General features: G+C 35.1%; 1 protein-coding gene, 1 long non-coding RNA gene and 1 other non-coding gene across 3 annotated transcripts; 2 read left to right on the top strand and 1 right to left on the bottom strand.

Annotated features, from left to right (window-relative positions):
* The first annotated feature begins 3,030 nt into the window (after positions 1-3,030).
* On the top strand, positions 3,031-7,508 carry LOC132299334 (uncharacterized). The gene is made up of 3 exons (XR_009480075.1): positions 3,031-3,183; positions 5,420-6,145; positions 7,201-7,508. It is a non-coding gene; the product is annotated as an uncharacterized LOC132299334 (long non-coding RNA).
* A 36,571-nt stretch (positions 7,509-44,079) lies between these two features.
* Positions 44,080-47,690, top strand: LOC132299928 (uncharacterized). Its single transcript, XM_059796852.1, has 6 exons — positions 44,080-44,563; positions 44,667-44,787; positions 45,299-45,385; positions 45,677-45,923; positions 46,945-47,070; positions 47,224-47,690. The coding sequence occupies exons 1-6, from the start codon at positions 44,484-44,486 to the stop codon at positions 47,343-47,345; spliced, it is 783 nt and encodes a 260-aa protein (XP_059652835.1). The 5' UTR covers positions 44,080-44,483; the 3' UTR covers positions 47,346-47,690.
* Positions 47,691-48,470: 780 nt separating this feature from the next.
* On the bottom strand, positions 48,471-48,556 carry TRNAM-CAU (transfer RNA methionine (anticodon CAU)). Its single transcript is given in 2 exon segments — positions 48,471-48,506; positions 48,519-48,556. It is a non-coding gene; the product is annotated as a tRNA-Met (tRNA).
* Positions 48,557-72,089: the final 23,533 nt, after the last annotated feature.

The following is a 72,089-nucleotide window of genomic DNA, read 5'->3' as shown; positions in this document are numbered from 1 at the left end:
GGATGTTCCTAAGACAGCATTTCTCACTAGATATGGATCTTATGAATTTCGGGTCATGCCTTTGGGTTGACTAATGCGCCAGTTGTCTTCATGGATTTGATGAACAGGGTTTTCAGGGCTTACTTAGATCAGTTTGTCATTGTTTTCATCGATGATATTCTAGTTTATTCTAAGTCAGAGGAGGACCATGCTAGACATCTTTGCATAGTGTTGCAGACACTTCGTGAGCATCAGTTGTATGCCAAGTTCGAAAAGTGTGACTTTTGGTAGCGAAAAGTGAAGTTTCTAGGTCACGTGGTGTCAGAGGAGGGAATAACGGTGGATCCAGCCAAGGTCTCAGCTGTTTTAGAATGGGGACAGCCTACCTCACCCACTGAGATTCACAGCTTTATGGGATTGGCAGGATATTATCACAGATTTATCCAGGGTTTTTTAAATATAGCGGGACCACTCACCCATCTGACTAGGAAGGGGATACCATTTGTATGGGATGAGTATTGTCAGACTGCATTTGACACATTGAAGAGTAAGTTGACTTCTGCATCCGTTTTAGCTACTCCCCAAAGCGGGATAGAGTATCTTGTCTACGTAGATGCTTCTTTGCAGGGTTTGGGATATTTTTTAATGCAGGAGGAGTGACCGGTTTCTTATCGGTCTCGTAAGCTTAAGCCTCATGAGCTTAACTATCCAACACACGATTTGGAGTTAGCAGCTATAGTCTTTGCTTTACGCATTTGGAGGCATTATCTATTGGGGGAGTCCTTCAGACTATTTAGTGACCACAAGAGTTTGCAGTATCTCTTCACGCAGAAGGAGCTGAATATGACACAGCGTAGGTGGTGAGAGTTTGTGAAAGATTACCACTTCTCTATACAGTACCATCCAGGGAAAGTGAATGTAGTGGCAGATGCACTCAGTCGTCGACCATGTGCTGGTCTTTTTGTGATGTTTGTTACATAATGGAATGCTTTGAAGACTGTAGATGAGTTGTCTGATGCTTTTGTGGCGTGCATAGTAATTACACCTGCTATCATCCACAAAGTCTTGAAGGCATAACTTATGGATCAACAGTGCATCGATAGAGTTACGGAGTTAGCTTCTTGTGATGTTCTATTTTACTCTGTTGGGGCAGATGGGGGCTTGAGGTACAAAGGTCGCCTAGTAGTACCTTCTACTGATGATTTGAGAAAAGATGTGATGACGGAGGTTCACAAATCTGAGTTTTCTATCCATCCAGGTGGAGATAAGATGTATCAAGACATGAAGCGACAGTTTTGGTGGGCAGGTATGAAGAGGGATATAGCCATTTTTGTCTCCAAGTGTAGTACCTGTCAGATGGTCAAGATTGATCATCAGAGACCGCCCGATTCCTTGCAGCCACTTCCTATACCGAAGTGGAAATGGGAGAGTATCTTTATAGATTTTATGGAGGGATTACCAAATTCCAACAGGAACCATAATTCTATTTGGGTTATTGTTGACAGGTTGACTAAATCAGCTCATTTCTTGCCTATTCGCACTGATTTCACTTCAGAAGAGTTGGCGAGGCTTTACATTGCAGAGATTGTGAAGCTGCATGGCATACCGATGTCTATCATATCAGATAGGGATCCGAGCTTTGTATCGGGAGTTTGGGGGAGTTTCCAGTAGGCTTTGGGTACCGAACTACATCTTAGCACTGCTTATCATCCTCAGACTGATGGGCAAACCGAGAGGGTAAATCAGATCATAGAGGATATGCTTCATTCCTGTGTCCTTGATTTTAAAGGCAACTGGGAAGATTATTTGCCACTTGTAGAGTTTGCCTACAATAATAGTTTTCAAAAGACTATTGGTATGGCAGAGGTGTTGTACGACCGACCATGTCGATCTCTTGTTTGTTGGTTAGAGGTCGGTGAAAGCAGATTTCTGGGTCCTGAATTTATCAAAGATACCTCAGAGAAGATTGCTCTTATTCGTGACTGTATGCACACTACCCAGAGTAGGTAGAAAAGTTATGCAAATCGTTGTACTCGCATTTTAGAGTTTTAGGTGGGGGATCAGGTGTTACTCAAAGTGTCTCCCATGAAGGGAGTAATGCGCTTTGGAAAGAAAGAGAAGTTGTCACCACGTTTTATCAGTCCTTTTATGATTATGAATCGAGTGGGCGCTGAAGCTTATCGGTTAGCACTTCCGGATCATCTACATCAGGTCCATAATGTCTTCCATGTGTCCTTGTTGCGAAAATTCTTACGCGATGAGGATCACTATCAACATATCGATGTTGGCGAGATTGAGTTACAGCCGGATGCGACGTATATCGAGTTACCTTGTCTTATTCTTGATCGTCGTGAGCAAGTGCTTTGCAACAAGACTATTCCTCTTGTGTGTGTTCAGTGGAGCCATCATAATGAGGTTGAGTCCACTTTGGAACGGGAAGATGTCATCTGTTCAAAATTTCCAGAATTGCTGAAATAAGGTAAAAGGTGAATTCCGAGGACGGAATTCCTTTGTTAGGGGGGAAGAATGTAATACTCCTAAATTTTAAGGCATTTATTTACTTATTTATTTTGTTTTCTTTATCTACATGGCTATTTAAATTGTTAATTTTTATTTGTTCTTTAAATGCGTTTAGTGTTTAGTGTTTATTTTATTTTATTTTTATTTACTTGACTATTTGAATTATTTGTGGAGTGTTTAAATTTAGTAGAAATTATTTTGTTAATTGTAATTTTTTCAATGGTGTTGTTTTAGATTTATTTTTAGTAAATTGTATGGAAGGTATATATATATATATATATATATATATATATATATATATATGTAGGCGTGCATATATATAAAGTATATGTGCACAGTAGTTTAAGGTGAATATTGATGTTAATTTATTATTATAATTTAGCATTTGTGATTTTATTATTAAAATATTATATTGTTACCTTATTAACTTTCAAAGTCAAACGTGTTATAGGTTTTGTGGACTAGAATGAATAGGTCTGTTAGTTATGTTAGATTAGAATTAGGTTTTATATATTATTTATTTATATAGTTAAGTGCTGGGTGGGTAAAGGAGAAACGAAACAGAAAAAAAAAAAAAGAAAAAAGAAAAAAGAACAGAGCGGCGGCAAGACCCAGAAAGGAAAAGAGGAGAAAAGAAAGAGAGGAAGAAAGAAGGAGAAAGAAAAGAGAAATCGGCAAAGAACGGTATAAAGTTTTGACCCGAAACTCTAAGGCAAGTCCTTGTTCAATTCATTCTCTTAGATTTCTTGATCGGTTCATCTCTAGAATGATGTTAGGATTTAATTGTAAACATGAATCAACAGAGAGTATGAAATTATATGGGTATATATATATGTGTGTGTATATATATATATATTCATGAGCATAGTTATTATTTTCTGAAATTTAGATGTACCTATGCATGATTGAGTGCTTTAAATTTTGTTTACCAAGCTTAGTATGAATTTTAGAGATCATTCTGGACATAGTGTTTTAAATCTATTTTACCAAGCTTAGGATGGAGGAGCCGACTCATGCTGGGAGTTGGGTTCTTTGGGGCTTACGAAATTCCTCTGACCATACTGAAGTGGGTTAGTTGAGGTTGTGAAATCACGTGACCACAGAGGGTATCCGTGGTGAACTGGGCATCTACTGGTTGTGTAATTGTATTATATCGTGTGAGTAATTTAATATCAAGCTATGGTAGCATTTACAGTTTGTGTAATTATATTATAGCATGTGGGCAATTTAATATCAAGCTAAGGTAGCACCTACAGGTTGGGTAATTTAGCATGTTGACATTTTATTATCATGTTGTGGTTAGTTATAAGATTGTCCTAGCTTGATTATTTTTTTTTTGTTTTTAGTCACTTTTATGTTTACTATTGTGGATTATTTGATAGTAAGTATGGTAATTTTTATTCTTTTGTTCTCTTTGCACATTGAGGACATTGTGCCGTTTAAGTTTGGGACTAATGTGTGTTCTTTGCATTTAATTCAAGATTTTGAGCATTACTTGTGTATTTGAGGGATTTTTTATGATTGGTCCATGACTAGGTATGATTTTGATGTTTTGAGGACTATATTACTTAGAATTTAAAAATTGCTTGACTTAAGAGTCCAATACTTCTTGTATGCCTTGTGGATGCCATTTAGGAGTAAATTTTTTGAAAGATTGATATCTTGCTTGTACTTGTGGTCCACATCATCTTGATCTTGTGATTGTTTTGAGATTCACTCTAGGATTCTACACTAGCACAGACACGCACTAGCATTCATTTGTGGGGTACATGATTTGTTGACTATTGATTTGATTATATCCCAATTGAGCTAGTAGTGCATTAAAAGCTTTCATTCTTGATAAAGGTGGATAATAACCCCTTTTCACTAAGTAGTTGGGATTCTAACCTCATCAAGCACTGAATTTCTCGCGCCGAAAGGTGGGGGCCCAAACTTTAAGTTAATAACTTGATAAAAATAAGGTTGTTGCAAAAGCAAATAAAAAAGTGAGGACTTCTCCCAAAAGGTGAGAAGTGGGAAATGATTAGATGGAGGTTGTTTTGATTTGTAGCCTAATTGATTTGAGCTTGTAAGTCCTTAGGAGTGTTTAAATACCTAATGCCATAAAGTTGTCTGGTTTGGGAGTCATTGCCCTAACGCTCGACCTCATGGATCGATAAAAAGTTTAATAGATCAACACATTGCATTATGCCTCCATCTTTGATCCTTAGGGCTAGTACAAAAAAAATAAAAAATAAAAATAAAAATTGAGTGGAAAGAATAAGTGCACCTAGTTGAATAAAACTTTAATAAAAGGTCCATTCTTTATCTTGATGATTGGTACTAGATTTGTGTGCTAGCTTGAGGCCGGATGTGATCATTTCTTTAGTTGGTTTAGATAGCAACATATTTGATACCGGTTCACTTAAAAGATTCTAGAGTTGTTTTGATTTGCATGATCATTGTCTTGATGTGTGAAGGACCATACTTGCTTGCTTGATGTTGAAATTTTAGGAGATTGCTTAGAAATGGTTGAAAAATTGCATACTTGAGGTAATTTTCTCCCAATGTTTGTTTGAAATATTGGTCCCTCTTTAGTGAGAAAGAGATTAATATTTGTGGGTATCATTTCTGGAAACACTTACGAGACTTCACTCATCCACTAGGGGTAACCTAGGGGTTTAAAAGACTTGTTGCATACGCTAAATGCAATCGTGTTCCCTAAAAAAGTGGCATTATTGCTTTATAGTTCGTAGTTGTATAGTTGTTCATTTCTTTATTTCCTTCGTAGTTCATTACTAGGGACTAGCAATATTTAAGTTTGGGGATGTGATAAGTGCTGAAAAGTGCGCATTTAAACTCCTTAATCTTAAATGTTCTAGGACCTATTTCTATCTTATTTTTTCATTTTAGTCTAATTTCATGTTATTTCCCTTTTCAGGCACTTATACCCAAAATAAGTCAATTCAACTGAATTAGAGCATTAAAAGAAGCAATCTCAAGCTTAGTGAGAGAAAGGAGCAAAGTGGAAGCAAAGTGGTGAAGAGGCCTTCTCTTATCGATTGAACCAAGCTATGATTGATCACACTGTGATCATTCCAACCATGCCATGATAGATCGAGCCTTTTGTTCTTATCTTCAGGAGCTATTCGATTGATCCAACCTTTCATTCGAATCGATCCTTTTGATCTTATCCTCACCTACCACTTTTGTCCTTTTTCAAAAATATCTCAGCCTTGTCCTTATCCAAAAGGTGCGCCAACATAGTTCGATCGATCCAAACAACCTTGTGACTGATCAAACTGCCACAAGTGTGTGAAAAATAGAGTTCTAGCCAAATTAAAGGTGTGCTCATGGTGCAATCATTTGGAGGTCCTAGTGCACGAGGTCTGACCATTGAGTGTAACATTTGAGCTACCTATATAAGGATTTTGGGCTATTTTTAGAAAGAGGTTGGATTAGAGATAGAGGCTTGGCTAGAGATTAGAGAGAGCAACATACAATTTAAGGAAAGTTATTCCACTCTTTTAGGGTTTCTACTAAGAGCACAAGAGGAGGATGATGACTTCTTCCATGGAGATAGCCCTTGAGGGTTGGATGACAACATCAATGAATGGCTAAACCATTCTTTTAGGGATAGAGATAGCCCGAAGCATGCCTCCCAGATGTAATTCTTGTCTTGACATCTTATATATATGAATCTTGTTTTTACAATGATTTGTATAGTTTAATACTTCCAATTGATCATTTAATTCTATCCATATGTCTATGTATGCTAGAATGAATATTCATGTGTTTATCTCTAGATTTTGTGACATTGATGCATGTCTATGTGTTTTAATACTATGAATCTAGTAATGGTCAAGGCATGGTGGTTAAATAGATAACTCTTATGGTTTATTTAATGGTTCATACTTATTTCTTGATGGATTGTACCACTTCTTTAGTTTAATTAGTTTAATTTTCATGTCACTAGCTTAGTTGTAGTGTAATTGCCTTACTTTCTTAGATAGATGGACAATCCATGCTTGTTGTTTGATATTCCATGCTTATGAATGCAAGTAGTATATTTCTCCAATTTAATGAGTGTGTATTAATTTTGGACTTATGGAAGGATTAATGGCTTAATTTGATATGTTGTGCTATTCATTAGATTAGCTAGACAATGTATGCTTACTTGGCCATCCATCCTTGATAATTCAATTAATGGCATATGCTTTCATTTACAACACACAATCTCCCTAATTTATCAAATATTGAATGTCTAGGAAGGTAATGCTTAGTAGTAAACTCTATGACCCAAGACTCCTCTCTCATATTCTCTACACCTCATTTGTTTTAGTTGTTTTATATTACATTTATTTAGTCTAAATTGTAGTATAATTCAACCAATAAACCATCTTTTGATCATTCGACATAATAATTTGCCATTAATTCCAAAGTGCCGTTCATTTCCCTTAGGATGAGCCTTACTTACTTTAGTTACATTAATAGTTAATAGTGGTAGTGGCATTCTACAAATTCAAACTTGGCCACATTTCATTTCACATTTAACCATGATTTTGTGCAACTAGGGTTTGACAAGCGCTCCAAGTTCTGGCATCGTTGCCGGGGATGTGGTAATGCCGTATTTTGGAACCAATTAGGAATTAATACTCTTTTGATCTTGTCTTTATTTTATTTTATTTTGGTTACTTATTGTGTTTGTTCTTGATTGGCTAGGTACATTGAGCCAAAGGAAGTGAAGCAAAAGGAGCAAGCCAAGCTAAGCAAAGCAAAAGCATAAAAAGCTAAGAATCTAAAAATTTGCAAAGCAAAGCAAGGCAAAGAAAATTTGAAAAGAATTTGAAGTTGCTCAAGGACCCTTTGTGAGTTTTTCTAACTCTTTTTCTAGTTAAATCATTGGCTCGCGTGGTGGCATGTTTTAATTTCTTAGATAAATCATGAGCCTGCGTGGAGGCAATTTATTTGTTCTTGTATATTGTTAAAAGCATTGGAGTATGGGATCAATATATGTGGAGGTTTGTTGATTGATTTGTTACAGAGGAGAAGTACTTGTTACATGCTTATTGCTTATTTTGATTGTGCATGCATGGTCGTAGATCATTGAATCCTACTCTTGTCTCGCTTAATTTGAATCTTGAATCCATTATTCGTAATCCTAGGGGAAGGGGTCATTTTAGTGACTCCATTTCATCAATGGAGGAACATAATGAGGACCACGTAGAGGACCTTGGTCACATCGACCAACAAGGCATCCTTCACCCTAATGTGCATCACCATCATTACAATATTTAAGTACCATTAGGCATGCCTAGACCCTTCATTCCACAACAACAAGGCCACGTTCCAATGGGAATGCCTCAGCTAAATTTTGTTCCACCCTAACCTCCCGTTGTCTAAGGAAACCATGGTGCTCGTGTAGAGCCACCGGTTGTGAACCCTCCTCTTACTTTGAGAAATCATTGTGTGCCAAATGAGTATAATGCATCGACATGCATTCAATTACCTCTATTTAGAGCACACCATTATGAAATCAAACCACAAATAATTCAAATGCTTCCCAATTACCATGGGCTACCAAGTGAAAAACCTTACAAGCATTTGGATGAGTTTCTTGAAGTATGTTCCACCGTGAAATAAACGGATATGTTGGAAGAGGTTTTGAGGTTAAAGTTCTTCCCTTTCACCCTTAAAGATAAAGCAAAATTTTGGTTCAATAATTTGAGGCCTTTTTTGATAACTTCTTGGGCAGAAATTTAACAAGAATTATTGAAAAAGTACTATCCGGTTTCAAATACCAGTGCATTGAGAACTTTAATTCAAGAATAGGTTAAGCTAATTAATTAATTTTTTCTAGATTTTTAAACAACTCAAAATGTCCTCAAATTAACGTAGGTTGAAGAACATATCAAGGCTTATTTTAATATCACATTACAAGTTGATTTCATGCTAAATACAACCATGTGAATTAAATTTTCGTAAAAGAAAATTATTAAATAAAAGTTGCAATATGGTCGTTGTCCTACCATAAGTTTAAGAGTGTGCATTAAGGCGAGTGCCAAGTTTTACATTTATAAAAGCCACTACTACCTTCACTAAAAATATAGTTAGGGCAAGTAGGGATCATCCCAAGGGATTGAGTTGTCGTACTAGCTTGTGGAATCACTATTAGGGTTATTAGGTCGAGTGATCAAACAAATAGTTGGTTGGTTGATTAAACTAGAGAGCAAATTAAACTAAATAATTGAATACAATAAAGAGTAAGTAAGAGAGAAAGATCTGGGGGTTTAGAGGTCACCACCAAACAATACTTTTCTACACCCTTAACAAGTGACTAATGAGGGAAATGTGTGTTGCAATATTGATGTGTGTGTGTGTGTGTGTTCGGTTGATTCAATTAACAAGGATGACCAATTAAGTATATATTGTCTAAGCAACATGTGAAAAGCACAATATATCTAACAATTAAGTATATATTATCTTAGTAGCATGTGAAAAGCACAATATATCTAGCAAGCCATTAATCCTTTCATTAAGCTCACAAGCCAAATACACCACAAGGTTAGAGACATATGTTACTTGCATTCAAAAGTATGGAACATCAAACAACAAGCATGGATTGTCCTCCCATCTAACAACTATACTACCACTACACTACAATTAAGTTAATGACATGAAATTAAACTAATTACACTAAGGGAGAGGCATAATCCATCAAGCAATGAGTATGAACCATTAAGAAAATTACAAGAGCATTCTATTAAGCACTATGTTTTGACAATCTCTAGATTTATGGCATTAATACACATAGACATGCATCAATAACACAAGAAATAGAGACAAACACATGAACATCTATTATAGCATACATAGACATATGGATAGAATGAAATGATCAATTGGAAGCATTAAACCACATAAATCATTGAATAATAAGATCTATATATATATAAGTGCCAAAATATATATTACAACACTAATCTCTCAATAATACACAAAATCAAGATGTAGAAAGCATACTTGGGGCTAACTCTAGCCCCAAGAGGATGTCTAGCCCCAATGATTGGATAAGGACAGCTTTCAATGAGCTGAAAATTTAACTTTTTTGCACTAGAAGAAGTTCGATCGATCGAACCTTGGATTTGGATCGATCGAACATAGCTGAGATCTATCGAACTGAAGTTGGATCGATCCTCAACGGTGGCGCCTTTTTGGATAAAAACAAATCTGAGATATTTCGAAGATATTTTTGGGAAAAGGACAAAAGTGGTTGGTAGGGTGATACAACTAGATAAGATCAATCATTTGGATAAGGACAAGGTAGTTCGATCGATCGAAGAATGATGTTGGATCAATCGAACTTTTGAGATCACGAAGTGCTGAGATCGATCATGTTGGATCCATCGAACTTTGATCTGAGATCGATCGAAGATGTTGAATTCCACTTTTTGCTTCATTTTGATTCCACTTGACTCATTTCTTTGATTCATCCCAGAATTGCTTCATTTTTGCTCTTATTTGGCTGAGTTAGCTTATTTTTGGGATAAGTGCCTGAAAATGGAAATAACACAAAATCAATCTAAAACGGTAAAGTAAGATAGATAAAGGTACAAGAATGCCTAAGCTTAAGGGGTTTAAACACGCACTTTTCAGCATTCATCACACCCCCAAACTTAAATATTGCTAGTCCCTAGCAATGAACTAGAAAGTAAAGGAATAAAATGAACAACTATACAACTATGTACTCGAAAGTAATAAATGGATAACGCCACTTTCGTAGGGAACACGATTACATTTAGCATATGCAACAAGCCTTTTAAACCTCTAGGTTACCCCTAGTGGATGAGTGAAGTCTCGTGAGGGTTTCCAGAAATGATACCCACAAACATTAAGCTCATTCTTTCAAAAGAGGCACCAATATTGCAAACAAGCATTGGAAGAAAACTACCTCAAGTTTGCAATTTTCAAACATTTCTGAGCAATCTCCGAAATTTTCAACATCAAGCAAGAAAGTATGGTCCTCCACACATCAAGAAAATGATCATGCAAATCAAAACAACTCTAGAATCATTTTTAAGTGGACCGGCATCAAATATATTGCTATCTAAGCCAACTAAAGAATTAATCACATCCTTACCCTTAAACTAGCACACAAATCTAGTACGATCATCAAGAGAAAGAGTAGACCTTTTATTAAAGCTTTATTGTTTTAGGTGCACTTATTCTTTTCACTCGATTTTTTTTTTTTTTTTTTTTTTTTTTTTCTAAGGATCAAAGATGGAAGCATGGTGCAATGTGTTGATCTATTAAGTTTTCTAGTGATCCATGAGGTCGAGCATTAGGTCAATGACTCCCAAACCAGACGGCTTTAGGGCAGTAAGTGTTCAAACACCTCTACGGACTTACAAGCTCAAATCAACTAGGCTACAAATCAAGACAACCTCCATCTAATCGTTTCCGTTTCTCACCTTTTGGGAGAAGTCCTCACTTTTTTATTACTTTTGCAACTCATTTTTTTTTTATTCAATTATTAACCTAGAGTTTGGGCCCTCCACCTTTCAGCGCGAGAAGTTTAATGCTTGATGAGGCTAGAATCCCGGCTACTTAGTGAAAAGGGGTTATTATCCACCTTTATCAAGAATGAAAGCTTTCAATGCACTACTAGCTTAATTGGGATATAACCAATTCAATAATCAACAAAGCATGTACCCCACAAATGAATGCTAGTGTGCGCCTGTACTAGTGCAGAATATTAGAGTGAATCTCAAAATAATCACAAAATCAGGATGATGTGGACCACAAATGTAAGCAAAATATCAATCTTTCGAAAAATTTACTCCTAAATGGCATCCACAAGGCATACAAGGAGTATTGAACTCTCAAGTCAAGCAATTTTTAAATTTTAAGCAATATAGTCCTCAAAAGATCAAAATCATCACTAATATGGACCAATCATAGAAATTCTCTCAAATACACAAGTCATGCTCAAAATTTTGAATTTAAAAGCAAACACTATAACATACACCATTACCCCCAAGCTTAAATGGCACAGTGTCCTCAATGTGCAAAGAGAACAAAGGGAAAGAGTATACAGGTGTAATTAAAGCAAAGAATGGCTGGGACTGAAGTATCCAAAGTGGGTGGCATGCCCCCCCCCCCCCCCCCCCAAACTTGGGATTAACTGTGGTCCTGAAATTTGGCACTTGGATAACCTCATTAGATAATAAAAGGGATAATATAGTGCACAGTGGCCATGCAAGTGTAAATGGGATAGCAACTGAAAATAGAGAGAGGTATAAGGGTGATCCTGAAAATTAGGCATCACTCTCTCTCACTGAAGTCACTAGATGCACCTGATGGAGTCAAACAGATAGATATAAGAACATAATAGATGACATCCATAGCAAAAACATATATATATAAAATAAAGTATAGAGTACATTAAAAGATCAAAGCCGACATATCCAACTGTAAATAATATACAGTGACAAAAATGAAGTATGAATGACAGAGATGTAGTATGAAAAGATAGAAGAAACTGGGAATCTCAGGTGGACGAGGTAGGAAGGGCAGGGCGTGCTCCGCGGACATCCCTAGATAAATCTCAGAACATAGTCGTGATATCGGTGCGGAGTGCAGCAAAATCAGCTCTGTAGGCAGTAATATCAGCTCGCATAGCTACCACTGCATCCTCAAGAGCCTGAAGGCACTCTCCAAAGCCGGGGGTCTAACTGGGAGCCTCAGGTACATAAGAATCTGAAGAATGAGAATCCTGAGTCTATTCGTCCTCGTGTACTTGCGACCCAGCTGGAGAGTGCTGCTCTGCGTCATCGGCAAGTCGCTCTAAATTAATGTCCATGCGCTCAGTAACCGGATCAACTAGTGCGTCATCCATTGCCGGGTCTGCTGCTGCTGCTGGCTCCTCAGCCTCTAAATCCTCTGTCGCCTGTGCGGTGTCCTCCTGTAATCGTGCAATAATAGCATTATAGCTCTTGTCCCAATCCTTCTTCAGGAAGCAATAAGATCCTTTCTCAGGGTGTTCCTGAGGATGGAAAGGATATCACTGGTCTAGCAGGATCTGGGTGATAAGGTGGCCAAATGGAAGAGACTTAGCCCTTTTGGGCCTCTCCTTGCTGATATACTCATGTAGAGCTTCCTCATCACGCTCTAGATGAACGCAGGAATAGATATCCAGTGGCCCGTGTAGAATGCGTAGAGGGCTGTCAGATAGTCTCCTTACCGCTAAATCTTGTGCTCGGCTATATATATGTTCCGAAAGAGAACGGAATCAAAGAACCATAGGTCATCTGGAAGATAAGTACGGTGGCGAAAGTCTCGCCATCGGCATAATGACCTGTCAAGAAAACTGCCATATCGGCATAAGAAGGCCTTGTATAACCTGGGATAAAGCTCCTGTAGCTCCGGAGGGCATCGATGTGGACAATGGCATGATCTGGCTAGTGTGTCCACAGTAATAGTAATCTGGTGGCCATTTATGGTAGTGATCATCTCTGTCGTAGTACGTGGGGATGGCCGGAGGTTCTGGAAAAACACCCATACGAGCCTCAGATACACAGGGCTAGTAACTGGGGCAAGAATAGCTGCAAGGCCCCTGCGGATAATGTCATCATAAGCTGATTGGGTCAGCACCGATCTAGAGAAGAAGTCGACATCAAAAACTGACTCATGGGCTACTTATATTTGTGCATATCTGGATGCGGATCTGTCAAGCTCCTAGGCTGGCTGAGCTGGCTGATGTGGTGGAGATGGTGATGGTGTAAACGCAGCCTGAGCCTGTGAAGGTAACTGAGGTGGAGTAGGCTCTAATGGCTCCTCCTGTATAGGGTCATGGTCATGAGAAGGACCAGCCTCGTCATCAAAAGTGTGCCTGCCCCGACAGTGATAGTGTCCATGGGCTATGGTCTTGTGCTTAGTCATGGCCTGAAAAACAATTTAAAACTCTTAAAGGGAGTCAGTGCCAGAATAAAGATTTTAAAGCACAAAATAGAATCATGTATGTCAAGTAAGATAGACAAAACAAATTAATGACATGAATCTACAAAAGTGATATGATGTGAACATGCTAAGCAGTATAAGTGTAAAATGCATCCAATGTGGAAAATCACAAGCATTGGGCATGAATGAAATAGCATGGACATAAGATAAGATGCATAGAATGTGTGTATGAAATCTGTGAAGTTCGATCGATCACAAAAATTGTGAGATCTATCTCACTCGATCGATCTGAGAAATTAAAAAACTGAGTTCGATCGATATCACCAGATCGATCTGAGAAATAAGTTCAATCAATCGAACTGTGCAATGTGAATATCGAAAACTCATAGATCTATGACGTGGATGGCACGGGGCTTTCATGACATGGTCGTGGGCCCATCAACACAACATACAATCAATCATACTCACTTTACAAAGCCCATACTCCCACAAATCGAATCAAAACATAAAATATATACACATATATACAAATCTATATACATATATATATAACATGCTTCAAGCTTCATCAATGAAGGTATTAAGCATCTAAGCAACCTAAATCAAGCATGTAACACATTTATGCATCAATTCGAAGCTCAAATCACAAAGTGGATCTCGGATCTTACCTAAAATATGAGAGAAATGGAGATGAGATGCGAAGAGGTAAGAGATCCGAGAGAAGAGAGAAGTCAACGCTCACTGGATCTCACCGGAGATTCGCCAGAAATGGAGAAGATGGATGGATGCACAGTGGCGGTGAGGGATGAGGGATGAGGGACGAGGGTTGGATTGATCTTTGAAATCGATCTTGAAACCCTTGGTTTCATTTTTAAAAACTTTCTCGAAACCATTCGATCGATCGAACTGAAACCTCAGATCGATAGTTTTTTGGATTTTTAAAATAAAATAAAATCTTTTTGGGATTTTTGGATAATAAAATAAAATAAAAATATTTTTGGATTTTTGAAAATTAAAAAGTCAAACAAAGTTAAAGATGGTGAGATGAAGAACAAAGATCGATCTAAACAAAATGTTCGATCGATCTGACAGAGAGCAAAAATATGCAGGTTTTTGGGTTCAAAAATTTGTCTAAGTGTTGGAACTCAAGATCGATTGAACTTAAGGTTTGGATCGATCAAAAAAGTTATGATCGATCTGAGAACAAGTTCGAACGAGAGGTGATTTGGATACAAGTGGATGCAAGTCGAAAATTTTTCTAAGTGTTGGATGCAGGTAGAGGTTCGATCGATCGAACTCTCATTTGAGATCGATTAAACTTATGCAAAATGCTCAACTCCAACATAAAAGCTCATGCAATCCTATCCACAGTTCCTAGCAATGCATATGAACCAAAAACAAGTATCTAGACTTTGCAAGAAATGAAATTAAAGATAGAAATGAGGGAGGAATAGGGTTTTGACACCCTACGAATACTTTTGCTAGTTTTTAACATCTCTAGCAAGATATTGGGCTCTTTTAGCCCGGATCAAAGATCTTGTTATGCATCCCCTCCTTGTTGGGGTGATAGATGCTTTGAACTCCACCCAACAAATGGTTCTTTGAAGAACTTGTTGAATTTAGCTCAAAAGAAACTTTTGATCCCTTGTCATTGCAATCACAATCTTTGGGCTTCCAATGCCTTTCAAAGCAAGAATTTGAAATAACACTTTGAGAATGCAAGGTTGAAGATGATCTCTTTAAAGTTTTGGTCTTACAGAAGAGCTCACTTCCTTGACATTGAAGATCAGAGCATTTATCTACAACATTAATCTCTCCTTCATATTTGTCAAATGAGCTGGGTGCGGGATTGAAGATATTCAACTTCACCTTCATGTGGCCAAATGAGATCTTCATTATCCCCGTCTTACAATTGATGTTGGCATTAGCGATTGCCAAGAAAGGACGGCCAAGGATAACGGGAATTTGGCTTTTAAGATTGAGGACCGGTTCCTTGTCAATGACAACGAAATCAACAGGGAAGAAAATTTTGTCAATCTTTATCAAAACATCCTCAATGATACCCCTAGGCTTCTTAATGGATCGGTCGACAAGTTGTAAAACTACCAACGTCGGTTTCAATTCACCTAGGCCCAATTTGACATAAACCGAGTATGGAAGAAGGTTAACGCTTGCTCCTAAGTTAAGAAGTGCCCGATTAATGATATGATCACCAATGATACATGATTTGGTAGGTGAACCGGGGTCCTTAAACTTTGGTAAAGTGTTATGTTGCAAAATTAAGCTCACTTGCTCGGTTAAAACCAATTTTCTTGGTGCTTGGCTCTTGTTCTTCCGCTTTTGGGTGCACAAGTCTTTCAAGAATTTGGCATAAGCCTGAATTTGCTTGATTGCATCCAAAAGTGGAAGATTGACTTTCGCTTGCCTAAACATTTCCATGATTTAATTGGTTTTTGCCTTTTGCTTGTCTTTTGAAATGGATCCTTTTAAGGCATTCGGAAATGGAGCTTTTGGCTCAAACACTTTTTCAACATTTTCTTTTGAAAACTCTTCAACACAAGAATTTTTCAAATCACTTTGTTTCAAATCATTTTTCAACAAAACCTTTTCAAATTCATTTTTCGGCAAATCTTTTTTCAAATCATTTTCAAAATCATTCTTTAAATCACATTTTGAAGCTTTCTCATTCACAAGATCATGTATATGCAATGAAGGATGAATGGGATGTGAGACGGGATGGGTGACAACTCGAGGTTGTATCAGTTCACTCTCTTCATTGAATATTTCAACTTGATTATCCACAATCCTACCACTCCGTAAGGTAATCACCGCATTAACATGCTCAATGGTGTGACCTTTCAATAAGGAATGGGTTTTCACAACACATTGTTGCTTAGGTGGGGCATTCATAGGCATATTTCTCTTCTCTCTTGCTTTAAGAGTGCTTGCTATTTGCCCTACTTGGGTTTCTAGCTTCGCAATAGATTAAGAGTGGGAATGAAGCAATTGTGTGTTTGCTTCAAGAGTGCCCAAAGCATTCAAAATTTTTTCTTCAAAGGTAGGACTTCTAGCATTTCCTTGGGAATAAGATTGGTTGGGAAAATGAGAGTTAGCAAATTGATTCCCTTGTGATTTATTAGGTCTATAACCTTGGAATCCTTGGCTTTGAAGTGGAGGTGGAATGTACTTCCCTTGAAAACCGCCGTGGGAAGGGTTTGAGCCCTCTCCTTGGTTTTTCCAAGAGAAATTCGGGTGATTCCTCCAACTAGGATTGTAATGATTTCCATAAGAGTTATTCCCTTGATTAGCAAATCATTTGATTGTTCATGATGCTCACTTTGCACATGCCCGTGGGGACAATTGGAAGTAGAATGTAAAACACTTGAACAAGTCATATATGTTTCATTAGATGCATGATGAGAATGGTTAGGGAAGGAAGATACTTGATTTGCTGAGTTTTGGTTAATCAAAAATTGATCAAACCTTTGAGATAAAGACTTCATTTCGGTGGCTATTTCATTTAAATGGTCAACTTGATGTAAGCCAACACTCTTCCTACCTTGTGAATTTCTACCATTCTTGGATGATAATGTTCTATGTAAAGAATTTTCACTCATGCTCTCATAAAGACGCCACACGTCATCCTCATGCCTATCAATGTATGAGCCACCCATGGAAGCATCAATCATGCCCTTATAATTGTCCGATAAGCTCTCAAAGAAATATTAAACTAATTACCATTTGGGCATGTCGTGATGTGGACACTTCCTAAGCAATTCATTAAAGCGTTCCCTTGCCTCATGAAATGTTTCTCCATCCCCATGTGAAAATTCTTGAATTGAGGTTCTCATGGCATTGGTCTTAGAAACTGGATAGTACTTCTTCAAGAACTCTTGTTTCATTTCCGCCCAAGAAGTTATTGAAAAAGGCCTAAGATTGTTAAACCAGTATTTTGCCTTGTCTTTAAGGGTGAATGGAAAAATTTTAAGCCTTAAGACCTATTCCGGCATGTCCGTATATTTTACGGTGGAACATACTTGAAAAAACTCATCCAAATGCTTGTAAGGTTCTCCACTTGGAAGTCCATGATAATTAGGAAGCATTTGAATGGTTTGTGGCTTGATTTCATAGTTATGTGCTCTAAATGGTGGCAATTGAATGCATGTGGGTGCATTATATTCATTAGGCACATAGTGATCTCTTAAAACAAGTGGAGGATCAGCAATTTGAGGTGCAACATGGACACCTTGATTTTGATTTCCTTGAATGATGGGAGGTTGTGGAGCATACCTTGGCCTTGGCATTCCAAATGGAACTTGGCCTTATTGTTGTGGTGGTTGGTGAATGAATGGCCTAGGCATGCCTAATGGTACTTGCATGTTTTCATGATGCACATTTGGATGGAGGATTCCTTGTTGGTCTATGTGACCAAGGTCCTCTACATGCTCTTCATTATGGCCTTCCATTGATGAAATGGATTGGGTAGAACTAGAACTTCCTCTTCCCCTAGGATTTCTAACTACGGATTAAAGATGAAAATTTAAAGGGACAATAGTGGGTGTCAATGATCTACTACCATGCATGCACAATGCAACACAACAAGCAATAACAACAAACACTTCACCTTCACAACAAATCAATAATTAACAAACTTCCTCCACATACAATGTTCATACTCCCATGCTTAACAAAAATCCAAGAAAAGTAAATTGCCTCTACGCGGGCTCACGATTTATCTAAGAATTGAATTACAAGCCTCCACGCGGGGCGACGATTTAACTAAGGGCTTGAGTAAAGAAAAGCTCACAAAAGTCTTTTAGCACTTCAACTCCAAATTTATAGCTTAGCTTAGAAAAATTTTTTTTTTTTAGATTTTTAGCATTTTTCCTTGCTTGCTTAACTCCTTTGCTTGAATGTTGCTTTGCTTGCTTCCTAGCTTAATGCTCCTTGTCAATCAAGAACAAACACAATAAGTAACAAAAATTGAAAACAAAGTAAAGACACGATCAAAAAAGTACTAATTCCTAATTGATTCCACAAATACGACATTGCCAATCAATCAATCCTCGGCAACGGCGCCAAAAACTATGGTCGTCGTCCTACCATAAGCTTAAGAGTGTGCATTAAGGCGAGGGCCAAGTTTTACATTTATAAAAGCCACTACTACCTTCACTAAAAATATAGTTAGGGCAAGTGGGGATCGTCCCAAGGGATTGTCGTACTAGCTTATGGAATCACTATTAGGGTTAGTAGGCCGAGTGATCAAACAAATAGTTGGTTGGTTGATTAAATTACAGAGTAAATTAAACTAAATAATTGAATACAATAAAGAGTAAGTAAGAGAGAGAGATCTTGGGGTTTAGAGGTCACCACCAAACAATACTTTTCTATACCCTTAACAAGTGACTAATGAGGGAAATGTGTGTTGCAATATTAACGTGTGTGTGTGTTCGGTTGATTCAATTAGCAAGGATGACCAATTAAGTATATATTGTCTAAGCAACATGTGAAAAACACAATATATCTAACAATTAAGTATATATTGTCTAAGTAGCATGTGAAAAGTACAATATATCTAGCAAGCCATTAATCATTTCATTAAGCTCATAAGCCAAATACACCACAAGGTTAGAGACATATGCTACTTGCATTCAAAAGTATGGAACATCAAACAACAAGCACGGATTGTCCTCCCATCTAACAACTATACTACCACTACACTATAATTAAGCTAATGACATGAAATTAAACTAATTAAACTAAGGGAGAGGCACAATCCATCAAGCAATGAGCATGAACCATCAAGAAAATTACAAGAGCATTCCATTAAGCACTATGTTTTGACAATCTCTAGATCTATGGCATTAATACACATAGACATGCATCAATAACACAAGAAATAGAGACAAACACATGAACATCTATTATAGCATACCTAGACATATAGATAGAATGAAATGATCAATTGGAAGCATTAACCCACATATAATCATTGAACAAACAAGATATATATATATATAAGTGCCAAAACATGTATTACAACACTAATCCCTCAATAATACACAAAATCTAGATGTAGAAAGCTTGCTTGGGGCTAACTCTAGCCCCACGAGGATGTTTAGCCACTCATGGTAATGCTTCTCCAACCCTCAAGGGCAAACTCCATTGAAGAAATCTACTCCTTGGTTGATGAAGAGCTCCCAAGCTTGTGTCTCTAGCCTTCTCCTCCTTTCTTCCTCCCTAAGAATAGCCTCTCTTGTGATAGATGGATCCCACTCAAAAAGTGTATCATATTCTATATATAGGTAGGTCAAGTGACACACAAAATGAGCCGGGGTCGTGCACAAAATATTCCCCAATGATTGGATAAGGACAGCTTTCAATGAGCTGGAAATTTAACTTTTTCGCACTGGAGGAAGTTCGATCGATCGAACCTTGGACTTGGATTGATCGAATATAGCTGAGATCTATCGAACTGAAGTTGGATCGATCCTCAATGGCGGCGCCTTTTTGGATTAAAACAAATCTGAGATATTTCGAAGTTATTTTTGGGAAAAGGACAAAAGTGGTTGGTAGGGTGGTACAACTGGATAAGATCAATCATTTGGATAAGGATAAGGTAGTTCGATCGATCGAAGAATGATGTTGGATTGATCGAACTCTTGAGATCTCTGAAATTGTCATCATGGCTCAGATCCATCTTAAAGTGCTGAGATCGATCATGTTAGATTGATCGAACTTTGATCTGAGATCGATCGAAGATGTTGAATTCCACCTTTTGCTTCCTTTTGCTTCCAGTTGACTCCTTTCTTTGATTCATCCCAGAATTGCTTCATTTCTGCTCTTATTTGGCTGAGTTAGCTTATTTTCAGGATTAGTGCCTGAAAATAGAAATAACACGAAATCAATCTAAAACGGTAAAGTAAGATAGATAAAGGTACTAAAATGCCTAAGCTTAAGAGGTTTAAATACGTACTTTTCAGCGCTCATCACAATACTTGTTCAAATATTCCCAATTTAATATATGTTAATGAATATATCAAGGCCTAATTTAATAGCATGCCACAATTTAATTCCAAACTATATACAACCATGAGAATTAAATCTTATACATAGAAAATAATTAAATTAAATTTTAAAACTTGAACAAAGGCATACTTACAAGTTATATATGCTTAGAAAATAATCAATACAATACATATATAAACCTATAACATCCCCTACCTCACTCTGAGATGAAATCTCAAATCCCACCAAAATGGAACCGCTTCGAATCCTACGATACTTCAGAGTTTTGTCCGGGACAACAAGGTGAACATTAAACCCCAAGGAGGTCACACTAAAATCCAAACTTTGCTTCAAATCCAAACTCAAAAAATGGTCAAAACCGGATTCTAATAAGAGGGAAAGGACCGCCTCGCCAAGACCTACGTTAAACACTAAGGCACTACGGCATTTTTCATAAGGGAAGTGGCCGAAAAAGAAGGAAGAAGGGTGGCAGCCCCTTGGGCTCCCATAGCTACCGTTCAAGAGGGAAAAGAGATGAGAAAGTTTGACTTTTCATTTTAGAACCCCCTATTTATAGAAAAACCCTAAAAGTTCCCCAAACGAGTCCTGTCAGGTCCGAAAAAGTGGAATTTGAGCAGACGCGCTCAAACGGCAAAATACTGTGAATGAAAAAGAACCGAAATAGAAAAAAAAAAAAAAAAAAAAAAAAAAAAAAAGAAAAAAAGAAATGACGTTGAAAACTAAGTCCCGAGCATAGAGATATGTCCTAAATAAGTTCAGCGACAACCGGGGTCAAAAACCTGAAAATTGGAGAGATCGGCCGCAAGACAATTCTAAGAGTACACGACTTGATGAAATGTGAAAATGAATCCCGTACAATGATCCAAGCCCCAAGGAGACACTTTGCAATTAACTTTCATTAATTTCACGAAGGCCCCTACACAAAACGATAACTGCACAAGTGACCCAAATAAAAATATATTCCAAAAGATATTTTCTTAAAAACCCCCAAATGAAAATATCTTGAAAAGATATTTATGAAAAACACCATAAGAAATGAAAAAGTTTTCGAAGAATCTTTCCATCCACGCCCCTATGGGAAACAGAAACAACCGGCGAGCTTTTTTCCAAAAGTAAAGCTACGCATTTCAAGGAAACCAACATGAATGAAAGCACGTGAAGTCAAAAATCAACTCCAACCACGAAGAGTGAGGTTATGTAAAAGGAAATTTCAAGGAAAAAAATTAATCAATAAACATGGAAAAAAAATAAAGGAAGGGGAAATGACCGGGTCATTATAACCTACCATCTTTAAATAGATTTCGTCCCCAAAATCAGGAACATCCCCAGAAGAACCGTACAAGGATTGTACACAAGGTCACACCGAAAGATGGATGATAGAGTAACCAAGGACAACTCCAAAGGTCTCAAGATCAACGAAGAGACACGTAATCGTGAACAGTGAGGCACGTCTCCAAACAAATTGACACGTAACCCAATGTCAACCACCCAAAGGAGACTAAGGCAATTACACGTCGAAACAAGGAACACAATCAGAAGCAACATGGCAGCATGAATAGTGACTAAAACCCACCCATAACGTACCCAAGGTGCGGTAGCGTCGACAGCATCAAGTGCCCTCCTATACTCATATTACTAGCTAGGTAATGCAAAGTAACATCGACGGCAACTAGCACTCACCCACCACACATAACTTGTACGTTAACATGACAGTATAAAGTCCTAATTCGTCATCTTCACCCAATAAGCTTACCCGTGAGACCTATCAAAACAAATAACATCAATGTCAAAATGGTCATTACCAAAAGCACCACGGAAATCAGGCATTTTGTGAGAGTTGAGATATGGTCCAAAGATGTCCGGCTGGACAATTCTGGCTAATCCCAAAACTCTGATAACAATGTCATAGGTACCGCTACGCTTAAGGCCTTAAATCCTCAATATTAGAAAAACTGACAACCTCAAGTCTCAAAACACCATTGTCAACCACACTAGTCACGAATTCCAAGCCTGACAAGTCTGTGCCCTTAAGCCAATGGATCAGACTTTATAAAATCAAACAACATTTCCATAACCCTAGTCACAACGACTCCTAACAAGACAATGCACCAAAAATCCTCCACATCCTCCTAAAGCTGACCTACGATAAGGCTACGCCTAGGAATCAAGACATTGGATCAAGCTCACACACACAATCTTGACAACCAAGTTCATACAACCCCAATTACAATGCAGGAATGATAACAGAAATGAGCTAAATAAGACAATTAGTCATAAAACATATATATCCATATATACAAGTATACATTCACAAGTATACTAAATGATATTGAAACGGAAACGCAATATATATATATATATATAGATATATATATATATATATGTACAAGTATACATTCACAAGTATACTAAGTAGTACTAAATACACGGTAGACTAGTATGCAGGCTCAAGTATACTAAACCTAAATAAAGTGAAATATACAACGCACAAGAATACTAAGTACAAGTATACTAAACGTAAATGAAATTCTACGAATAATTTTACAGAAACCATATTGCACCATACAACTAAACATATAGTGTATAAGGGCAATCAAATATGCTACCTATCACATAGGGGTCAAGCAATAGAGGCACGTTACACATCACCTATGATGTTATCATGATAAACAGATATAATAAATGGAAAACGCATCATCTACATCAGCACATAACTACCAAATAGTCACATCCCCTAAACATTTTTCTAAGGCATATAAATATGTAAGAAGGACTATACAAATAACAATCTCGTAAAATCAAAAGCAAGAAGGGATGAAATGCCTTCCAAAAGACAAACTCACCGAAAGTGGATCCCATAAACCCGGATGAGTCCAATCTCTCACCGCGACGAAATGAATCATCTCTCGAACAAACACTAAGGTTCTCGAAACAAAAAGTCTACAAGTCTTTCCTAAGACTGGCTCAAACCTAAGGTGGAATCCTAACACCACACAAAATAGCCAACGATGCAATGGATAGTCCAAATACTAACCATTACGAGACATTAATAAGATGACACAACTCAAGATGCCGACGAGTTCGATGGGAACTCTACAGGATCCTATCAGAGCCCTAACCTAAAATCCCAAGTCTCCAAGGACGAGGGAGAGTAATTAATTGCATCAATGCAATCAATTACTCGAAACCACTCACAACCTAACCTTAGCTCATAAGAGCTGTCCAAGTCAAGACAAGAAAAATCCTGGGTCAACACACCTATCAAATCCCTAACCAACACTCTAAGGAGAAGAGATACGAGAATCTCACCATTGAGGCTCACGAAAACAAAACTCCCAAATCCCCAAGGAAGGACTCGAGTGAATCCTGACTCATCGTCCCATGACGCTAAAAATAAGACCCCAATGACGTCATCACATCAAGGTCGCCACAAAACCCCCAAGAGATGATAATAACACCCTAGACACTCCCCAACCATGTCGTGAAGCCACGAAGGAGAAAAAAATAAAACGGTGCCTCCCTTGCCCATGTCTCACTCCACCAGACAAACATTGCGATTCTACTCTCACATGAGCCTTATTCGCATCAAACGCCAGAACAAGGTCTCAAAATACCCAAACTAACAAAACAGACAAGAAGGCTCCCGTCGCGGGTCCTTATAGAATGAATTTCCCCTACCTATGCAAGACAAGAATGTATCCAAGGGATACAATGGACCTCAAAAGATAATGCCCTAGTATCAATCTTAACCAACCAAGCTGGGACATGTAATGTCGAAACATGACATAAAAAATAAACAATTACTAAGTAACATTGCAACGGACTACATACTTACACAAGTAGTAAAGAATCACATAAAGCATGTCAATATATGCATCATACAATCATGCTGAGAATAACAAGCATATGCAATACGCTAAAGCAAACAAACATAATCAACATGCTAAACAGACAAGCGTAAATCAACATACTAAAACAGATAAGCATATACAATGTACTGAAGCCGACAAGCATTTACAGTATGATAAAGCAAACAAGCACATACAATAAGCTAAGATCTACAAGTATATACAATGTATTAAAGTAAGCAAAAATATATATAATGCAGAGACAGTTAAGGTAAACTTCTAAACATCGTCCACATAAGCACGTAAACATGTTATCAAGAAGCAACTAAAAACATAGAGCATGGCAACACAAGCATGATATGCACCCAAAACCCGTCGTCCTAAGGTTTTTTAACCTGGACGCTTTGATACCACCTGTGATGACCCTGGATTTTACAAACCCGGTGTGTCCTGTGATAACCCAAAACAAATCCAAAAATGCGAAAGCAAAACATAAACAAGTTTTTAGAGATGTACATCATCCCTAAGACACCAGAATGGCTTTTTGAGGAGTCTCGTGACTTAGTGGAAACAAGACCGAAGTTAGGGTTTCAAAACCTTCCAAGGAATGGACCAAGGGCTAAATGGTCATTCCAAACTAAAATGAGTGCCACCGTGTATACCATTGGATAGACAACAAAAAATCAACAACTTTACACTCAAGAATCTCTTGATTCGGAGTCTGGATGACAAAGATATGAAAATAGAACGAAACAATGTCCTCCGATTAGGAGATACCATAACCTTATCTCACTAAAACTATCATAACTCTCACTAAGGTTGGAGTTTCTATGTGTGGTTGGTACCATTGGAAAGCTGACTTCAAGCTCTTAAGGTTAGACTAAAAAATGACCAAATTGGGACTAGAAATGAAGAAGTTATAACCATTTGAAGTCAAGGTAATAGTGCTGTCCTAAAATTGAAGAATAAAGAGTTGAAGCATTTAGGTCGACCGAAATGCCATTTCGCTCGACTGAAATGAACCCAAATAACCTAAAATCTAAAAAATGAAGGAAAATCATTTCAGTCGTCCGAAATGAGGAATCGGTCGACCAAAGCTGACTTCAATACTTTAGCTACTGGAAATGACAAAATATTGTTCAAATCAAATTGAATAAAGAACTGGTCCACCGAAATAAGCCACCAGTCGACCGAAACAGGTCAAAAATATAAAAAATGAAGCCTAACATGCACTAGAATTGAAAAGGTTCTTAAGTTTCATTTGAATCCCCTATAGCATGTTCAAATTTAAAACCGTGCACTTGTTTGCTAATGTGAGCATGCACACAAACATAAAATAATATTTTAAACGCGCTACAATGGCCTACGGCCTCATTACATTTTATTTACTTTAAATCACATGCCAAACCACCAAAGTTAACAAAATTACATTTCAAAGGTAAAACTCAAAATTTAAATGCATACACTTGAATATTAAAGTTTGTGGCCTTTGGCCTCGTGTCATACATATCAAATAGGTCCCAGACAGTGTATCTAAGTACACTTCACATACCATAAGGCAAAAACGGCATATTTAACCTAGCTAAGCGTTACAACTTCAAAAGTAAAACTCAAACATGCTAACACTTGCATGTGAACAAGAATACATTTAAAAGAACTTCAATTCCATGAAACGACCTAAGGTATTGTGCATCCCGAAACCACGTCTTCTTGCTTGAAACAGGTCGCATTCAGCGCGGGGTGAGTAAACTGTATTACTCATAGGGAATGAGCATGTATAGACCTAACTTTTTACAAGGTTATCACATTAACGTGAAACAATTCAAAGGGGTCATGCCACCTAACGTCTATGTCAAAAGTGTGACTCAGGGATCATCTCAAGCTACTCATGCAATTGAAATGAACTTCGTTAACAAGTATACATGCTCAAGTATATACAAAACGATGTTGAAACATGATATACGACATACAAGCACACACTTTTAAGTATACTAAACCATACTAAAATAAGTTATGTAATGTCTAAGCATACATACACAAGTATATAATTAATATGGAAAACTCGTAAATTAAGTATATAAGCGCAAGTATACTAAGCTAAACAAGTACGCACAAGACAAGTATACATGGCATAAATATACTAAAATGAAATCCGAATACATAAAATAAGTATAGAAATCGTAAGCATACTAGATAGAGTTTAGATACACAACAAGGATACAAGTTCAAGTATGCTAAATGAGATCTAAATACACGAAGCAAGTATAAAGTTTGAAGTAATCTAAATGAGACCTAAATACAAGAAGCAAGTATACAGTTTCAAGTATACTAAATGAAATTTAAACCCACAAAGTAAGAACCAATTCTCAAGCTATAGGTATCTATGATTAACAACTTGAAATTAAATGCAAAATCAATTAGTGGAATGACTAGGATACTTGATCTCAGACTAATCAAGTTATTCTGGGCAATTACAACCCATAAGATACTACCTAGTGCGCGCATGTATAAGTTATTCTGGGCAATTACAATCCATAAGGTACTACCTATTACACATTCATATGACTAAGGAAACTCTTGTCTTCGTACTAGAGCCAAACTCTAGCTATCACATGTACATTTTCTTTACAAGCCTTCCAAAATCAATAAGTTCAAAACTTATACAAAAATCAATAAGTTAGACCAAACTTATACAAAATCAAATAAAGCATAAAAACCATCTTCCAATGCACAAGTAAGGTTGAATCCACACAAACCATGTCCTAGAATTAAAGTCTAAATGACATATGATAAGTCAAGTCCTCGATATACAATTTATACCCAAAACAAGAATATTTTACAATAATTGAACCAAATTACCATCCTAAGCCACAAGTACTAAATAAGCTATAATTTAGTAACTAGCTTCCAAGATAATCAATTGTAATATTCTAAACAAGCTATATACCTGTGCAAGATATATTTAAACAAGCTTTGAAAGACAATGATATTATATATCATGCTAAGTCCAATTACCATGATTTAAACATAGAAACAACTTCTAAGACATAGTTAAATCTATGAAACAAGTAGATATGATTTAATTAAATAAAAATAATTAAATTATCTAGATTTCAAATCGATTCCAAATAACCTTAAATTAATATGTGTTAATGGACATAGCATGGTCTCCACATATATCACCTTAAAATCAAATTAAGTGATTTAAAATACTTAAAATAAAAATAATTAAACTAATTAATTAATTTTCTCTAGATTTTTAAACAACTCCAAATGTCCTTAAATTAACATAGGTTAAAGAACAAACCAAGGCCTATTTTAATATCACATTACGAGTAGATTTCATGCTAGATACAACCATGCGAATTAAATTTTTGTAAAAGAAAATTATTAAATAAAAGTTGCAATACTTGTTCAAATATTCCCAATTTAATATATGTTAATGAACATATCAAAGCCTAATTTAATAGCATGCCATAATTTAATTTCAAGCTATATACAACCATGAGAATTAAATCTTATACATAGAAAATAATTAAATTAAATTCTAAAAATTGAACAGAGGCATGCTTACAAGTTGTATATGCTTAGAAAATAATCAATACAATACATATATAAACCTACAACATCCCCTACCTCACTTTGAGATGAAATCTCAAATCCCACCGAAACGGAACTGCTCTGAATCCTACGATACTTCGGAGTTTTGTCGGGGATAACAAGGTTAACATTAAACCCCAAAGAGGTTACACCAAAATCAAAACTTGGCTTCAAACCCGAACTTGAAAAATGGCCGAAACCGAATTCTAATAAGGGGGAAAGGACCGCCTTGCCGAAGCCTACAATAAACACTAAGGCACTGCGGCATTTTTCATGAGGGAAGTGGCCGAAAAAGAAAGAAGAAAGATGGTAGCCCCTTGGGCTCACATGGCTGCTAGCCAAGAGGGGAAAGAGATGAGAGAGTTTGACTTTTCATTTTAGAATCCCCTATTTATAGAAAAACCTTAAAAGTGCCCCGAACGGGTCCCGCCAGGTCCGGTAAAGTGGAATTTGAGTAGACGCGCTCACATGGCAAAACACTGTGAACGAATAAGAATTGAAATTGAAAAAAAAAAAAAAAAAAAAAAAAAAAAAAAAAAAAAAAAAGGAACAACGAAAGAAATGACGTTGAAAATTGAGTCCCGAGCAGAAAGATATGTCCCAAACAAGTTCGGCGGCAATTGGGTTTAAAAACCCAAAAACTGGAGTGATCGACCGTAAGACAATTCTAAGAGTACATGACTTAATGAAATATGAAAATGAATCCTGTACGAGGATCCAAGCCCTAAGGAGACACTTTGTAATTAACTTTCATTAATTGCACAAAAGCCCCTACAAAAAGGATAATTGCGCATGTGACCCAAATGAAAAGATATTTTCTTAAAAACCCCCAAATCAAAATATCTTGAAAAGATATTTATGAAAATCACCCTATGAAACGAAAAAGTTTCTGAAGAATCTTTCAATCCACGCCTCTACGGGAAAAAGAAACAATTGGCGAGTTTTTCTCCAAAAGTAAAGCTACGCATTTCAAGGAAATCAACATGAATGAAAACACATGAAGTAAAAAATCAAATTCGACCATGAAGAGTGAGGTTACGCGAAAGGAAATTTCAACGAAATAAATTAATCCATAAAAATGGAGAAAAAGGAATGAAAGGGAAATGACCGGGTCATTACATGGAGTATAAAGAATAAAATTAGAGAAAAAGGTTAATTACTATTTAGGGAAGAATATATTAGACATAGAATTGAATTGAGAAAAGGTAATAGAATTAGAAAAAAATTAATTTAAATTTATATTATTATTATTTTTTAAAAACATAATGTAAAGTAGTGAAATTGTCTAAAATGGTAATTATAAATTACCAAATTTTTTAAATATTATTTCACTTTAGTGGAAAGAGAGTGTTATAGTCTTTTATGAAAATGGGGTTATTTGCATCAAATTAAAAGAAGACAGGTGTTTTAACCAATTAGACATTTAAAAAAAAAAAAAAAAAAAAAAAAAAAAAAAAAAAACGTATATCAAAAGTGTATGGAGTGTTTTTTAGCGCTTTAGCATAAATAAAATGCATGTTCTTGATTTTTCCTTCTTTCTCTTTTTCCTCTTTATTTTCTTTTTGTTTAGAGATGGTCAAAAGACATGATATTACATTTGCTAATTTTATTTTTTAATAATAGAATTTACGGTAAAATGCAAAAAAAAAAAAAAAAAAAAAAACAAAAAAACTGAATTGTTGGTCAATTAGCAACAAACACCCTAAACTATAAAAGTTACAAAAAAAAAAACCCCTGAACTATCTATTTCTATTGCAGATCACCCTATCCGGCGGGCTTCCGGTCAAAACTTATAGGCAAAGGACCATGTAGCTGTTACGTGACAAACAATGTATAATTTAATGACTAAAATGTCATTATGTGCATGAAAAACCTCTAATGCCCCTTATTGTGATGATTGTTACCCAAACACCTTTTTACTATTTGTTACAACCAAACAGTACCTTAGTCCATTCTGCATACACACACACACACGCACGCACACACACACACATATACATCTTCTTCATTGTTCATCTTTTCTATAACACATCTTCATGTTCATCTTCTTCACAAGGCATGTGCTTCTCCTAACTGCTATACCCAAACATCTCCTAATCCAATTTTCCCCAAAAATCCCCAATTCATGTTTCAGTCTCTTCTGGTGAATGTGCTCAAACCATTCATAACCAAAATTTCATAACTCTCTCTCTCTCACACACACACACACTATATATATATATATATATCAATATATAGAGAGACAAAGATTTCTTCCCCAAAAATCTGTAACATACTCTCTAACCTTAAGTGACTGTTAGAGCCCAATTCCACAATTTCATAAATTTCTCAAACTATAGAACTTTAACCCATTTTGACAAAATCCCAAAATTGAATCCCCAAATCAAGACTGTATCAAGCATGAAAGGTATACTCAAGGCAGCAATGAAGAAGGATAGGATTAGGGGTGGTTAGGGTTGAAGAAAAGAATATATATGTGTGAGTGTGTGGCGACCTTGTGGGCGGGTGTATGAGCGTGTGCAGGTGGCACCCATAGGCTACCACACTGGGTGAGCTACAGGTGTACAATCCCACATCGCTTGGGTATGGATGGGGCAAGTGCTATATGTAGATTCAACACCCTTCTATGACACAACGCATTTTAAAGCTATAATGGTTATGAACCCACAAAAACTCCAGAGTTAAGCATGCTTAGCCTGGAGTAGTACCAGGATGGGTGACCCCCAAGGAAGTCTCTGGTCCGGGTGAGCCAAAAGCAGATAATATTGTGTTTGGTTAGGGTGAGGGTTGTTACAAATGGTATTAGAGTCTGACCCAGCCGGAGTAAGGTCAACAAGGACGTTGTGCCCCAAATGAGGGAGATTGGGGAGACCTTGTGGGCGGGTGTGTGTGAGTGTGTGCAGGTGGCACCAGTAGGCTACCACACTAGGCTAGCTACAGGTACACAATCCCAGATCGCCTGGGTATGGATGGGGTAAGTAATATATGTAAATTCAACACCCTTCTATGACATAACGCGTTTTAAAGCTATGATAGCTGTGAACCCACCAGAATTCCAGAGTTAAGCGTACTTAGCCTGAAGTAGTACCAGGATGGGTGACCCACTGGGAAGTCTCTGGTCCGGGTGAGCCAAAAGCAGATAATATTGTGTCTAGCTAGAGTAAGGGTCGTTACAAAATGGTATCAGAGCCTGACCCAGCCGAAAGTGGTTAATGAGGACGTTGGGCCCCAAAGAGGGGGGTAATTGTGGCGACCTTATGGGCGGGTGTGTGTGAGCGTATATAGGTGGCACCAGGCGTTTTAAAACTGTGATGATTGTGAACCCACTAGAACTCCATAGTTAAGCGTGCTTAGCCTGGAGTAGTACCAGGATGGGTGACACTCTGGGAAGTCTCTGGTCCGGGTGAGCCAAAAGCGAATAATATTGTGTCTGGTTTGGGTGATGGTTGTTACAGTGTGTGTGTGTGTGTGTGTGTGTGTGTGTGTGTGTGTGTGTGTGTGTGTGTATGTGTTTGTGTTAATATATACATAAGGTGGTAGTGATGATAATGGCAAAAGTTGGGTGGTGGGATAGGTTTGTGGGGTTGAATCAATTGGGTTGTGGTTCGTTATAAATTATTTAAGTTTCTAAAGAGAAGATCTGGTTGGTGATGTGACAGGTGGTGGGGTGGCAGTGGGTTTGTGTGGTTCAATTGGATTTTTATAGTGTTGATAAATGCATAAAACATGCTATTTTATACTCAATAATAAATGTTTAATTAATATTTTTTATTAAATAAATATGCTTATAACTGCTTTTCAAATTTTATAGGGGCTAATTTTGAAATAAGAAGAAAAGAGACAAAAATAGCAAAAATGTGGGTTATACAATCAATCAAAATCAAATTCAAAATTGACTTTTCCATCAAATTAGCAAAGATCAAGCCAAATTGGAAAGTAGCAAGATTTAAGGAATATTTTATTTTATTTTCACTTCTGTAATTAGAATTTTCCCTTCCCAATCATTCCATTCTAAACTCTATAAATAGAGACATATGTAGATGAGGTTAATGTACATTGCTAGGGAGAGAAAATAATAAAAGTTAGAGAATTTTTGTCGTAATTTCTTTCTTATAATTTTATTTTTTTATGAAGAATGTTTTTATTTCTTTATTGTTTTTTCTTACTAGTATGCTAGCTTAAACACCTCATCTTGAGGGAATGATGAAGCCACCATGGTTAATATGTAATTGAATTTCTTTCATGTCTTGTTTTAATTTTCCTCTTTAGAATATGTCTTTTTCTCTTCTATTCTGTGTTATTTGATTGAAAAAAAATCAGAGGGAGGATTCTTTGTGTTTACCAATGGTAATTCGGAGAATGCCTACTTCTATTTACTAAAGATTTACCAGATTAAATAAAAAAAAAAAAAAAAATGGTCTCTCTTATTTAAGCAAGGGTTGTTTAATTTTATATTTTCCGTCATCTTTCCAAGTTGTAATTGGATTGATGAAGTGAATTCCTTATAAACAAAAAATTAACAAGAATAAAAGAAATTTTTTTATATGGATCTGTGGTGGTTGATTATTATCCCCCGAGACTTTTTCCATTATTTGAAAAGAAAAATATTATTTAATCTTATTTTTATTTGTTTTATTTTATTTTCATTATTCAAAAAATCATTAAATTGTTTTAAAAGTTATTCTTCCTTAAATTTTGGTTTTGATTTTGAGTTCACGAGTTTAAATCTTGAATGTGTGGTTCGACCCTGTTTATCACTATCATTTTTAGTTTAGTTTTTGCAGGTTTTTCTTTATTTTTGCACGAAGTGTAGAGAAGCAACAACAATATTCACAAATCTACATTTGTCAAGTGTGGTGGTGTATGTTTGGGTAGTGGTTGTGGGTTTATGTGGTGGTGGTGTTTTACGTAAACAGAGGAGATTATCGAAAAGAATCTCTAATCGTTTTTGTGGCCACTGAATAAGACTACGGTGAGCACTTATTAGCTGCAGGATTGTTAGGGCTCTCAATTTTTTCTTCTTATTCTTCATATTCTCTCCTATTACCATGTTCCCTCTCAATTCTTCTTTATCATCATCTTCATTCTCATTCCTTTCTTTTTCATTTTCCTCCTTGTTAGTTGTACCCTCTCTCGCTCTTCTTTTTCTCTCTAAAATGTAATGCTTGCAATAAAGAAACATGTAGCCTTATGTGTTGGCACAATTTAATTGGTTCTCGAGATTTTATATTCCAAGTCAGCAAGCCAAGTATATCAAACTTGAAACTGTGTCATTTTTTAAAAGGATGGTCTTTTGATTTTTTGGTACCGAAATCTGTTCTAGTGGGGTAAAATGTAACAAAAACATAGTATAGGTTTCTTTTTTAGTTCCAGGGGGGGTTTATTGCAATTTACCCTATATTTTATAGAAAAACTAAATAGTGTTTCTTCACTAATGGATTAGATTAAATGTAATGCATGATACTAATTAAAAACTTCTGATTCTAAGGAAAACCATCTACCATGTTGAAGAATGACAAGATACTGAAGAACAAAGACCAATCCATACTAGGTCATAATTTTTATGACTCAAAGACACAACTACATTCTTAATAGCTAATTTAAACAATATACCTGTTGACACCCATTTTGGCAAAATATTGTGTTGATGATGTGGCAATCATTTTGGTAATGATGTGACACGTGGAGCCAGCTGTTAATGGACACATGTATTAAATTGTATGATCTATATGCAAAGGTGGTAGAAGATATTCAAAATAAACTATAGATAAGGATTGTATGCTAATGGTTATCTTTGGGATAGTTTAATTTGAATATATAGCTGGTTATGTGATAGAGTCATATGTAAGTCAAGTACTTAAATATAGGATTTGTTTTTTACGTTCTTTTATAAATAGGTGTAGAAGCAGTCGTTGTAAGACGTTCAACACCCTTAGAATCTTTATTTTAATGTAATTCTACTTTCTCAAGCTTTCCCTTTCTAATTCTACTTTCCTTATTTAGCAATCTTGCTATTCTTCATCTCTCTGTCTTTCTTTTTCCCTCTATCTCATTCTATATCTATTTCTCTTCTCCTTTATATTCTCACAATTGTTACTATCAATTCACATTGTTAAAGTCCTTTTAACTAAGGCAAATTAAACTCACGAAGGATTTTATGTTCTCTTTCTCCTATAATCGCCTGATAGTCAATTTCTCAAAGAGATTACAGTTGACAACACACATTCGAACCACATTACTAGTTCTAGCATGCCAGCATACATCAATATCTATTAGCCAGCCGATTTTAGGGTCAACAATACCACATAGAAGATATGTTTGCGAATGATTTCATATGTGCAAAATTAAAGATATCTTTTTTGATATCTTCCTTTTCACTTGCTTCATAGAAAACTTTAGTCATATTTTATATTCCATGGCTCAGCAGTAGTTTCTGCATTACAGATAGATAGAGATGAGAATAAAACCACAGTTCCTGCATTCTACTATTTTGTTCTTTTCAATACTATTTTTAATATTACTCCTAATAATATCAACTATGATACTCCATGATTCCGGAACACGGGTCGATCAAGTCCGCACACGATATTGACGGATACCAAAACAATTAGGTAATAAATGAACTCAGAATACAAAAGATAAATAAGAATAAATAATAAAGCTGAAAAGAAACTAAATAATAAATCCTCCATAAAATAATCCTCTAATAATAATCTGAATCCTCTGATACCAGTAACCGTCTAGATTACAACTTGGGAATCCATCATATGGACCCCTAATAAAATCAATAACTGAAATAAAACCAAATCTAAAGACTAAAACATAAAGAAGAATCCTACATAGAATCAGAAGAGTGAAGTAGACTGTCTTTGCTCGGCACAAACGATCTCTAAGTCTGGAACTGACGAACACCTGAAAAATAGTAGTGGGTCAGGCCCACGAATAAATTCTACTATACTATATCCCAATCAGATACCCGATACACATATACATCCTAGTCAACTCAGACAATAACTGCATAGTCCGTATATATATAGATACACATTAAAAGACTCTCATTGGACTATAGGGTGGCTTCAACTTGAATAGTAGGCAACATGCAAAATGAACATATAGTGGGCATTAGTACCATGATCTATCAGGGCACACAACTATCCACTATATCCAGCTATGCATCCTAGGCAATAAACGCTCCCTAACCACTAATCCTAAGACTCATACTCATATCATGACACATATTCGTATATATATCTATATATATATCCATCGTATCCATAACATAAAAATAAACTATCCACCATAGTCTTCTAATGGCATGTCATCCAATTGGTTCCATGGCTTGACACGAACAGATAGAACTTAACTTCATAGTTAATCCTCATATTATATGCCCCCATATCCTGACAATAGTGAATTTAATCCATACTCTAACAATTGATGCAACATATATATTTATACATCAAATAATCTAAAAATAGCATAATATAAATCATACAGATATTTGTTGCATTTATTTAAGCAATAATAACAATTTAAATAGCATGCAATTAACTTATATCACAAGTAAATAACCTACATTTCAATTAAATTATTTAAACCTCCTTAAATATGATTAAAATCATCTGAATAACTCTTACAATTGTTACAACAATTTAACACATTTAAATTTATTCTTTAAACAATTTATAAATTATTTAAAGTTCTATATTATCCGAATCCTTAGCATGCTAATATTATTTATGCATTCTCGGAAGTTAATAAATCCCATAAAGACCATTTAATCTATTAAAACTGATCATAGTCGCTTTTGGTAACCCAAAACCTCAAAATCCAACATCCAGTCCAACTAAACTGGCTCAGTTCCAATTGAGTCGGCTTAGTTCCTAACTGAGTCGACTTCTTCTCAAATGAGTCAGCTCGTTTCACAACTGAGTCGACTTCTTCTCAAACTCCATTGTTATGGGTCCTAAGTTTCTGTCTAAGTTCCATATGTCCCAATTAATTTTTTTTGAAGCCTTATTATAAGATTACACTAACTTAAAACATAATTCATGCATCAAATCATATAAGTTACAGGAAAACCCATATACATATAAATCATACTCTGTTTTAATCAAATCTTAGCTTGTAGACATGTTTATTAATTCCAATTAATCATCCTGAAGTTGTCCTAAGCACATATATATATAACATGTGATCTAAGGAGAAGAGTTAGAAGAAGAACTTGCCTTCAAGGTTTCAGATTGAAAATCTTTCAAGGTTTCAGATTGAAAATCTTAACCTTCTTCTTCCTCAGTTTTCCGGCGACCTAAGGTTGCTTTCAAACCTTTCTGTTACTCGGTCTTAGTCCATGAGCAACCCCCTTCCTTCTCTCCTTGGTTCGGCCTAGCTTTCTTGGCCAAAACCCCCTTCTTCCTCTCTCGGTTTTCTATCTTTTCTTTTTCTGTATCTCTTTCTTTCTCTGCCTCTAAATATAACGTGAATAAGGTTTTGCAACCTTTTGGCAGACTATCATAACATATATATATATATATATAGGCTAATACAAATTCTAACCTAATCCTACATCTATTCTAAGTCTGTTAAACTTAAGGAAAATAAAAGAATAAGGTAATAATTTTATAAACATACTTACATATATATATATATATATACACATAGTAACTTATATATATATATATATATATATACACATATATATATCCTGATCCTTCCTCATTATTAATAACAATAATAATAATACTATTCATAAAACTATTACTAATATCCATGTATAAACATCTACACATCAATATATACATATATATAAACCAATGCCCATGGGTCATAAACATTTAATTTTTAACAAATAATTACAAATAAACATCTAGCATTTAAACAAATAATTTCATACCAACAATTAATTAAAATACACAATTTAAGCACATTATTAGAATAACCAAACAATTTAAATAAACACATAACATTTAGCCACGTAATCAATAATCAAGTAAAATGCACTAAAAATAAATAAATAAATCCCAAGATTATCCTTTTAAAATTAGGGATATTACATTTATTTTAAGGTTGGTGGTAAGAGTAAGGTGGCCAACATCTCTGTCGAATAGCTCACCATCAAATGTTTCCCCCTTACCAAATGTTTCCTTATCCTCTTCATCATCGATATTTTTTTCCTGCATCTCTTGCCTCAATATAGGGTTGCCCCTCACCTCTACAATCATTACTGGGGTTCATAGATGTTCTTGATTTCCCTATAAATATCTTTAATGCAACGCTGCACACACATGTAGTAATTGGTGAACACTAATTAAAATACAATTACAAGCCAGCTTATTCATACATTCATAATTATCTCCAGCATTAAAAAATATATTTACCTCCACTTCATTGTCAAAATAACTACCATTCCCTTCTTCAACATTGGACGAGCCTGGCGGAGATTGGGATAGACCACATTCAGTTGAGCCAACATTGGCATTGCTCGGATATTCTTTGCCCCAAAGTGTGATCAACTGTTCCAATTTCAAAATACGCACAATATGTAACTATTCTTATAGATGATGTTGGAATGATAAAACAAAGATACTCAACTACTTAAATTTGCAACGTAGCTAACAAATAATACAATACTTGACCATTTTCAAAACTTTCCATCTGTTCCTCCCATTTTAAACGATCACATAGAAGGCCATCCTCCCAATAACCAAAATTGTTTCTATCTCTAGTAGGATAGCATGGGTACTTCACTAGACATCTCATCACATAAACTAGTTATTTTGCATGAAACAAAATAATAAAGTAGACATGATACATATTATATAGAAAACAAATTGAATTCATAAGTTTCAATTTGCAAATGGAGTTAAATTTAAACTTATATACCTACAAGAAAAGTAAGCAACCAACATACTCTCTTTTCAGCTTCCCGTCACCCAAATTATCCACCGAATAGTCCAGCACACATGTGCACCAGTTGTAAGACGTAGTTGTTTTCACATTATCCACTGCCAGTAATTCTTATACATGCGTATGATAACGACCTTTTGGGGTTAGTACAGCCGCATATGCAAATAATATAAAGGCTTTTTTAAAATCATCCCCAACTTCACATTCTTGTACCCTCTTCATCAAATCGCCTACAGACAAGGAGTCCCAATATCTTCCTTCGTCTATCTAGTCCGTGTAATAATGACGAGATGTAGGCACTGGCATAATACCGACGGGTAACCCAAAAATGTTATGCATATCAAGTGCATTTATGGGTAGATATTGACTGTCCTATAGTTTTATACGACATTTGTCAATCTCAAAATGTTTTATCAAGTAGTTGAAGAGTGGAGTCGACAAATGCAAACACTTGAGGTTCAACAGCAACCTAAAACCAATATCTTCCACATCCTTCCTCTTCTCAGAGTTTGGTTTCAAAACTGTTTCTATGAATTTTGGAATAATGCTTCTGTGGAAACCTGCCTTAATCTTGTATTCTTGTTTCTTCTAAACCATTCAAAAACTAATAACATTAACATTGAATTTTTAAATGTATATTATATACAATAAATACAAACACTTCAATTCAACACATTACTTTTTTTTTTTTTTTCTTGATTTATTTCTAGACCTTCGGAACTCCATTTCAAGTTGACATTTTCCCTCAAAATATGAAGCCTTCTCTTCACTGCTCATTGACTTCCATGCATCCCTAGCTTTAGTCTCTATTTGTCTTTTTGAAGGCATCTTGATTTTTCTTGTCAAACCATGTTCTTCTCGACATCTTTTCATAAATGCAGGTATGATAAACTATGAATAAACCAAGTATAAGGATTTAAATACATATATATCACAAGTTACTTTTTATGTTCTCCAATGTGAAATTCATATAACTTCCCAATTTGTTCTTATATTTTCATGATTTTACAATTCTAAATTGATGACCAATTCTAATAGGCAATTAATATAATTATTTAAAGTTGAGAATTAGACATATACTAACTGTCTTGCTAACATAACCCAAGTGTGCTCCTTCATTTTTTGTTAGATTTATTAGAAGTTGGAAATTATACATATGCATTACAAGTTATTTTTTATGTTCTCCAGTATGAAATTAATATAACTTCCCAATTTTTTCCTACATTTTAATGATTTTACAATTCTAATTTGATGACCAATTGTAATAGGCAATTCATATAATTATTTGAAGTTGGGAATGATACATATACAAGCTATTTTGCTAACATAATCCAAGTCTGCTCCTTCATTTTTTGTTGTATTTATTTGAAGTTGGGAATTATACATACAAATCAAAAGTTCCCAATTTGTTCCTACATTTTCATGATTTTACAATTTCAAATTAATGACTAATTCATATAATTATTTGAAGTTGGGAAATATGAAAAGCTAGTTGTCCTGCTAAAATAATATATTTCATTCCAATGATAAGAAAAAGGGAACTAAAATTGAAACCAAATTTCAACGAGAAACTGGATATTAATACATACTTAAACAAAAGGAACACTCCACGACGACGACGTGGAACAGTTTTTTTGCTCTTTGCAGATGTCATACTATTTGCCTCGGGGTAAAATTCATCTTCATCTTCATCTGCCTCTTCAGGTGGCTCATAATTAGAATCATTGTCAGAGGCCATTTTAGAACTCTGACTAACGTGACAAGTATGACTACATTTCCGAGTAAGAGAAGGATCAGGGATGGTTTTCTTCTTTCGAATAGGTATAATTTTCTAATTCCCTTTTGCTTTTTTATGAGCTATACCTTTCATTTTAACCATTTCAAACCCTAAAAAATACAATGACCCAACTTCTTCGATTTCCACTAACAAATTTAATGAACTCAACAAAGCCAGAATTTGAAAGACAACAACTATAGTATCCGTCCACTAACCGGATACTATGAATGAATTATTCAGAAAAGGGAAGAAATTTCATGAAATCAATAACAATTGAACTCAGACAACCTTAATTTAAGACCAACTATGAAAACGAGAAAGGAAGGGCAGACGAAGTAAGCCTCAGAAGCAGCATCAGACGAACCAAGTCTTAGACGTAGCAGCACAAACCTTCCCTTGTTCATTATTAAAAATGAAGTAAGGGCTAAATTGACAATTCTAAATAATACATTGACATATCATATTTTTGGGTCCACTATATGCATTATTATAACTTATGCCATATTTATTAGATAATGGCTAAAGTTTTTATACCTATGTAATACAACTGAAATAGGAGTAGTTAAAATTGTTTAACCCCAATTTTTAAGTAACGTGTACACTTCTCCTCCACTTATTCTAAAATGGAGAAAACTGGACACTGTTCAACCTTAGAGAGTTTTGCACCTACATACAATGGCGAGCGAAAAGGACGCAACAGAACCAAAAGAGAAAAGAACCAATAAGACAAAACAGTGTTCTGCCTTAAAATTCAAAGCCATTAGCCAACCTTCCCCATGAAATCATCGTCGAAATACACTCCAGACTATCGGTCAAGTCTCTTTTACAATTTAGGTGTGTTTGCAAATCATGGTGCTCTTTGATTTCCTTTTCACATTTCGTTAAAACCCATCTTAGTATGTCAACTGAAGACAATGAATATAAACACTATATAGTCATTTTGAAGTCATGTTCACATTTACTCTGTATTGTATAAACCATTTGCTAGTGCCTTTGAGCTTGATTCTCCATTGAAGGATCCCCATGACACGGCTTGGCTTGTGGGTTCTTATAATGAGTTGCTCTATATGGCTATTGAAGAAGTTGATCTGTTCATATGGAACCCATATATTAGAAAATTCAAGAGTTTGCCTACTTCGGGCAAGAGAATGCGATGCAGTTGTTTTATGAAATAAGGGTTTGGTTATGATGAATACAAGGTGGAAGAAGTCTTTGGTGGTGTTGGTAGTGTTGGTGGTGTTAGGGTTCCTATAGAACCGAAGTCAAGGTTTATACCTCATTAAAACAAATAAGGGTATTTGTGACGGAAGTTTGCAAAACTATCACCAAAAAAGCCTTTTTGTTACGCTTTCTAAATATTGTCACAAATGACTAATTATTTGTAACAGTTACCATCATTTTTCATAATTAACTAATTATTTGTAATAGTTTTTATTTACCTGTCACAATTGACCAATTATTTGTAACAGCTATTATAATTTGTCACAAATGACTAGTTTTTTATGAAAGTTTATTTTCAATGCACAAATGACTACTTATTTGTAACAGTTTATTTTCATCGGTCACAAATGATTAGTTATTTGTTACAATTTCTTTTTATATGTCACAAATGACTAATTATTTATGACAGTTTTTACTAATATGCATGTCACAAATAATTATTTATTTGTAACAATTTCCATCAATTGTCACAAATAACTTAATTTTTTAATTTAATTTAATTTTTCTAATCTAATTTTTCTAATCTTTGTTGACAATTGAATATAACATTTGTTTGAAAAAAAAAAAAAAAGTAAAATTGTGTGACCGAATTCCGTCACAGAAAATTGCAATGGTGACGGTATGATATCTGTCACCATTTTAAATCACGTGTTGACTCAATCCCTTACTCTGTACCAGCTTAATTCACTCCCTTACGGAGTACTAAGGTCAACTCACTCACTCAATCAGACTCATTCAGATACCAGTTCACTCCTCTCTCTTCCTTCTCGCAATCAGAAACCGTAGAATCCATGGCAGGGGAGGCCTATTGTCACGATCCGATTCCTAACGACGCCATGAGCATAGAAGATACGCATGCTGGTTGGCTAAGAACATTCATTGACTGGGAATGGTTCCAGGGAAGGGGCGTGCAGGACCACAGGATGGTACCTCTTCAGAGTTCAGGCAGGTCGACTCGGTTCAGTTCGAGGTGCTTGTCGCTGGTCGTGGACTTGACTATGAAGAAGGGAGTTGGCCATCCCTGCACAAACTGGTCGGGAGCTGGAGCCGTTCCCCTGACGAGGCCATGGCAGGCCGAAACCAGTCAGCATGTATCCTTGGGAGGGCAGGTCGTGGTGGCTGATCAGGGCGCTTGCGCGAGCTGAAGCAACGCCTTGGTGCTGCACGGGCCGTGCCGCTGCGCCAAATCTCTAGGCCCGTGACAAATGGTATCAGAGCAGGACTTGGGGAAAAGCACAAAGGTGTGCCCCCTTGTCGATCCGGGGGTCTTGAGAATGAAGACGGTGCACTGAAAAAGCGTCGGTGGGTAATCAATGCTGTTGGAGGAGAGCCTCCATCTCCCCATGAAGATGCGTCCTTGAAGGGCCGGAGGGCCGCGCGCATCGGATGGCCGGAGGGCCGCGCGCACCAAAGTTCTTGCAAGTTCAAGAGGCGTGCAAACCGTTGTGAAGGGCGGGTATCAAGTCAGCCGGAGGGCGCTTGTTTGCTCGGGGTGTCGCGGAGGCGGCATAACGTGGGGTTGCGTCCCGAAGAAGTGGGCGTCCCTTTAGCCCGAAACCCTATCATTGGGCGAGTGCAGCCAGGGGTTGTACAAGGAAGCGATGGTGGGCAGGCGAGCATACCACTTGGAGGAGACAGGCTTTGGAATGTTGGACGCAGCGGAGTCAGCGCCGCACTGCGACGAGGGCGTCGCAGGATTTGGGTGGGGGAGAATGTCACGATCCGATTCCTAACGACGCCATGAGCATAGAAGATACGCATGCTGGTTGGCTAAGAACATTCATTGACTGGGAATGGTTCCAGGGAAGGGGCGTGCAGGACCACAGGATGGTACCTCTTCAGAGTTCAGGCAGGTCGACTCGGTTCAGTTCGAGGTGCTTGTCGCTGGTCGTGGACTTGACTATGAAGAAGGGAGTTGGCCATCCCTGCACAAACTGGTCGGGAGCTGGAGCCGTTCCCCTGACGAGGCCATGGCAGGCCGAAACCAGTCAGCATGTATCCTTGGGAGGGCAGGTCGTGGTGGCTGACCAGGGCGCTTGCGCGAGCTGAAGCAACGCCTTGGTGCCGCACGGGCCGTGCCGCTGCGCCAAATCTCTAGGCCCGTGACACTATGCTCTCTTACTTCTTGACATCAAAGACACTAATCTGGTGTGGCGCGACTACATGTCTACTTTTTGATAAATTATAGTCCAAGTTGCGTTCACAAATTTCGATCTCAGATCAGTAAATTGGATCAAGCCTTTTGGTTGCTGATAAAAGGAAGGAAATTGGATCAAGCCTTTTATGGAATTTTTGATCAATTGCACACCAAGAGTAAGTACTGATGCTTGGGTGTAAAAATTCCTCTATAGTCTATGCAATAAAGTTATATATGTACATTGAAAATTTGAATATTTGCTTATTTGATCAATCTATTTAATATTACTCTCTTTCCTGTGTCATGTCATGTCTATAGAGTGAGATACGTTTGAAGGGAAAACTCAAAGACAAGCTTCTAGTAATCTTGTTTGATGAAGATTTAAGGACATGAAGGATTCATGGTATGTTCTTACATGTTCCGACTACATGTCCACAAACTATTGTGCTATATATGTAACTCACATATCTTATAATCTAAGTTCATACAGAGTAAGTTTGGGAAGTGTGGTATATTTATGCAGCATAAGCATAATATTTTATGATGGGGATGTATTATACATTTAGGTACACATTAATGTTGAGGGAAATAAACTAATAAAATGGGGTAAACAAATGAAATAAGATTGATATAAGAAAGAAATTATATAGCACTTGGTTCAGTACTCATTGAAAATGTGTTGCTGCATCATAAGAAGGATAGATATACTGATTCGATAGAATCTAAACACATCCTTGATACAATATTGACCGTCTCACAATAATTCAGTTTTAGTGAATTTCTATATACTGATTTTATCTTTTACGGAATTGATCCCCCTTTGACCCCTTTGACTAACAAGAATATGTAGAGCTTAGAATGTCTGGGAGTATATAAAACCTTTTTTTGATACGAGCATTCGATACTTGGTTATTCATAGCATTACTATATATTCCTTATTTATGGCGGGTTGGTTTATATACAAATTCATTAAGTTCAGTAAGAAGCTCACACAAAATTTAGCTAGAAAATTTTGCTAGGTCAATTGCGCAAAGAGAGAGGGTAACAATAGTGGTCCGCGATGCAGTGTGATGGGATAGAGTATCAACTAAACATGTTTAATCACCTAAACGTTATTGGCCTTGGATAAACTTGTAATTTGAAAAACAAAGAGGGATTAGATTCCAAAAAAAAAGTTAGAAACCACGCAATTTAAAAAGCTCAAATTTTTAGCTTCATCAAAAAGTGTATTTTTAAATTAAATCACTACTCCCTGAAAGCACTTTCTTTCAATACCAAGCACCTCTAAACTTATTTTTTTAAATTGAAGGCACTTTTAAATGCTACAAAAGCAATTCAGGGGCTAATGGCCAAACAAAAAGAAAGAAAAAAAAACTACTCTGAAAACATATACTCCGTACTCCGTTCTAATACTCCTAAATAAATAATTTTGAAACAATCCTATTTTCACTGAAATTTCAAACTTTTGGCGCCACAACTCAGAAATAATAGATCTGTCTTTTGGGAGTTCGAACTTTGGAGCAAAGAGATGAAATCGAAACTTCCTTCGATTAGGGTTTCGGGACAGAGCTCTATTCATTCAACACTCCTCTTTCGCTCCTCGAATCGGTAAATGGAAACCCTAATTTTCAAGCAATCGTTTTACTCCATTGTCAATCGTTTTTTCTTGGTCGATTGACTTCATGTGGGTCATGTTTGTGACCCAAAACAGGTCCGTCGATTGTAAAGAAGATGTGCAATGCAAAGCGCCGAATAAGAACTCACCGGTCTCGCTCTCCGATTTCCTTGACCGAAAGCTGCATAAAAGTTCTGTTCTTCCCAAATCAGTTCAGGTATCCTATATCTACCTCCTGTTTGGTTGACAGAAAATGTAGGAAAATAAAATAAAAGAAAATGAAATTCTTTAATGCTTTTTGTTGTTTTGGTTCGGAATAAATAGCAATTCCTGATGAATTTAACAAATTAATTGTCAGGGAAAGGAGAGGCAATTTTCGTCACCAGTGGGAGGTGGGGATGTAATTGGGTCGATTAAAAGTTCTCTTCTTCCCAAGTCAGTTTAGGTTTTGTATAGCTAACTCCTGTTTGGTTGACAGAAAATGCATGAAAAGAAAAGAAAATGTAATTCTGCAATGTTTTGTCTTGGTTTTGGTTCCGAATAAATAAAAATTCTAGATGAATTTAGCAAATTATTTGCATTAAGTTCACTCAGTGGAGGTTCTAAAGATCAAGCTGCCAAATCGAACATTAGTTGTAACTTGTAATACGTATTTTAGTAAAATCAGTGTGAATTAATATATGTATATATATTGATATAGCTATGACCATGGTGTGATTCTTTGGCAGGGGAAGGAGAGGCCATTTTTGTCACCAGTGGGAGGTGGGGATGTAAGTGGGTCGATTAAAAGTTCTGTTCTTCCCAAATCAGTTCAGGTATTGTATATCTAGCTCCTGTTTGGTTGACAGAAAATGCAAGAAAAGAAAGAAAATGATTCTGCAATGTTTTTCTTTGTTTTGATTCCGAATAAATAGAAATTCTAGATGAATTTAGCAAATTATTTGCACTAAGTTCACTTAGTGGAGGTTCTAAAGATGCTTACATTTTCTAAGCTGCCAAATAGAACATTAGTTGTAACTTGTAATATGTATTTTACTAAAATCAGTGTGAATTAACATATGTATATATATAGATATAGATATGACCAGGGTGTGATTCTTTGGCAGGGGAAGGAGATGCCATTTCTGTCACCAGTGGGAGGTGGGGATGTAAGTGGGTCGATTAAAGTAGAGTTTGGGGCTAAGAAAAGAGGAGAAAAAGAGGAGAATTGTGTTTTTGATGTAGATTTGGAAAAGCTAAGGCATACTGGAAAAGGGAAAGAAGATTGCATTCATTCTTGTGCTACTGTTGGGGGTGGAAGCTCTCACACAGATTATATGGAAAAATCAAGAAAAATTAAAAACCCATTTGAAGGTTTGTGATTACATCTCTATTGGTTAGTGTAAAATGTTCTTACAATCTCATTTTGCTTTTATTTAGTGCTATTTTTTTACTCTATTTTTAGTTGGTGATTCTTTCGTTGTCTGATTTATAAGCCATATGACCCAACTTTTGTTTAGTTTAGCTCAAAAAAATGTTTTGCAATCAGTGAAAATTTTACATTATCAATAGGAACTATCTGTATTACTTATTACTTGCTACATTTTGATTAAATTTTAATCTAGCATCAAATATTCAAGCATTTTACAATTTACGCAGAAATTGTGAAGTACGCTATCGACAGAAGAATGGTATAAGGACTGATACATAGGCTGCTTAGCAATTGGAGTTGGATGAAGAGACCTAAAGTGGAGAACAGAATCCTTCTCCACATGAATTTGAAATAGTTCCCTTCATTTTGTTATTTCGGATTTGCAAATCTTAGGCTCTCTAATATATCCATTTATCTTGTTGAGATCTGTGTTTACAATGTTAAATATAAAAGTAAGCTACACTCTTTAAATCTTTATAACCACATTCATTTCAAATCCATCCCTCCTTGTTTTTCTACTATCTTCTTAAAATACAAAACAGATTCTGATGCAAATGAAAACCAATATTGACTCCCACAGTTCATCTTAGTTTAGAAGTCTCCAATAGAAACATAAGTTCATCTTAGTTTAGAAGTCTCCAATAGAAACATAGAATCTATGAATAGATCATGATAGGAACTTTCTTCTTTTAGTGTTATATCTTATGTGTTCACCTTTTTCCTTCTCTGAATTATTGGATATATATATTTTTTCCTATTTGAAACTCACTCGCCCATTTTCCTCCTATGGGCGCTTGAACCCTCCCCCATTTTACTTTAGAAGGTGAGAACTTGATGATGATCAATGCCATACAGTCCTTGAGATTTTGTGTGACAGGATAAGATGTTACCCTTTGTCATATTTTATCTTTTCATTCATAAAAATAAAAAAAAAAATGACATTTTTCTTATGTGGATTACAAGGTGGTGTTAAGAAACAGTATACTCGAAAGCCTCTGGTAGTTCTTGGGGATGATCCAAAACCCAAACCTATAAGGAAGAAGGAGAGTTTTACTAGCAACAAGAAACCAAGAATTCTCTATAATCATTGTAAGTATAACATAATGCAAGCAGCAAGCCAAAAGCTATCCTTCATGAAATTATTTGTGTTGTATTTGGTTTTTCTAAATTCTTGATCCTTGCATATGCCTGTTACATATCCATCCAAAGAGTAAGAAGTTTCGGTCCTTTGTTGGTTAATAGATGCAAATGGTAGCGGCTGGTGGGACTGCAATATGGAAGGCGTTGACAATGAAGAAGTAGGCTGCAATGAAGTATGGGAAGGGATTGGCACCACTGCGTTGGGCGGACTGGAGTGGCATTAACTTAGCTCATCTTCAGCAACCATACTTAAGTCCTAGGAAAATAGCTTTTCAGCTTCTTCTCTTCATAGCTGTGATCTAAGTTTTTGAAGTAAGCAAAGGAAAATTGATCATGCCTCCAAAAGTCGACGCATTTGATGAATGACCTCGGCATCCTAGATAAGGCCTTCTTGATTTTGTCATGGATAAGTTATGAGAATTTGAACCATGCAACTTGATCCCTCTGTATGTAACTATGTATTTTTATGCATTTGTTGTGGTTGTGTGAAACAAAATTATTAGTTCAATGTCTTCTAGCTTTGTTATCATTTTATGGAGTTAGCTTTATAGCTTATAATAAATACACTGGAGATTTTCCATTAAATATATACTATAAAGAATTTGAAGACCAAAAAACAAAAAAGTACTAAAAGGATAAGTTTCATTGGGCGACTGAAATGCTGAAGCATCAATGGACTTGTGAGGATAAGTTTCCTTTTGTGTGTATTCGAAGTGGACTTTCTCACTCTTCAGAGGACCGTTCTAGTTTGGAGGCTCTTGCCTTTGCTGAGGGTATGCCCTTTGTGCACCTGTAACTTATATATTTCTTTTTAATATAACACCAATTATGAAGAAAAAATAAAAAAGAAGAAAAAAAAGACGATACATGACATTTTTTGGTTAGGCATGTTGCTTCACCTAATTATCCTTAAACATTGCAAGGAGACATTTTTGTACTTTTCATTTAGCTTCAAAGAGGTGGGAGGTGCTCACTTCTTTTGAAATTGCTTCACATAAATACAGATTGAAGCTACTGTATAATCAGCACTTACCAGACCAAAAGGGTTTAGGTTAAGAGGTAAATGCAGAGTACAGTTTTGCATAGTGAGAAGAAGGGGAAAGTGAACACTATAAATTGATGGGGGAAGTGTATGCAATAGTTCAAGTGCAGAGCAGATTCCAAGTCCTTATTGCTAAAATACAAATGCAAACCTAAATATTTTTTTAGGGACAAGATTTTTCTAGTTTTGATTTCTTGTTTAGAATAAATAAATAAATAAATAATGAAAAATTTTAATGTACTATTTCAACTTCGCATCTAGCTATGACATTATTTTATGGAATTGGGACAAGTAAAACAAAAGGATGTGGGGTGAGAGAGGCTCGAACTCTCGACCTCAGGATTTCTCTTCAAGCTATGAGACCTACGCGCTAGCCAACTGCGCCACCACCCCATGTGTCTCAAGGCCAAATTACCTTACTTTATTCTAGTCCAATAGCATTATAGTCATCAAAATGGAAAATAGTAAAGAAAAAGTTTTTAAAAAAAAAATATTGGAAAATCCTTGGAGGCTTGGAGACAAGGGAATTGTAAATAATATTAAACAATATTGGATGATTTATGTAAAGAATTATTTGAGCTTCCCGCCTTGTGGAAGTCGTTTAGTTAATATATTATAATATGATATTCTGAAAGATCTAGAAAATAGTGAATACTGAATCGGTCCTCTTAGCTTAATAATGTCACCAGTGCACCTGTAATTATATTTCATGTTGCCACCAACCAATTATATACTGTTACATAAATAAAAATGTCATTTAATATTTATACAGGGATGATAAAATACTAAAAAGGACAAGGGTAAGTACACCAACACCCTTTAAGGTTTGATATAAGGATAGGTAGATGAAAATTATCCTATTTTTGGACAATCACACCCCCTCGAGTTTGATAAAATGGACAAAGACACCCTGACAATGGTAAATTGACTTTATTACCCTTTGATATAAAATGGACAAATATAATTACTTAAATACCCTTGAATCAAATAAGTTTAAATGGGTTATTGGGTAAAACCCATATATATTGTCTGTATAGACACACGCGCACACATATATCATGATCACCACCACAAATCAGCCCACTGCCGCATCATCATCATCAATTCATCAAGTGACAAGCAAAGGAAAGGAAATCGGAGGATGAAGGCTTGTAACTCTAAATTAGTGCTTATTTTAAGAGAGAGAGTGTGTGTGATATATATCTATAAACCTATATATATACATTTATAAAATTTTAGAGAATTCTAGAGGGAAAAACGTTAGCAGTGGTAGGGGGTGAAGGAGGAGGAGCAGTTAACATTGAGAAGGATTTGGATTCAAAGCTTAGGATTCAGAATGATTTATCCAATGTTGACTAAGTACAGAGTGTTGGGATTTATATGCCCTGGCATAGCAAATTCCTATCTGGATTATAGTGACATATGTTCCTGACATATCTGAAATATTTATGATTTATATAATTAGTGAATTAAATGTATTATGTTTCGATTCATTATGAAATTGATAGTGTCCCTGTGATTACAAGAGATATTTATATCTATGTATGTGATAGCGATTAATACATGAATATAAATAGTAATCATAAATTGTTCATAGTCGGTAATTATGGATGGAATCATAATTAATCAAAACTTGAACTGGATCCGTGTTAGGTTGAGATATATTGCGAGAGTCCCTATCACCGTCATGGCATTTGACTCTTAAGTATGAGAAAAGTATAGACTCTTTTATTAATTAATAATTACTTTGATTTGTTCGGCGAATTCTTCGGAATCCTTAGACCGACACTTTGGGTAGTAATATAATTAATAGTTAGAGGGTTATATTTTCAATATTTGCAACATTACTACTTGTATTTATTTTGTATTGATCATGATTGATCACAAAGAAAATTCGAAGGCCTTCGTGTGTTTTTAGACAAAATGATTTATTATATATTTATTCATTTAAATTATTATTTTTGTCAAATAAATGTTTTATTGTGATCGAGCCAGAAATAATCAAAGGTACCAAAATAAATATATTAATTAAGTAGTCAGATTGATGGCTTTATTTATCCGATAACTAATTATGCATAGAGGGGTCAAAGTGCAATATTGACTCAGAGGTTATTTATTATTTAATTGGAGTTCAATTAATTTCTTTTAGTGAAGTATAAATTAATTTATGAATTAATTGAATTGGGTCCATGGACCGGGCCAATTATTAATTCATTGTAGCCAATAAAATAATAGGCCCAATGGATTCTCACTCATAGCCCAACTTGATATTGGAATCATATTAGATTTGAGACATGTGAATTAGATATTGAGAAGGATTTGTTGTTTCCTTTTCTTTATCTTTTTGTTGCCTATAAATATACATGGTCTATGTATATTTTTTGGGGGGTGATTTTTGGAAGAAAAAAAAAAGGAACCTATTTTCTCTCTCTAGAAAATTAGGGTTTATGTTCTCATCTAATGGAGGCTCCCACAAGCCTAGTTTACCAAGGTCATTCATGGAGGCTTATGAGTGATTCCTAAAGGCAAAACAATTATCAAGAAGATGGAGATTCAAGGAGAAGGCATCTTGCTAAGGAATCTACAATAAGTGAGAACATTCACTTTAGAGGAAAGATTTAAAGGTTTACTCAGACCTTTAATGTAAGTATTCAATTCATTAATTGAATGATACATCACATTTTTATTTTTGCATAAAACTTGTCTCTATGTAATGAATCAAGATCTATGAATCAAAATTCCTCAAAAAGTTTTAAAACTAGCACGTTTCCCAACACAGAGATCTATGAGCTTTGCATTCAGGGCACCACAGGCGAATTTTACCTTCCATGACTATGAATTGGGCAAAGTATATGGGGTAAGTTCTTATTCCAAGGTTAGATTTTATTATTATTTTATTATTATTATTAATATTTCCCTCTCTCTTTCTCTCTCTTGGTCGTCTTATTATTTATATTTTGTATATAGTGATTCTCTTTTGATTTTGATTGTATTAATCTGATTTTTGCTCATTATGGAATAATGGTTTGTTCTGGTTTGATGATTTATTAAGATTGGTTTCTTCTGGTTTGAGAAGATTTACCTTTTAGTATTTGGGGAACTTCGAATCTGTGCAGTGGAGTTTTGAGGTTAAATTAGAATAAATGATAGAGAAGATTTGCCGGTGAAGATGGTGAGCACTCGACGGCCGGTGGTTGGAAGGTGTGGAGGTGGTGCCACGGCCGAAGCTTTCTGGTCTAGCTTGGGAGTGGTGGTGATTGTTGTGTGGTTGCGTGTGTGTGTGGAGTGGTGGTGACTGTTGTGTGGTTGCGCGCGCGCGCGCGCGTGTGTATGTGTGTATATATATATCTATATAGGGAGAGATGAAAAGGGTAATTTGGCCATTTAAGTATTTTGATATTTTATAATTAAAATTAATAAAATAGTGAAGAGTAAAATGGACTTTTCATATATTTTAAGGCTCTGTTTGGATGGCAAATTTCACAAGGGGGTATGATTGTTTAAAAATGGACAAACTTTCATTTAGGTGTCTTTTTGACAAATCTCAAAAGGTGTCTCTGTAAGGACAATAACAAGGACTGCGCAGCTGTAAATTATACTCTTAATGGAACACAATTAAGGAGATATTTGTAATTGTGTGAGTGCTAGAAATAGGCTACATCATTCAATTCTACACTATTATCAAACCAGACTCATCACATAAACTCGATGGGACAGAACAAAGGCATATTTTTTTGTATATATATATTTATTTAGTAAATGTACCAGTATGACCCAAAAGGGCAAAAAATGAGCCCAACAAGTTTGGCAACCAAGAGGAATAAAATCCCAAACAAAGACCAACATGCCCAAACATATAATACATAGCTCAAACAAAGCCCAGGGATATAGGGCCCCAAATATAGGATACAAAACTTTAGAATAGCCATTGTTATCGATAACGAGTTAATAGAGTTGAGTGTGCGTGTGTGTGTGACAGTGTGTGGGTTCATATAAGAACAAACCGTATGTAAAATTATTGGAACCATATATTGTCAAAAGTGAATCAGTTTGCACCAAAGATATCGTTGACTGGAATTTAGAAAATGGACTCGAATCACCTCAAAAGTCAAAATACCTAATTCACAATCAATGCGGAAAATAATATAACAAGTGATAGATTTGCCTTGTAATGGTAAGAAAAAAAGTCTCTTTGAAAATTAAGAAGTGAAAATAGAAGATATAGAAAACACAACAAATTATACTCCAAAATAATACGAGAGTGATACAGAGCCAGATCTAAAATGTCTCCTAATATATGATCCTAGATTCCCCTTCCACTATTCCCCACTAACTATTTACTCAACATTGCAAACACAAAAGAAAATAATAATGATAAAAAAATAATAGACTACGTCTCTTTTTGTATCGGCCAATTAGCCGTCTGTTGGTTCACATTAGGTTGCCCTTACTTATTTATTTATTTATTTATTATTTTCGAAAGGCAAAGCTAATATTAGGTTGCCCTTTTGTTTAGGCGTTATCTGCATACCTTCCTTCCTTCCTTGGTCTTTTGGATGTTGCATGGGCTGCTTTGTTAGAAGCCCAGCCCACACACTACACATTTAAAAATTTCATTCAATATGTCTACTGATCTAAAATTTTTATTTAGGAAAACAAATTTCATTCAATATGTTTACTGATCTAAAATTTCTAATATTTAAAAGTACTTTTTTTTTTTTTTTTTTTACCAAACACGTTTAAAAGTAAAATTAGTAAAATTTGAAAATAAAAGACGTTGAAGTGTTTTAATAATAATTGCAAACACGATCGAACAACTCACTTTATTTTTGGAATTATTCTTCATAAATTTTGTTAGGGCATTTGTGATACATTACACCTACTACAAAAAATTGATAGTGTTGATCCAAATGTTTCAATCTAAGGGCAATCTAGTAATTTTGATAATTACAAATTATTAATGGTATTTTAAGGATTAATATCTGCATTTAGTTTTTGTGAAAGGTGTGACACACTTCAAAAAATAGACTCAATAAAGGAATCAAAAGTAAGTCAAAACCAAACTGTATTCACATGATACGTCACAAAAAGCTGAAGATAGACTTAAGTGATTCAGAAGACAAGTTAAGGAGCAATTCAAAGACCAATAATACAATCTAATGCTCAAAGAAGAATCCCCTAGAGCACATAATCAATGTTGATGCTTGAAAAAAGAGTTAAATATGTTTAGTGAGTGTTTAGGATTCAATGTCAAGTAATTTATGAATCCATTTGAAACTCATATCTAGTTAAGATTATACATTATCAGTAGTCCATCTTAAATGATCCTTAAAATAGGCCATGGACTTATTATATCATCCATATGTGACCTATGAAGTATAAGAACGCAAAAGACACTTAAAATAATATAATATTGCGCTACAAAGAGGTTCAGCCGACTGAAATAATGGTGTCAGCTGACTGGTACCAAAACAGAGAATGACACTTTCTGAATCATTGTTTCAGTCGACTGAAGAGTCGTTGTCAGCCAACCGACAGTGCACCTTTGGCCGATTGAAGGTAGCTAATTTGAACTGTGTAGGGGTTCTTTTTTTATCAAGACAATAAACAAGTATGTAATGGTGATATCAGAAGTACAACTGTGAAGGAAATAGAGAAGATGTTTAGTGTAGGAGGATGAGAAGAAGACCAATTGTCAAGATTGAGATAGTGGTAAGGCAAGTATACAATTTCTTATGACAGTTACCTTTTTCTGGTTAGTTATTCCTTCATGGGATAATGCTATTTATAGGACTAGATTCCATTGGTCATTATCCAATGGTCTCTTTCATGCATGGTTTCTCGCATGCGTGGCTCCCATTCAGGATCACGTGGGTAGTCCTGAGGGTTTTGGGGCATTAAATGTTACTTGGCCGCCGGTTGATCGAGTTTGACACAACATTAAATGTGATTTTAAGGTTTTGCTGTCATAATATGTATAATTCCATTATCTTGATAATTGGGCCTTGCTAAGAGCGAAGGCACTTCTTAACTTTTCATCCATCAATCCAAGATCCTCCTAAGTTTCCCAAGTTTAGATTCTTTACAATTGCGAAGGCCCTACCTTCGTTTCGTGCTATACATTGAACCTATGGCATTCTGATGGCGAGCTCTCTGGGGCTCCAATCTTTCGATACGTTATGGCCTGGTGTGATACCAAGGCTTGGGGTGCTCGAGGGTTGGTCCCTCGAGGCTAGGTGGGCCTGGTGCGATACCAGGGCTTAGAGTACTTGAGGATTGATCCCTCGAAGCTTGGTGGGCCTGGTGTGATACTAGGGCTTAGAGTACTCGAAGGTTGATCCCTCGAAACTTGGTGGGCCTGGTGTGATACCAGGGCTTGGTGTGATCGAGGGTTGGTCCCTCGAGGCTTGTTGGGCCTGGTGTGATCTTAGGGCTTGGGGTGCTTGAAGGTTGGTCTTTCGAGACTTGGCGAGCCTGGTGTGATACCAGGGTTTGGAGTGCTCAAAGGTTGGTCCTTCGAGGCTTGGCGGGCTTGGTGTGATACTAGGGTTTCGGGTGCTTGAGGGTTGGTCCCTTGAGGCTTGGCAGGCCTGAAGTGATACTAGGGCTTGGGGCGCTCGAGTGTTGTTTACTCGAGGCTTGTTGGACCTGGTGTGATATCAAGGCTTGGAGTGCTCGAGGGTTGGTTCCTCGATGCTTGGTGGGCTTGGTGTGATGCCAGGGCTTGGGACGCTCGAGGGTTGGTTCCTCGAGGCTTGGCAGGCCTGGAGTGATACCAGGGCTTGGGATGCTCGAGGGTTGGTTACTCGAGGCTTGGCAGGCCTGGAGTGATACCATCGCTTGGGACGCTCGAGGGTTGGTTCCTCGAGGCTTGTTGGACCCGATGTGATACCAGAGCTTGGAGTGCTCGAGGGTTGGTTCTCGAGGCTTGGTGGGCCTGGTGTGATGCCAGGGCTTGGAGTACTCGAGGGTTGGTCCTTCAAGGCTTGGTAGGCCTAGTGTGATGCTAGGGCTTGGGGTTCTCTAGGGTTGGTCCCTTGAAGCTTTTGACTTTTCAACTCTCCACGGGGGCCTTGGTTAGGATTGTATTGCCTTGTTAACGCGCCATGTCAGCGTTTGATAAGTGGCACACACAAACTGTACGTAATGGGCAGAAATGCATTAAATGCACTCCAATCACCTCTTTAACAGCTATTTTCTGAAAAATTTCTATATATATGTGTTGTGCATTGTTAGAGAAATTATCCAAACATATAGAGAACATTTATGAGCAATTAAGAGCTAGCACTTGAGCATTCATCACTCTCTTCTTTTCTCTCTCATTCATTAATAGACTTGAGCTTAATTTACTTCATTTATTACTTTACTCTTGTGGGTTTTGATTTGCAAATCAATATTTGAGAGATACACTTGTATTAAACTCTTCCTTCATTTACTACAAAAGGTTGGTGTGACCCAAAGGAAACCTAAGAGAAGGAGTGTCTCTTAGCAAAGAAAGGAGAAGCGGGTTAATTTCAAATTGTAAAAGTTTTCTCTCCACCACAAAGGAGAAGCCTTAGTAGATTTGAGAAAATCTTAAGAGGGATCTTGAACCAAGGAATAGGAGTTTCTAAACCTCGCTAAACTATCATGTTATAGTTTGCAATTTTTCTTCCTTCATTTCTTTTATAATTGTGCTTATTATTGCTTATTTTTCATATATTGTATAATACACAGTTAGAATAGATTGTTATATAAAATTACTAAGCTATAAACCATTGTTTGCCATAGACTTTATTAACCTCCCTTTAAAGTCATTCCTTGGGTAACAGGTGGACAGTTTATGGGATGAAATGAAGCGAGTAGGTGGGATCTGGTGCCATGTAACACCATTTTGTGTTGGTGTTAATTAAAGGGTAAATATGACTTTTCAACACTCTTAATATTATACAATAAAAATGATTTAAATATTAAGGAGCTAATGTCATCATTTTTAAAACTTTAAGACCTTGTTTGAATCACAATTTTGACAAGAAGTGTCACAGATCAAAAAATGGTCAATTTGTATATATTTGTCAATATGACAAGTCTAGTATGATATTAGCACCCACATCATACTTATAAAAACACAATTATTTAGAAGTAAGATATAAACGCGTAGAGTGCTAGGATTTTTTTGATTTTTTTACTCCCTCCATATCCTACAAAAGGTGTCTACCTTTTTTAGCTGTCGTCCTAATTCAAAATCTAATTCACATTTTTTTTTTTTTTTTAATATTTCTAAATTAACCTTCTTGCCTTTGAAATTATGAAAAACACGTGGATTCATCATTGAAGAGTATATTTAAAAATTCATTTTATAGCACTGTAATAAAAAGAGTAGTGATATTTGGGCCGAAAAGTTAGGTAGAATTCTTGGACCAAATACACTTAATTGGTCATTAATGTCAGAGACAAAAAAAGTGGATGCATTGACTGATTAAAATCATTCCGTTACGAAACTCTGCCTAACTAGCTCATTCGCCCAAAAATAATTTTCTAATAAAAAAACATTAAAAACTACGATCTTAAAAAGTTATATTATCAAAAATAGTATTTTTTTTGTGGGACGAGCGTAGTATTTCTTTTTTTTATCCAACGCTTGGATTTGAAAATTTTAATTCCAAGTATCGATTCCGTAGTTCCAGATATAACATAAGTGAGTAACTGATCGATCTGCATTCCAGATGCATTCAAACAGGATTCTGCTCTGATGATTAAATTTTTTGGTGACATTAAGTCTAAGTAAGAAACACAGAGAGTAGGAGATGATTTTGATGATATTCTTTGTTCTAGTTTGCAAGTGTGAACCCAACACAGATGTGAACAACTGGTCCAGATTAATAATTGTCATAAAATGACGTTATGCTTAGGAGAAGATTGCGAATATATACACGCTCTGTCATCGCCAAAGAAAGTAAAGTATGCATTAACATATATGAATTGACAGGCATTTGGTATAAAGTTGACTGATATATACTTTTCAAAAGCTCAGAAAAAAAGCAGAAATATATTTGTGAAGATCTCTCTGGATTTATCTTTGGCCTGCCATCTTTGCATGGACATGTCGTTTGAAAAGAAAACTTTTCATTTATTTATTTTTTATTTTCAAAGCGTCCCATCTCTCTCTGTTGACGTGTGTAATCTGCATTTCATTTGGTATTCATGATAATTTTTTGAAAAATCACCACCAAATTCTCCTTTTCCCATTGAAAAATAAACATGTCCTGTGTGTGTGTATATATATATATATTTTAATGACCAATAAATCCTATTTTTTGATATTTTTATTTTTATTTTTCCATTTGAAGTTATCAATGACATAATCTTCCATTAATTTATAATAGAAGTAAAATTTTAAAATTATAAACTTATTTAATAATAGGTTAATTACATTCAAACTTTTTGAGATTTGTCGAATTAATAGCCAGATGAAAGATAGCCCTTTTTTAAACACACCTCCTCAAATTTACTCCAATTGACAAAGACACCCCTAAGCACTCTGACACATGATAAAATGACTAAAATGTCCTTTGACTTATTCAGTTAACCCATTAGAGTGCTAAACTTACAGATATAACCTCCTAACTATATTTAAATACCAAACTAACCTCTTTAGAATACATATATGTATAGATATATATCATCTTATCCACCATCACCACAACGCCAAATGAGTTTGATTAGGTTTTATTGGTTTGAGTTTAGGGTTTTGGGTTAGCATGTGTGGAGGACGATTATCGAAGAAGAGGATGGATTGGATGCTATTTTTTTCACCAACACAGGAAGATTGTTGAAGAGCTTCACGTAGATGGGTTTGGATTAGTTTGGAGATACATAATGGGGATGTGTTTGTGTGTTTATATATGTATGTGTGTTTGATTCCCAAATCAATTTATTTTTGGAAAGTAAATACAAACATGTGGTTAATATTGTAGTGGAGATGGTGGTGGGTGGTGGGAATGGTGGAGGTTGCGGTGGGGGCTTGGGGTGGTGGGTTGTTGATGAAAGTGAGAGGTTAGAGAGAGAGAGAGAAAGTTCCGGGTTTTCGGTGAGAATGTAGAGAGAGAAACCTAATAAGGGTAATCTTGTCATTTAAAAATTATGATATTTCAGATTAAAATTAATATTTTATTGAAGGATAATTTCGTCTTTTTCCACCCTTTAAGGGTCTATTTGGGTCAAATTTTTGAGAGAAGGTGTCATTGTTCAAAAAGAGGGTAATTGCTGTCAATAGGGCAAACCTCAAGGAGCGTGAACGTAATTAACCCTTCAATAATTGATATATAATCTATTTTTTAAAATTTATATTCCTTTAAATTTTAGTTACTTAATAATAATATAGAATTATAAGTTTAAATAATAAATAATCTAATTTAAATTCGAATAAAAAATCTTATGTAGTATACACAATGGACTTTAGTATATAAATAATAATAATAATAATAATAATAATTGTTCGATAAATAATAAAAAACAATAGTTTTAAATTTTGGTTTAAATCTTATATCTAATTTTGTAAGGGTATATATGAAAGTTTGAATCCTAATTTTACATTTAATTTAGTAAGGGTATAAATTAATGGAAGAGTCAGTAACTTAGAATTTAAATGGAAAAAAGTCTCAAAAGTAGGACTTATCGACCCTAAAGAAAATTTATAGAAATTATTTGTCTTTTAATGAGAAAATTAGGATTTGGTGATAACTAGTCAAACAATTTATTTTTGTTATTATTTAAAATAATAATAATATTATTATTATTAGTTTAATTTTTTTGATAATTTATGAGCTTGCAAAAATTGGATATAGGTATATGGATCGACAAGCAACTAAACAAGTAATTTATTTTTGTTATTATTTTAAATTTTTAATATTATTACTACTACCAGTACTACTAGTATTATTATTGTTATTAGTATTATTATTGTTATTGTTATTATTATTATTATTATTATTCTTATTTTATAATTCACATGGGTTCTAGAAGTGATTTACATATCTTGCAACTTAGCAATTTATTTTTGTTATTTTAATAATTATTACTACTAATACTACTATTATTTATTATTATTATTTGAAATATTTTTTGATAATTTATGAATTTACGAAAACTGTTTTTAGGCATATGGATCCATCGAACAACTAATCAAGCAATTTATTTTTGTTATTTTAAATTATTACTTTTATTATAATAATAATAATAATTATTATTGATATTGTTTATTATTATTAGGCAAAATTGTAAATTCTTTTTTTTTGAACTATTGGTTAGTTGTACAATGGCTCCTGAAGGGTATTATGGGTATTGTACATTTTTGATATTTTATAAATTTTATATAAATTAATAAGTGAGGTATTTTGATAATCTATTAGGCACTAAAAAATGTGTTTCGATGGTCGGGAGGGACTTATTTGCAACCTTTTATATGATTAAGGGTTTGATTTGCATTCCAAGATAGGTCAGGAGTTATTTTTGACTACTTTAATAGTTTGGGGATTTTTTTACACTTTTGCCAAATTTTTTTTTAATAATTTTTGGAATACATGGGTGGTAGGTGTGAACATCTGTCAGGTATATCTACTAAAATCTTTTAATAATTTTTGGAATGCACTTTGAGTAAAGCACGGATATTGTTATCTCCATCAAAAGACATTTCTACTTTTTGCCTTTTGAGGTCTGTTTTTCTACTTACTTTACCATATTTGACTAACATTAAACATTTCGATCTTACCAAATTGGTTTAGCAAATTAATACAATTAGACAGAAAAGCAGCATATAAAGTCATATCCACATTCTATTGATCTATGATAGTATTTAATTATCTATATTTGAAGACACAGGGCCCAAAAAATAATTAATTCATGCATGCTTCTTCGTAAACATGGCTTACACACGTGTAAAAACGAAAGACTCATCTCAAGAGTAGGTTTAAGTGGATTTTAATTTTGTGGTGATGCCATCGATAAGGTTGGAATTCTTTTAAATGCAAACAATTTCTTAAGGAAAGAGGAGATTGTGAGTATCAATTAGGAAATGGCTGCGCTTTAATCAAATATTATGCCACCTAAAAATGACATTATACATATAATAATACATATAAAAGCCTAAATATGAGTAGCTAGTTAATTATCCACCTAATGTTACATGTTTCTAACTCTGAAGGGAATACTTAAATGGTAAGGTTCTCACCTCACATCTTGGAGCTCGCAGCTGGAAATTTGAATTCTCATGGACCATCTAAGATAATGGTTTTGGTGCACGTAAGACAGAAGACTGCATGTATTTAATTATGAATTAAGAAATATTTTAAATAAAAAAATACTCTTTTTGTTTCATTTTAAATATCCATTTTAAGAATTATGATTCATAAAATTATGAGTCATAGTTTTCAAAATCAATATTTATTGTGAGTTACAGTTCTCGAAATCGATATTTAATATCGGAGGGAGATGGTAATTGCATATGATGGTTATTCATTTGTCACACAAAATTAAGGTCTCCTCTTTCTCTCAAATATCACAGAGGAGTAAAAAGATAGGGTTTGTTAAAAAAAAAAGTGACCATCACTTGTGGGTCCCCATGCATGGGTCATGCTTGATGCTGCCATAAGTCACAAAGCTAGGCTACCTCAAAATGAGTGATGGATGTTGGCAAGAAAAAAGAAACAAAAGGACAAAACATGTAAATATTAGTTGACATGTCAAAAGTGTTCTTTGTCAAGCAATCATATTAGCATTTTTTGCCATAAACATTGAAGCGTAAAATGCGCTCCCACGTTTTCTCAAATCTGTTTTGCTGCAAATTTTCTTTGGGTCAGTATCTCTATCCAAGAGCAATATGTCACAGCATTTATTTTGGATAAATTAAATATTTACATTGAAAAGGGGGCAAAAAAAAAAAAAAAAAAACAACTGTAGAGTATAAACATTATTATTTTAAGGAGCATGGCCCATTAGCCCCCCCTGGCCTAGACCATATTAAAAAAAAAAAAAAATTTAATTTATTTAATTTTTAAAATTTCAAGAAAAAGGACTAGCATTAAGGACACTTGGGGCACCATATTGACGTACATCAATCACCACCTACCTGAATTATAATGTGATCGAACAAATATTAGATAGGGGTGATGATTGGTTGTAGTTAAAAAATCAAATCATTTCTTTTCCTCTAAACACGACTGGCTAACAAGATAATAAATGTAAATATGTAAATTTTAGATTAATAAATATAAATATACTTCTCCCTCCTTTCTTTCTCGTCTTTGGGTTGGATTTTAAGAGCAAGGATCTTTTATACAATGATTTTGTAGGAACATATGTACAATCATTAGAAGATAGACATGCAAAAAACTAAAATAACAAAAATATTTGAGTGAATGCATGTGCTCTACTATTGACATGGTAAGAGAGGGAGATTATTCTTTTTTTTCATGACCTAAAATTTTAGTAGGGTATTCTTAGAAATATAGAAAAATTAGTAGGGCATTCTTAGAAATTTAATAAAAATATAGGTATATGATAATTACAAAAAAAGAAAAAAGAAAAATTTAAGTGGTGGCGTGTATGCCCCCACTAGGCCTATTGTTGTTACATGACTATGTGTACTGTCTTGTGCACCCAAAGGCACCAAAACAATTCACTGATACGTAGTTCCGCGTTAATTCGACTTTGTGTTGACATATTGGAACGATACTGTTTTGGTTCTTTTTTTGTACACGAGACGGTGTACAGATCCCCTTCACAAAATGGGGGATCGGGATCAGGCACAGACTTACCTTAGGCCCAGTGGGGGTTAGTTTTTTAATTTTCTTTACATACCTAAAATTTTATTAAAATTCTAAAATTGCCCAAACTAAATTATATATTTATATTACTTCATTGTATATAGTTGCCCCCATTAAAAGTTTTAGGTCATTAAAAAACGAATAATAAACGCTCCTGTCTTACCATGTCAATGGTATGTTCACTTAACTTTTTCGTTATTTTAGTTTTACATGTGTATTTTATAATGACTGCATTAATGGTCCTACAAAATTATAAAAGTGTCCGTCTAGCTTAAAATCCAACACAAAGATAAGAGAAATAAGGGAGGAAGAAGCATGCACACGCAACTTAGTTATAAGGTTGGTCTAATAGCTTGTGTTTCTTGTTTGTGTATATATATAAAATATATTTTTTAAACAAAGAAAAATAGAGGCATAACTAGGGGGGGAAAAATGGAAAAAAGAAAACATACAGGCATATTTAGTTATGTGTATTAAGAAAAGTATAATTAATGACATTGAAAATGTGATGCAATATTTTCAAAAGGTGAAAACTCATTGAATACAATTATAAATTAATGGATGGAATGGAAACATTATCAATCAACATTTACATATTTGTATTTATTATCTTGATTAAAAAATCTCTTTTAATCTTATTATATTTCAACCTCGCACAAATTTATGAGTCCAGTCACTGATTGGGATCCCTTCTACTAGACTTGGTTTTATAGCTAGAAAAAAGTCTAAATGAGAAACTCTTAATTGCCGGCTAGAGTTTCGCATTGATAAGGAGCAAGCTAGCTATGACCCTCAATTGTATGCATCTATTTTGAAAAGTGAAAGTGACGAAGCAGAAGCTTGATAAGAAAACGAATGGAACAACTATAAAACCACCTACCCGAGAAAAAAAAAACTACTATTAAACTAAAAAGTTCAGAAAAATAAATAATATTCGGTTAATGATGAGTTATAATAAAAGCATTGTTGCAAATAACGTGGATGTCATTGAGACTAGAGTGAACATTGAAAATGTGGATTATATTCACATGAGAATTGGCATTGGCTTCTTCAAGGTCAACCTCATTGTGGATTGTAGACATCCCATTTTGACCCTACTTGTTTGTAGGGACAACTTGGTAAGTTCAATTAAGAAAATGGGCAAAATCACAATTTCATGACACGTCTTAGTTTAATCAAAGTGGAAAAATAGGACAATTAGAGTATCGAAAAATATACCTTGCCATTGCGTCCGAAACGTGTCAAAACCGTAGGCAGGGATGGACTAATGTGCAAGTGAGGGGCGCCCTTGAATATATATATATATATATATATATATTTATTTATTAATATACCATGTTATTTTTTTCTTTTTTAAATATGTATCTCTAAAATATTGCTAATACTTCCCTAAAATTATTACCAAATTTCAGTTTTGTCCTCTTTAATTACTTAAAGTTCTAGATCCGTCCCTGACCGTAAGATTTAAAAAAATTATTGGGATTTTTTTTGGGGGTTGGGAAACTTTATTAGCACAACCGTAAAAATTCATTTGGTGACAACAAATGCAATCAGCACTTCTTGAAATCCATGATTAAAGGAAAAGATCAGGGGAGCAAAATATAATATGCATCCCTCTTGATTTTTCTCCACATTGTACGAGTGTTTTACTTGGAATATGTTGTCCATCTATATATATCAGCCAAAATAGATTTTTGTATAAGACAATGTTCTTATTTCAGCTATTGTAAGAAAGATATGTAATAAAGTTTTTAATAATGTAAATAAAAATATATGATAGTTTATATGTTATTTTTAATAGTTTTTTTTTTTTTTTTTTTTTCTTCGTACTACTCATTCCAACTCCCAAGTAAAATCTGTATAATCGGACAGAGAAGTTTGCTAATTGCTCCTCTCACTTCAAATGCTTCAAAGGTGCTAGCCAGTACTTCTATTGCATGCATGAATATCTTTATTCCATAACATTTTCATATGTCATACGTGGAAAAGCACATAAATATGAGCCCTAAATATAAAGTCATAGGAATAAAATATATATTAATTATGTGAAGGTGGTAATGGCAATTATATATGCATACATACACACGCGGGCGCAGACAGATATATTATTATATATATTAGTCTATGGAGCAGCTTATACGTAGCAAAGGTAGTGGGGACCCATGCAACCAATCATGGAGACAAGCCCTGGATTTTCACAAGCAGAATGCAGTGATAAAAGATAGGATGCTTTGCTTTTTCTCCTGTATCATCTTTAATTTATATGATGATATGATAAAAGGCAATCAGACAATACATCAATTGTAATTTTCCAAGGATTGCCAAGTCAAAGAAGAGAATTTCTTATAAAAGAAGCCAAGTAAGAAAATGCCACACCACTCTTCTTGTACCCTCCTTTTAATATATATCACTTTGTCTTTACAGATTCTTTCTTTACTAAATGACCATACTAGCCAATTTGAATGATTGGCTACATTTTAACACTAATAAATACTTCAATATTTTTTTGTACAATCCCATTTGTTCATACTTCACCATACTGATGGATCACATGTTTTTGCGATTTCAGAAATTATTAAATATTTTGTTATAAAGAAATAATAGTAACTTTTTATTATTCGTGTTACTATAAAGTCGGTAGTCTCAAATACTCAATAATTTCGCCATTTGAATGTAGTTTTGCACCTAAAAATGTGAACCCAAATAACTGCAATCTATTTAGTCAATTCAAATCTAGGGATATTCTTGTAAATTAAACGTGAAGGGCAATATAGTAATTTGAAAAGTAGGGCACAAAGATGTTCACATATACCTCGTTGTTGAAGTATGTTGGCTTGTTCCTACTATCAACAAATGTGGTAGTTTTGAATTTCAGAACTTTTCATACCATTGAAAGTTTCCTTCTTTTCTTCTCTTAGTGTTCTTGATATTGCTTCAACTTGGTGGCTCAACTGGTTCATGGATATTGATCTCTTGTGGACTAGTGGGGGGTTGGTTTCTAAAAATTGGTTCAAATTTGATGGCAACAACTAGCAAAAAGGTTTATGGTCGCTCTCTGAAATCACAAACTTTGTTCCTATTCATTGTGCTACTCCTGATTGTTCCACTTTTCGCTCGTCCTCTTGATTTCTCAAAGAGATCCATGGCTTCCTCATCTCCGGTCGGACGAGTTCTTCTCTACTCTCCCACAACGCAGCAGTCCACCATGAATTTGCATCCACAAAACCCTAAAAATACTACCACAAGTCGACAGTTTAAAGCTGCTGCTCATGAAGTACCTAGCGGTCCGAACCCTGAGTCAAACAGGTAAGCAAAAAGGAACCATCACGCCATCACGGACATCTTTGTCACCACCACCACTATCCTCGTCTTTTGCTACTAAAAGCGAAGGTCATTTCTGTATCGTTGTCATCATCCTTTGTCTTGTTTATGGTTTTTTTTCTTCCTTGTATAGTAAAGAATACTCTTTTTCTATGCCATTATATATGTTACATGCATGGTGATTATTGGGGATTGGTATATTTGATATTTAGAAAGGCCTTTTGATGAAATAAAGATCAGTACTGTATCATACTTCATTGTGTGAAATGCTTTGTATGGATATATACATATGTATATATTTAAACTTGCTTGCTTTGATTGGTACAAGTACTGCATATACACACACACTTGTGTGTATAGATCTATGCATCTAAAGGATGTTTTGATGAATCTCATGCGACACCAGGTTCCATTTCAAGCTTTAGGGGAGGCAGTGAGTGAGAGAGATGAAACGGAATCTGACCCACAGGCCAGTGGTGTCAGATCTCTCTGCACTGTGGGACTACTACCTTTAGTCTTGTGCTTTCCAAATTATTGTAAGTAGGCCATCAACTTTTCTATTTGTCTCGTCAAACACAAGGCCCGAGACACCAGCTGACACTAAAAAAGTCATGACATATGATTTGATAATTATAACAGTGTAAAGTCTAATTATTGGTGCTAGCTCTAACTAACAATCATGTGAGCTATGATGATTTTCTGTGGGAGAAATTTGGTCTGTTCAAAGTTCAAACCTGCTATTGTAATTGTAGAGTGGAGTATTACCTCAAAAGGAAGATGTTGTAGACTTATGCAGCCAGTAGTGCACTCCAAAACTTTACAAGAAAATAACTGTAACAATATAATAATTACTACTCCATCCGTTCTAAGAAGAGTGTCATGTTTAGAGATGTGAATCACAGTTCACCAAATAAAATACTTTTTTTGGGATGAAGGAAATATATAAAATAATAATTTTTCTCAGCTGGTTTATTCCAAGTTCGATCTACGAGTCAATGGTCATAACAACCTGATCTTCTCTGTCCTTCTTCTATGTTTTTAAGAAATATGTTGAACATTTCTCTTAAGCGAACATTAGCAAATTAAATGTGGAATATTACAATTTTTCACTTAGCATTGACTATTTAATCAATCTTAAATGAAATGGTTTAAATATGTGAAAAAAACGGGATTTTCATCTTAATCACTAGGCCATCTGTGCCGTTGCCAATTTGAATTGTTGTCTTGGATCTCTCTCTTAGTCTAACTCTCTCTAATCAAGAATTTTATTTATTTATTTTTACATGACAAGGAAAGTTAGTACTTAGTTAGTAGGGATATGGGGAGGGGATTCGAACCTAAAATCAAAGGGTGAATACATTTAAACCCTGACCATTTATTACTCGGTCAACGCCGCTACACCTTCTCTAATCAAGAATTAACCCTCTTCGATGTCTCTCGCGCTCTCTCTCTAGCTCCCTCTGTTTGGAGGGTTGTTGCAGGTTTTCATCCCAAAACATCAAAATGACGACCTCTAAGACAACAAAAATCAACGGTGTACATAACTTTTTGTGGCCACTGCACTTCTTCATTGTAGAATTTGAATGATAGTGTGATATATGTTTTGTCACAAAAATGGGTTGGGTCAAGTCATAAGAAATTTGAGTTTACCATGCTTTATTACATTGTTTAATCAAAGCCCAATTTTCACAATTTCGTAAAAAGGGCCTATCTTTTTTATGGCCCATGAATTTATTGAAACCTCATCAATGTTGAACCATTAGATTAAGCTCTTCATTGAAAATGATCAAAAAATTTAGCTACCATTGGAGATGCAAAGACAACAAAATCTCAAATCTTTGCTTTGCACATGACCTCATGTTGTCATAAATGCACTCCATACCTTTTCTTCTTTTGCTGGTCTCACACCTAACCTGTCCAAGAGCCTGATTTTTGCTTCCATTGAAACTCAAACAACCATGGTTGGAACCTATGGTTTTGAGCTAGGAGTGCTCCCAATCAAGCACCTTGGTCGATCTCCTTTTGACTCCTTCAAGACTTACTGCCAATGTTTGCAGATTTCTTATGGAAAAGATCACCTCTAGGCGCAGGGACAGAGTTAGGATTTCAATTCAGAGTGGACGCAGTGTATAAAAAAATAAATTAACATGATAAATATTGATTGTTCAAATTAAGGATCAAAGCAAGGAAAAAGTAATTGCAAAATAATATGCTAAATCAATGAGTAGTATATGAAATATACAAAAAATATTGTTTGGTGTACGTTTTTATATTTTGAAAGCAATGCATGAAAATTATATGCATTGGCTTTATAAATTATAGAATAAATTTAAATAAGAAGAGAAAAAAAATTATATACTACATACATCATACACAAGAGCAAAAAGAAGAATTTTAAGGAGTATGAAAAAAGAAAAAGAAAAATGAGAACCTTGAAAGGAAAGAAATAAGAGTTTGATTAGAAAAGAAAGAAAAAATTTAAGAGATAATTTTAGAAATTAAAAATTTTAGGTAGACATTATATAGAAAATTTCATATATGCGTAAAAATAAAATTAAAAATATCTCTATATTTTAGTAGGCCGGTCAGGCCAGGGGCAGGGGCATGTGCCCCTGGGCACACATTAACTCTGCCCCTGCCTCTTGGGTTACTAAATAAGTTGGATCTCCGAAGTTGCCCTAAAAAGATGCGATGGCTACTTGGCGTGCCTATAAGCGTGGGATCCACCCTATTCCTTCATTCACCCACTATCTTGACCTTCTTACTAATCGAATTTGAATAGCTAGAATGCAGCTAGAGATTGCCAGAGAGCTTGGCTTGTTCTACCGGAGAATTGACCTGACCGTTGCTGTAACGATTATCTAAAACCTTGGGCTAGATTTTTGTTTAGCTCACGTGTGCGCCTTATGTTTTGTTGGTTTTGTTTTTGTTATGATATGATATTGGGCCAACTAATTAATAAATTGGCTTGACAACATATGCAACTTTCATATTGGCTTCAAAGCCATATGTCTTTTCACCAATATGTATACATTACTTAACTTTTGGGGAAACAAAAACAAACCAAAGTTGTCCTATCCCTTGGCCTTAAAGTCACTCGCACAATATATAAGTTGATGATAAATGAAAATGGTATTGTCTGTGCCTATTCTAATGTGATCTAGAGGGCAGGTTCACTCCTATGTACACTTTTTTAATTTTTATTTTTATTCTAATAAGAGAAGGACAATTAAGTAATTTTACTCCTCCATTATCACAAGTTAACTATAGGCACTCGGTTGCTCCAATTTTTTGACTAGAAGGGTGACATGAATTACACGCAGAGTACACAATGTTACAACAGAGGAAAAGTAGTCGATTTTAAAGGTCGATCAGAAACAAAATTTGGAGGAAATTGAGACGCCGTTGAGATCGAGGTGCACAAATTCTTTTGATCAGTCAAGAAACATGTATGCTTATAAAAGCAATCCAAAGTGAATACCATTGTGTATTTACACTACCACGTTCTTCACACCAATTTAATTTATGGAAAAGTCTTGATCATAGAGATTAGTTTTCGATCCACAAGTGGATCGAAAACTAATAAAAAATTCAATTGGCCTCCCAAATTTATTCAAAAGGCTTATTTATTGGCCTCGATTATAGTAAACTTGTAAATAACTACTACAACTTATATTCTTTTTGAATTTTGTAAAATTTTAATTAAACATTTTTAGTCTTACTTCTTAAGTCCAAATCTCGTGAAACAAATATTATAGGGCATTAGACAAATAGGCCAATCTGTTGTTATGCAGGAAGAATCCAGCTCATCAGGAAGAGGTGACGACCATATGATCTGAAAGCCATCTCCGAATAGGAATAGGAAGTACTCCGTCAAACCCACTTTAGTTGCTTTAGCCCGAACAATTCCTAATATTTTTAATTGTCGCTTGTCAAATGACAAATTTTATAGCTAATCTTTAGTACTTCTTTAATTTGTTCCGAATAATCTTACTACAGTAAAACTTGCGATAATATTTCAAAAGCACACCATTCATACAAAGGACTCAAAATCACACAATTCTTTCTATTAATATTTCTTTAAGATAATAATGATATATATTTTTTAAAAGTGAAATCAAAGTACTCAAAAAGAAAGAAAAAATAATAATAATAATTGAAACAATTGCCCGAGAAAAATTAATTTTTTAATAATATATATATATATATATATATATATATATATATTTTTTTTTATCACTTCTCAGTCTAGATGTAACATAGACACCAATACAGGGCCTATGTTTATGATGCTTACTATTTATTATCCAAAATGTTTTGTGTTGAGTATGGTCTCTCTTTTAAGTTCCTCTCAGTCTCATTTTTTTGTGTATTAGCCATATTCTTGGATCCCTAGTTTTCTTTTTCTTGCTTGTCGTAGGTCCATATCATCAAAAGAAATGCTTACTCTCTTCCGATAAATTTTTTTTTTTTTTTTTTTGCTAAATTCGTTAGACAAATAAATTTTAATAAATTAATTCTCTTTATTTATTTTTGGGTCTTTATAATTCATTTTTGTTTTCTTCAAATTGTTAGATCAATATGAACATTTAAATTCACTTCCTTTTGCTGCCATGGGTCAACAATCAGTGGAACCTTAAGAGAAATTATAATATAGTGACCAAAAATAGTTGTTATTTTTCATATGTTGAAATGTCCACCACGCCTAAGATATGATAATGACTATGGTTGTACACTTTTGAAACTGGCACCATATAATTAAATAATTCTAATATGTTTTTAGCTCTTTAAAGTAGTAATATAATACATATATATATATATATATTATTATTTTTTCCTCCCTATAAGAAAAAGCCATACAGTATCTACAAAGCACAACCAGAATTAACAACACTACATACGATACATCGAACTAATTTACTTAAGCATCCTAACACGGAACAAACAATCCACAGCAATACGTTTGGACCATCCATTAATCCTGGCCAAACATGGTGCAAAACAAAGTGGGACGAGGAAGCACATAGCCCACATGTTGGAAAGGTGCATTAATATTGAGTAGATCTGTAGCACCATTAAACAGGCCCATCAGAGTATGGTCCATCTTGCATCCACTAGAAGGTTCACGTATACCCAGATCACCAAGCCAAACTTGGTCACCACGCCAACAGTAAAGATCGATTATGATGTTAGACGGAAAGACTGTCATCTGAGCAGACATCATCCCGAGGCCGGGCAAAAATCCTCACTTGTTCCTATTCCCGCCTATTCGGATGTGTGGCTCAGATGTGCCACGTCAATTAAAAAAATTACTGTTGATTGTAATAAAAAATGTTTAACTGCAGCGGGCCCCACATGTATATATACGTTTGAATTATATTAACAAAATACTTCAACAATTATCTAAACAAATAAATTTACCAAAGGGTCCTTATGTTATCTTGGGAAAAGTCAAATATGTCCTTGTCATTTAAACTTCTAGAGAGAGAGTTTTAGAGAGAGAAAGAGAGAGGAAATGTTGAGGAGGGTTAGACGATTCTCTGGAATGCTTGGAGGCCACCTTCCAAGATCATCAAAGACGATTCTCTCTCCATCTACGGTATTATTGATCTTCCTCTATTTCCACATCTAATTTCTGTTCTGATACTCAATTAATCTCTTCATATAATTTTTTTTTTTAGATCTCCATATTTCAAATCAAATTGTGTGAAATGGATATTTTTCCCTGTTTAATTTTTTTATATATACATCTCCATAATCATTGTTAGATCGTCGTCTAGTTCTCTGGAATGCTTGGAGACCACCTTCCAAAATCATCAAAGACGATTCTCTCTTCATCTACAGTATTACATCTAATTCCTGTTCTGATACCTAATTAATCTCTTCATATAATAATTTCTTTATTTATTATTATTTTTTTTTTATAGATCTCCATGATTCAAATCAGATTGTGTGAAACGGATTTTTTTTCCCTGTTTAATTTTAAAACAGAACCCATATTAATGGCGAAAATAATTATTAATGTAATATGAATTATGAGTCTTTTTTATTTTATTTATTTATTTTGTAATTATCTAGTTTTAGTCGTAGAATTGCCAGCTAAGACAATTTGATTATTCTTTAATTCAGCTACTGCTATGTGTTTAATTTATTCACTTGGTTCCCAAATTTATGTGGATTTGCAGTTGTGGATGAAATTGAAAATCTTGTTATTTGGAACCGAAGAAAAAGTTAATTCTCCACTCTACTTTACCTAATACAACCCTCTTGGTTGAGAGGAAATACACTTTTAATTTTCTTAGTGGAACCGAAGAATACGACTTCAATATAATTTTTTTTTTTTTTTTTTTTTCATTTTCACAAACTTTCTTAGCTGCCAAACATAAACTTTATGCCAATTACTTAAAGAAGACAACATTTTAAGAAAGATGAAGACTTTGTTATGGTGTTCCTTAGACAATTATTTAGTATAGGGTGGGTGAATTTTTATTTTTTTATTTTGGTAAAGTATAGTTGAAAGTTTATTAATGGAAGAAGTTTAGATTATTGCAACAATTTTGGGCGGGGAATGTTTCAAGCATGAATTTAGGAGATGGTTGAAATTGAGATTTTAAAATGCGGCAGCAATTATTGCCATTCGAGAATTCAGAAGAATTAAGTTATGAAGTGATCATTTGATCATCTTTCTTCCCGGTGAGATTGCTCCAAAATCGATTCTCCTAGCATGGGTTTGTTTAAAGAAATGGAATTCCATATATGTTGTTGTTTTCTAAGTACTCGTTTGTTAGGTTGATATTTCAGTT

Source organism: Cornus florida, unplaced genomic scaffold (assembly GCF_030987335.1).
Source record: "Cornus florida cultivar Cherokee Brave unplaced genomic scaffold, ASM3098733v1 CherokeeBrave_3.0.0_Hap2_Chr01, whole genome shotgun sequence".
NCBI lineage: Eukaryota > Viridiplantae > Streptophyta > Magnoliopsida > Cornales > Cornaceae > Cornus > Cornus florida.
Note: the sequence above shows the minus strand (reverse complement) of the source record. Positions and strands in the feature narration are given on the sequence as shown.

Coding starts and splice junctions, on each gene's coding strand:
- LOC132299928 (XM_059796852.1), top strand. CDS start 44,484: ATGAAATCGAAACTTCCTTCGATTAGGGTTTCGGGACAGAGCTCTATT. Junction 44,564..44,666: donor CTCTTTCGCTCCTCGAATCG/GTAAATGGAAAC, acceptor GACCCAAAACAG/GTCCGTCGATTGTAAAGAAG. Junction 47,071..47,223: donor AAGAATTCTCTATAATCATT/GTAAGTATAACA, acceptor GTTGGTTAATAG/ATGCAAATGGTAGCGGCTGG.